Source organism: Pogona vitticeps, chromosome 3, assembly GCF_051106095.1.
Source record: "Pogona vitticeps strain Pit_001003342236 chromosome 3, PviZW2.1, whole genome shotgun sequence".
Taxonomy (NCBI): Eukaryota; Metazoa; Chordata; class Lepidosauria; order Squamata; family Agamidae; genus Pogona; species Pogona vitticeps.
Window position 1 is genome coordinate 98,374,497 of NC_135785.1, and position 72,089 is coordinate 98,446,585.

Genomic DNA, 72,089 nt, shown 5'->3' on the forward strand with positions numbered 1-72,089 from the left:
CGAAATGAATTCTTCCTTTGAATAATTCAAGAGTTACAGCTATTACCACTTATCCCACATGTGTTAAAGCTGGGGAGCTTCTCAGAAAAAAAAAGAGGGGGGGGTAGCAACCCTAACTCGGCATAAACAGGAGTGAATACACAGGGATTAAAAAAAACAGGCTGCTAATAATTATGCCTGTAAAGTCCTTGCCTTAGATCAGTGGTTTGCAGTTTTGGGTAACCCAGGTGTTATTGAACTGTAATTCCCAGAAGCCTTTACCAGTAGCTGTGTTGGCCAGGGTTTCTGGGAGTTTCAGCTGAAGAACAACACCTGGATGTAACCAAGGTTGGGATCCACTTGCTTCAAAGTATATACGAGTTGTTACGTTCAATTTTTCTCATATTTGCCTTTTTAAATAAGAGTTCATTGCATCCCCATTAGAAAAAAATTGAGAAGCTGAGAAAAATATGAAAAAATAATCCAAACAATAATCTCAGCCACCTAACCTTGGGACCTCTTGATGCTAAAATGGAGACAAGCCTACCTAAAGTTTATATCATAGTACATTGAGGGCCCTGTCCCTGGATGGGTGCAGTAATAGTAACATGGTCCTGCACAATCAATAGCAGAGCCAGGAGAAAGAATCTGAGATTACAGCCAGAGAACAGAGCCAAGGCTTAGAGACAAAGAGTCCTACGCGAAGGTAACATAACCCAGTTGAGAAGGGTTGAAGTAAAAATTGAGTAATAGATCAGGTCGAATGTTTCCTCTTTGCAAAGAGAAAACACGCAGAGTTTGCAAGGGGTGAAGTCAAAACAGTCTAAGATGAGGAGGCTGAGGGAGACATTTCCAGCAGCTTCAAAGACTTCAGACTACGAATTATATTTGCTGAGCCACTGGGGCCCTCCCTGCCTCAGCAGCTGGTTTCCCTTGGAGGAGTAATCTTCCCTCAGGGAAATCCCTTACTCCTGAGAACACTCCAGTTTTCAAGGAGTCCTCCCTTGCAGTCTAGACCTTTACCACAGGCTTCCCATTTTGCCTTGCCTATTTGTGGTGGGTGCCCATCCTGTAGGTCACTGGTTCTTAACCTCGGGTTACTCAGGAGTTTTGGACTGCAACTCCCAGAAGCCTTCACCACCAGCTGTCCTGACTGGGGTTTCTGGGAGTTGCAGTTCAAAAGCATCTGAGTAACAAAGGTTAAGAACCACTGCTGTAGGTGGTGCTATGCAGGGCCCCTGCTGTCATCAACAAAATCGATGAAGAAGGCGAAGACTGGATGTTGCAGGAGTGCCACTGAGAGGCAAGTGGCTATGGATCCTGAGGCCTAGTAGTCCCTTCCCAAATGAAGATATACCCCCACAAATGCCCCAGTATGCCTGGTGGAAATGCCAGGCTTGGTGAAAAATCTGAAGCCTCTTCTCTAGCAGGCCTAATTCCTAGCCAGAAGGTCAAAGCAGCTTCTGTTACAGCTACTGCTACTAGCCAACAGTGTAATGACAATGTCTTTTTTGGCTGTCACCGCTTCACCAAAAAAAAATGCACAGCTGGAAGGAAAGCATCTGTCCCATCCCAGCCCCCTTGGTCAAACTGCCTCCCCCCATCTCGAGCAGGATAAAAGAGACCCGTTTCCAGGCTTCCTGTTAAACAGTATTTGCAACAAAATTCACTGCAAGGTTATGAAATCAATCACCTTCTGATGTGAGCAGTATGAAAATGCGTCAGCTCTGCCAGGTTAATATTAGTATATGTGCCATGTACTGAAAAAAAGTTTTGACGGACCTCTTCAAAACAGTCTTATTGCTTTGAGCTACATTGTTCTCTTGCCTTTTTCACAGAAAATACATCTGAAGTTCTAAGTGGCTTTTAAAAAAATGATTAAAATGACACCAGTGCAAATACACTTTTAATGTATTGATATATATATTTGGCTCTGGGAAACAGTTGACCTGTCAGGGACACCAAGGCAGCTGTGGTGGTTGTCAAGGTGGCAGGAGGACCACTGTGGTGATGGTGGCGGCCTACTCCTACTCCCACCCATGATCAGAAGGAGAAAGTGATGCAACAGCAAAAAAAGGGGGCAGAAGAAGACAAAGGAGGGGGAGAAGGAGATGGCCCATGAACGATTGCATGGCTCAGTGGTGTAGGTCTCCGGCTGCAGAGCCAGAGGTTGGGAGTTCAATTCCCCACTGTGTCTCCTTGACAAGGCCTGGACTCAGTGAACCATAGGGTCCCCTTCAGCTCTGCAGTATGATGATGATGATGATGATGATGATGATGATGATGATGATGATGATGATGATGATGATGATGATGATGATGATGATGATGATGATGGGCAAGTAGCACTGACACAATGGTGCCAATGGTGTATGAAAAGAAGGAGATCGCAGCAGCACTATGCTGCACATCCTTGCCTCTGAGGAGAAGAGGGGGTTTATGCCACCTCCCCTCACAGTACTTACGCTCCAAGGACAGTGGCCCTGATCGATGAAAAAGCCCACCTTGTGGAGACATTTGTAGCTGTAACTTTCCCAAGCAGTATTATTTATGTTATTTATTACTTAAATGTGTATACCTCTTCCATTAGTGCCAAATCACCACTCTGGGCGGTTTACAGCAATAAACAAAACAAGCCCAAGAGAAAATTAAAACTGCTTAGAACCAGTTTAACAACTAACTAACCCATAAAAACAGATGGCGCTGTGCAGGTATCATTTCAAAGAACAAGAAACGGAGAGGGTATGTTAGTAAAGAGTGGATTTAAGGACAGATTACCACCACAAATCCCGAGTATTTTACCTGGTTCTTCATTTCCCACAAGACACCGTCCCTGTGGACACTGTGCCTACTGTACAAATACATGTTAAAGATCCACAGAATGGCAAAGTATACATCCTGAAGAAATTCACCAACTGTAATACTAAGGGAGTTATCTATACCATAAGTTGTCCTTGCAATAAAATGTATATAGGGAAGACCTCTAGACCTCTTAAGAATACGAGAACATCTGAGTAACTGAAGAAATAGAAGACTGCGTAGTCCTCTTGTCAGCCACTTCACAGAATTTAACCACACAACAAGAGGTTTAATATTCTGGGTCATGGATATGGTTCCTGTTAAATATGAGAGGTCCTTACTGAGAAGGGAAATCGATTGGATATTGAGGTTGAACGCTTTAGTCCCTTTTGGTCTAAATGAAGAAACAGATTTCTTGCTCTTACTTTAGTACAGCTCCCACTGCCTTGCTGATTATCTAACTGTCCTTGACTCGGCTGCCAGCTGAGAATAAGCAGATACCATCCCTTCTTTATTTGCACTTTGACTCAATGTTGGAGCTGGTATAGACCAAACAAAAAGCAAAAATTCTAAAAGCTTGGTATGTATCTTATAAGCTATACTTAAGCTGTAGTAGGCATTTACTGATCTTGTCATGTGCCTATTCATTCATAATTTGTAGTGTTAACTGCATAGATAAGAAAAGAGCCAGCTGTTTCTAAATAAATATATATTTATATTTCTATTTTATGCTTAGCTCCTGAAGGCCACAGCCGAAATATGTTGAGCCTAAGCTTTTCAGATAATAAAATCTGCATTGCCAATTTTTATACATTTTGAGGCTCAGTCTCCCATTTGTACTTTTGCTAGAACAATAAGGGAGAAAAGTGGCAGACAAAAGGCGGTCAGCTACGGTCAGTGTGGAGAGCCCCCACTACATTTATTTTGATAGAATTCATTAGGGAAGAACGTGGATTTCAAGGGAGGGAAAATAAGCAGGCCTTTCGAACGGTCACAGAAATGGAGGCCAAACTTAAAGGAAATTAACAGAAAACAGCAGCATCTTATTGCAATAAACGTTGTGCTGCAGAATCCCTCTCAAGTGGCTGCTGACGTATTAGGTATCCGGAATGATAACAGTGCCCCAAACTGTAATGCCGTTCCCACTTCATCAGGTAGTTCATGTCGGACCCATCAAGATGAGGAACGTTCTTCTCAACCAGCAAATATAAATGACTTCAGGGGAATAATATTTCAATATGTAATGACACAATTACTGGGAAGATTCCTTGAAGAACCAGGTTATTAAATATTAAATATCAAAGCTGTAAATTATTGTAGCAGCTTTAGATGACTAAATTAAATTCAAACAAAACCTAATTTTCTTAATCATTGACTGTAATCCTCAAGGAACATACGTTATTAAGTGAGCTACAAATAGCAGAGAAACTGTAGGACTTCAAACAGTTTTTTTTTAATATTGAATTTTAATCCTACAAAAATCTTCAATGCTGCCATCCTGATCCATTATCTGCAGTTGGTGCTTATGACAGTAAAGCTTAAAGATCTGGTAGCCCTTCCCAGCAGCCATTTAAAACTGAATGTACTCTAAACTTTCTCAATTGGAAGATTTACTCTGAGAGCAAAAGTGGTAAAAAGGAAGGAAGGAAGGAAGGAAGGAAGGAAGGAAGGAAGGAAGGAAGGAAGGAAGGAAGGAAGGAAGGAAGGAAGGAAGGAAAAGTAATAAATGACTGTAATAGGTCAAGGTATGATGCAATAAATTGTAGATTTTCTTTTATTATGGTTTTAAGTACTGTAATAAACTTTAAAGACTTTCATCACATAAACAGAGTGAAGTTGAAGAGAGTGGTGGAGGAAAGTAATAAAGTATAAACATCAGTAAATATATGGAGATGGATTGGTGGTAGGCATCCTTCAGTCTCAATAGACTATGGTAACCTGCTCTGAATAGAAATCTTGGAACGGCATCTAGTGTGGCTGAGAAGGCCAATTGGGGAGTGACAATACCTTCCACACTGAAGACAAATGCAATCTGTCTCCTGTCCAGTCCCCTGATTTTGCTGGTTTCGGGACTGCCTCTTTGCCTCGGCCTGCTGGACAAGTGTCTCTTAACAAAAAAAACAAAGTCTGTTTTGACAAGAGATATTAAGAAATCGACCGGCATGGGTGGCCGAAGGAAAAATATTAAAACAGGCAAACATAAAAACTCTTCTTAGATGTGGGTTTACTAGGGAATGGAAATATTTGGGAAAGTGACACCCTGGATCATATATGTTTCAATGCCCTGCTCATTCTCATTTTCTTGAACCTTGGATCTCTTACTTTTCTATTTCTTCGGAGTCAATTCTTTCTATTTTCATGAGTGATGAATGTAATTCCCTGACTGCTGCTGTTGCACGCTTCTTATCTGCAATTCTGAAATTCTCCCCTGCTTCTCACTCCTAATTTGTGAAATTTGTGTAATTTTACTTCTCCTATTTTGCTTGTGTTGTTGTAGTTTTGAAAATGCCATTAAAGGTTTCAGAACAGAACAGACAAGTGTGTCTTCAAAATGGGAGAGGCCATGATGCACTGCCTGCCTCCAGGCTGAATGCTCAGATTCAAGGTTTCCCAACTGTTGAGGTCCATTCCTAAGGCCTTCAGATATCCTTGTATCACAGATATCCTTGTATCGCAGCTGGGGTCTACCTCTGGGGCGCTTTCCTGCACTAATTCTCCATGCAGAAGATATTTTGGAATCCGACTGTCAGCTATTCCCATGCCATCTGATGTTAAGCCATCAAAACTACAGTGCCCCTCATATCCTCATGAAAGATCTGATGATGTTAAGGAACTGAGGTGGACATCCAATTTTGGGAAGTATTATAAAAAGGCCATCCCTGCTAAACAAATCAAAGGTCTTTGTAAGATCTATGAAGGCCACAAAGAGTGCCTGTCGTTGTTCCCTACATTTCTCCTGCAACAGTCTGAGGGAAAATTCCATGTCAATGGTGGATCTGTTAGCTCAAAATCTACACTGTGATTCTCGATAGACTCTGTCTGCAAGCACCTGGAGATTCTTTGGCACAACATGGGCAAGCAGCTTCCCTACAACACTGAGAGATGCCACTGTAGTTATTGCAGTCGCCTCTGTCTCCTTTGTTCTTGTACAATGTGACTATGTTTGCGTCTTTCATGTCCTGTGGTACTCCACCTTCTCTCCAGCAAAGACAAAATATTTCATACAGCTTGGTGGTGATTGTGACAACCCCAGACCTACCGGAGTATACCACACTTTAACTAAGCTGCCACCAACCCATTTCCTATAAGAAGTCACACAGACCAGGAATGGATTTTTAACAAACAAAAGAACAATGTTTATTTAAATAACAAACAGGGTAAATAAAATGATCAGGTAAATAAGATACTGTAACGTGGCTTAGTCTCAATCATACATACAACAGTTTGGTTCACACAGAACACTTTAAAGTAAAGCACAGACCCTGAACCTATCAGTTCTGGCTACCTATAAAGAAACCTGAACCTATCAGGTAGGTACTAACTGACACACAGTTGTACTCAGTCTGACACACAGACACCAACTCTTCACTCTCCACACAAGCTCCAAGTATATATACAGTACAGCTCCTCCCCCTGATGTCCCGCCTTCCACTCCCCATAGGATGGAACTTTCCCTCCAAACCCATGACAGACAGGTACCATCAGTGCTGTATGTAACAGTGATGATTTCTTTACAGCACTTCAGCACTTCAACAGGGATGTTATCCTTGCCAGGTGCCTTGCCGGAGGTGAGAGAATCCAAGGCCGCTTTTATTTCTGCTAAAGTTGGTTTGCTATCCAACTCTTCCAAGACAGGTAGGCACTCAATGTTATTTAATGCCTCTTTGGGTACAGAGGTGCCAGACCGGGCCGCCAAAACAGACCACCTGCCCCTGCATGCACTCCCCCCAGCCCATTTGCAGCTGCGTGTGCGTTCCAGCACACCCGTACGAGCACCGCTCCGCCGTTTGTGCATGCACACAAACATGTGCACCCAGACAAGCGCCATGCTGCCGTTTGCACATGTGCAGGAGCGTGCCTGCACGAACACTGTAAGCCCGTGTGAGAGAGCGTGTGCACTTGTTTGTGCATGCGTGCAAGTGCAGGGGATGCCCCGCCTTCCCCAGCTAGTCCGCGGACCGAAAAAGGTTGGGGACTGCTAGGTTATTATGTTCCCTATAGAATATAGCTCAGAGTAGTGCTGTACCCAGCATTCCATCTACTGTGCTTGGTCCTGGATGATCATGCCTGTAGCAAACTTCAAAGGAACAGATTTCTTCTGTATTGGACCTAAATTCTGCTTGATACCATCATACATTCCTTTGATGTTACCTGTGTCCACTGCTGTCTGTACCTGAGAGCAGAGCTGAAGCCAATAATCATTGGAACATCTCCTGACAGTCTGCGTGCGTTGTCTATATCCTGCAGATCGTCAGAAAAGCCAGAGGTCATTGTCCGAACATTCCAGGTGCCCAGCTTTAGGGCAGAAGTTTTCTTATGGTTATTGCATGGTGCAGGGTTATCAATCTGCTTGTCGGCTTTCACCCTAAGCTCTACACACCCCATGAGGTTAACAGATGGTGGCAAGGCAGCACCTTACTCACTAGGAGCTGCCCAGCTTAATGCAGGCAGTAGATACCTAGTGAGGTGCAATGATCTCTTCCACTTTCGGAAGTAGCCCCTGGCATCATGCTCTATGCCAATCGACCAAAGACTTATAACTGGTAACTGCTACTTCCTGTGTTATTTTGATGCTGTGTGCAAAGCTGGAGTGTCCTCTCCAGAGCACGAGGCCTGGGTAAAATAATATGGAAGACAGACTGTTACTCAAGTAGCAAATCCCCCCTCTTCACATCACTGTAATAGTCCAATGGAAAGGCAAGAACCAATACAACTGGTTCCAGTGATGTTGCAGGAGTTGCCAGAACATCACGAACTGCCTCCAAGACTCCGACTCTGGATTTTGTCTTGAGGTTTACTCCTGAAGCCTTTTCACCCGACAGTGGAGGTTTGAAATCAGAGATTTCCTTCTCCTAGATGGGCAGGTTTCCAAGGCTAACAAGCCCCATCTACCAGGATTATTATATGGATTATTACGTAATTATATAAAATGTATTGGTTGAACAAACAATGTACTAAGAGAGCTGTAGTTATAATTGATATTTATTTAATAAATATGGTATAATATATATTATAATATTGAACAATGGTGTATCCCACTGGTTCTTAACCTTGGGTTACTCAGGAGTTTTGGACTGCAACTCCCAGAAGCCTTCACCACCAACTGTGCTGGCTGGGGTTTCTGGGAGTTGCAGTTCAAAAACATCCAAGTAACAAAGGTTAAGAACCACTGGTGTATCCCACTCACCCAGCCTAGAAATATCAGCCTTGAAATCCTGACATTCCCCAGGTAGGAAATAATAATGATTTCCATTGACTGGGCTTCACTAGATTAAGGAAAGTACATATATGCTATTACAAGATGACAGTCAACTGATTACCCTCTCGTTACATTTGGGTAATGATCATGCTACAATGGCTGTATAAGGATTAATGCCACAGTAGAGGCAAAGAACAACTCCAGTTGTTTGAGATACATAATCATCTTCTGTGACATTAGCCAGTCCAATGTGACATTAGCCAGCCATGTTTCAGCCAGATGAGCAACCAGTCATCTCTATTGTACTGGTTTCGAAAAATTATGTTGGGACTGTGGTCTCATTTCCTTCATGTATTCTGTCTCATGCAATGTCCTGGAGGAATTACATTGCTTTTGCTTCAGAAAAGCTATATCTGGGGTGTTGGACCTGTGATAGATCAGGGACCGCAAGTGATTGCGGTATTCGCAGCATCCCATTCCATGGAATTTTACGGCTAAAACCAGAGACTGGGGGCAGGGACTTGTAATGTCACAGAGATGGGACAAGCAATGGCTGTTTCTGGGAAGCTGATTGTACGAAACAGGCACAAGGGGATCAAAGTAAATGGGCTTAAGGTTACAATGTTAATCCAGCTTACCAGGTAACATTGTAACCCAAACCCAGAGGAAAAAGGACTTTTGGAGGAAAGTTGGCTTATTATTTAGTTATTTAAGATATTTTTTACCCTGCCTTTCTCCTTAAAAAGGACCCAAAATGCCTCACACCATTGAAATATAATATTTAAAGCTAAAAACAATGAGTATACAATGGTGGCTTCCATCATTAAAAGACAATATTTAAAGCTAAGTACAATTATAAAAGGCAGCTTATATCATTAAAAGACAATATTAAGCTAAGATGATAAATATGCAAATATTAAAAAGGAACAAACAAATATGACTCTGAGAAATGGTAAACATAAGCAGTACCAAGAACACAGCCAAAGCAGTAATGCATAAAACTCACACTCAGTTGCTGAGTTACTGAGGGAAAGTTTGCCTGAGGGAAACATATCTTCCCATCCTCCAAAATGCACTCTAGTGGTAGATGGGAGATGGTGTAAATGGGTGCCTAACGTCCCCAGAAAAGCCAGCAGACCCAGAGAAGCATAGTTCTCTGAGACCAGCTGGTATCCTGACACCTGATGACCTTAAATGTTGACACATCGGTTATAGAAAGATGGTGAGCAGGCTTATCATGTACTTAACAAACTAGAATGATGACCTTCTTGTTGTGTAAAAACCCTGCTTCACATCTTTATTCAAAGATTTGTATATCTTTTGGCAAATCCCTGTCTCTCTACCTGATCTGTCTTACAGGTTTGTTGTAAGGCTAAAATTCTACCCACAGATGCACAGGGGAAGGCTGAAATACACCAATAACCAACATATTTATGTTAAATCCTGAATTGACAAGTAGCATTAGCAAGCTGTAGTCCTATTGAAAATCCAGCCACTGCCCAAAGACCCTAATGAATCTGTCATGCAGGCCATGTCAATGTCCATGAAGGAACTTGATTCAAATCAGACGGCCTACAATGTTTTTTATCTAGGGAAAAAGAAGGGGACATGCTTTCCAAGAAGTCTAAAAAAATAATAACGTGTGTGATTCTTCAGATAGTACAGAGATAAATACTTAATGTGGGATAACTTGAAATTTCAAAGAAGGAACTTGTTCAAATTAGTGGCTTCCATTAAGAGGTTTCCATTAAATTTTAGTTAGAGACATCCATTAAGCATCTACTGGCATCCATTACCTTCTATGGGGTTATGGCATTATTCTACACTAAGGAGCTCTTAAACTATGGGAGCTCATCCTGGCTATTTGAGTTGTATATTCAGAAACAATTACTTTTATTTTCTTCTTCCTCCTCCTCCTCTTCTTACTAAACTCACCTCTTTTTGGAACTCAGAAGCAAACGGCCATATGTGGCTTCGATGCAGAGGCAGCAGGAAAGAGAGCCTTTTCTAACACAGTGACCGTGTGTGTTCATGTGACGTTAGCCAGTCATAGTTCTAATAAACTCAGCCAGCACTCAGTCCTGCCATTGAAACCACGTTAGGTCTTTGGCCGTGTTTGCTGCTGATTCCTCCCCTCCCTTTCTCCCCAAGAGTTGTCAGGAAGTCTGGGGGAGGGACAAAGCAGTTTCTTTTTCTTTTTGTAATAATAATGAAGGCCCCTTTGTGGAGATGGAGTGAGAGGAAAGAGCTGCCTGACTGCTGTGCTGTAGACAGCCGAGCGTCCAGCATCTCTTCCTTTGGCTGCTGAGAGGCCCTGGGTTCCAGACAGGGAACTGGAGAAGGGGAGGAGGTGACAGAGGGGCTTGGGGGAGAAGGCAGCAAAGGATGGAGCTGCTGGTGCTGCTAAATGCCTTGGGAACTCGGCTGCTCTTTGTCCTGCACTCCCTCCTTGGGGTCTGGAGAGTGACGGAAGTGAAGAAGGAACCGAAATATTGGCTGCTGGCATTGCTTAATCTCCTCCTCTGCTTGGAAACTGTGTTCACGCTCAAGTTTAAGCAAGGCAGAGGCTACAAATGGTGAGCATATAACCCATAATCTCTCTCTCTCTCTCTCTCCCTCTCTCTCTCTATCTGGCATCTGCTCCTTAACAGCATCTTAAGGATTGGGGTCTTGTTAGAACTCACAGCCCCCAAGCTATGCTTTGCTTTTTGCGTTTTGATAACGTTTGGAAAATCCCCCTTTTTGGACTACAACTCCCAGAATCTCCCAGCATCTGGCTGGGGCATTCTGGAGGTGGAGTAAAAAAAATAAATAAAAGGAACTTTTACAAACTTTGGTTTTGTAACTTTGCAACATTTCCCTGCGCTTCAGCTTCTTGATTTCCAGATTCGTCGAGAGAGGGGTTATTGTTCTTCCCTTAAAAAGTAGAAAATGTTAAATTCAATCTTTCGGTCCCAAGTCAGGAAACAGAATGAGAAATGATTTTCCCACTTTTGAGCTCAGGTAGGGATTTTTTTTATTTTTAGCCATCCTTAATGCTATAAAGAGGCAGTGTGGTATAGAGGATAGAAGGAGGCTTGCCTTCAAATTCCTAATTGGCCATAGAAACTCTTTGGAAGGTGACAATGGAAAACCATTCCTTGAGCCTCTCACATGCCTTGAAAACCCTATTAGTCCCTATAAATTATGAGCAGCTTTACAGCACAAAGCAACAAATCCTTAATTTTTGCTGGGGAGAGTTTTTGACTACAGGGTTGCCTAGTTCTGTCTTAGGGATTTTGCCATAGTTTGCCAAAGGTCTAGCAGATGAGAATTACTGTACCTACAATACAGGACACTGGAGAATCACTGTGTCTAAACTGGCCATGCTGGCTTAGGAACTCTGGGAGTTGCAGTGTACAAAGTAACTTTTCCAGACTCTGGCTTGGAAAGACAGGGGACTGCCATTGCCTTCTGTGTTAAAATGAAATAAGTGACACATGTCCAAGTAAATGACAGGCAGACACTTCAACTTGGTTTGAGTGACAATGCATTGGATGGTGGCAGATTTACATGGAGCCAAACATTTGCTATACAGTGGATTAGTAGGGTTTAGTATAAATCAATTCTGTGCCAGAATGACTGATGGCTAGGATTTATCCAGCATTTCCCTGGGACTGTATTTCTCATTGATGACACTATGCCTGGCTGTACAAAGAGCCCTGCAAGCCAACAGAGAGGGGGGAAAAACGCACGATCAGCAGAATACAGGCGTACAGAAAAATCCTCTCCAAAGTTCAGTGCATCTTCAGTCTTTTGACTGGTGTGGATTTGGCATGGAAGAGTCGTCTCATTTTAGAAAACATGAATGAATACATGAATGGATGAATGGATGGAAGGATAATGAAAGGGGAGATGAGTCACACCAAATCCCTCATCCTGTTGCAGATTCTCATTTGGAGCCCCTTGAAAGATCCAGTGCAACGTCATCAAATATCTTATGCTCAGTTCTTAATTAAAATGTATAACTGAAGATGACTTCTTTCTCTTCCCATCCAAAAAAAGCACAGTTTAAGAAAGTTATGTAGTCAAGATGCAATGAAACATATTTATTTATTTCATTTATTTATTAAATTTCTACCCTGCCCCTCTAGACCGAAGTCTACTCTGGGCGGCTAACAATAAAAAATAGAGTAAAAACAATATAATAAAGCAAAACACAACAGTAGTAATGTAGTTCAAGATGGGAAAAAATATCATTAATCCTGAGCGTACACCACCTCAAGTGTTATAGTGCTTTAAAAAATTTAAGAAAAAAGGACAGCTAAAAAGAACCTGCCATTTGAAAACAATGGGCTGATGTCTCTTTTTTAAAGAGCCGGACTATTAACAAAACTCTTAGAACAGGGGGGAAAGTTTGCTAAAGCAGCAGTTCTCCTAAGCAAAAGAGCAGTCAGCATGTGAAAAACATGACTTCCGCCTATCTCCCATGTGAGTCATTAATGTAGCAAATCAGCCAGAACACAGGCTTGCCTAAGCTAGCTTGTGCCAAAGGAGTAACAGTGGTCAGTACACCATTATTAGGGATGCTTGAGTTGGTGCAGGAAAGCTGTTTTATTTGCTTTGCTCTAACTTTATAGGTTTCCTGGGTCATAAGCTAAAACTAGGCTGTATTCGGGGTATATGTCTGTGGGGTGTGTGTATTAATCCTTTTTTTGAATGGCAATTCCCATAATCCCTTATCCAGCTGCCCGGATAATTCTGCAAGTTACTTCAAAAAAAAAACATCTTTGGTTGTACTCTAAGTGGGCTATGTTGCACTGTGCTCATTTGCATTTATTTCCATCTTTAAAGCAAAGGTTCATGCTGGTGGGCCATAACAGGGGGCACATATCCACATTTTTGATCCTTCATGACAGTTGATAAATCACAGTGCAAAGTGTGAGACAATTCAATGGAAAAACTTTGTTGGGACAAAGTAATATGAAAGGGCTGTCTGATTTTGTTCAAGATCTGTCATGGTGAAACAACCGGCACAAAAACAATGCCAGGCACAAATGTGATTTGTGTACTTGCCGGATGTAAGTGATGAGGATGCTCAAGGGTGAGAGAGAAGGGTCAAAAGAGAAAAAGAATGGAGGAGGTAGAGGAAGGGACACTGAACAAATAAAACAGACATTACGTTACAGACTAAGGTCTAAGGTGGTTCATAGTTTTAATTTAAAAAATAAAAATAAAAGTATAATTCTTTCTTACTGAGTTCCAACTCACTTTGCATGAAGAAAATTTTGCTCTTTTAGGCTTCAGGAGGAAGAAAACGGAGCATATGTAAACAATTGTTTGTCCTTCCTCAAGCCACAGTGAATTGTGCACAGCTCCTTGCCAGTTTTGCGTTTGTCATGTCATGGACTCACAGTTTGCCTCTCTGACCTCACTCCCCAAAAATGAAAACAGTTTCTCAGTACTTGGGTGTATCGTTGGAGAGCAGCCCAATGCTGCTTTATTCGACCTGCAAGCCACCTCGTGGTATGCCTGATAACACAGGCTGGTCAACGTGCTCATTCTGGAGAAATGGAGATATAGCTCTCCAGTAATGTAAGGAATAGGATTAAATCTGAAGGGAAAGGGAATGCATATTCCCCACAATTAACCCATAATTCATTCCTAGACTACATTTCATCAGTAATGCTTTCTGCAACTCAGTTCTCAAAATGCAAGCTATGCCACTAAAGAAACTCATGTGCTATGGCATCATGGCACCTTTCCATGATTAAGGAGGGACCATCTCTTCTAAGTATGTGGTAAACATATTATCTGGTTTGACCCTTAATCTTCAAGGCTGGGTGTAAACTTGGGAAGCTGGAATAAGAAAGGGCTTCTCCTTGGATCCATGCCTAATCATCATCATCATCATCATCATCATCATCATTAGGATCACAACTTCCAAAATCTTCAAGGCAGCATGCTTATTTTTGGGAGTTGTACTCCAAAAAATGTAATTTTCCCAACCACTAGAAATATATGCAGGGCTCAGAAAGAGTGACTGAAAAGCTGCAATTTCTAATCATAAGAACATAGTGCCTGCAGAAACCAGTATTTATTTATTTATTTTATTTATTTATTCGATTTTTACCCCGCCCCTCTAGACAACGTCTACTCGGGGTGGCTTACATCAATTAAAACAAGTTAAAAAACATATAAAATGCATTTATACTAATTAGTTCTAAACAAAAGGTTTCCAAGATGGTGGTATACAAAAGAAAGAAAGAAAGAAAGAAAAAAGATAGAGAAAAAGAAAAGGAAAATCACTTAATTGACTGGGGGGTAGGCCTGTTTAAACAACCAAGTTTTTAATTGGCTTTTGAAAACCCCCAGCGAGGGTGCCAGCCGGATTTCAGTGGGGAGTGTGTTCCACAGCCGAGTGGGGAGTGTGTTCCACAGTAGAGAGACACCTACCATTCAGGGTTTTTTAAAATCCAAAACCTAGAATTCTCCAAGAATTCCCAAGGCAGAATTCGAGTTCTGGTCCATTAACACTCACTTACAGACACCTTCATTTCACTCATCTGGAGAAAGGCTGGGGTCTTCCTCTGGGCTTTATTTCCTTCCCCAGTGTGCCCTGGAGTGGTGGTTCTTCAGGAGGAGCCTTCCTATAGAGCATAAAGGGCACCAAGACCACCACCACCTGGAACCTTTGCAACAGCCTTCTCCCAAAATGCATTGAAGCAGGAAATAAGGCCTAGAAGAGGCCCCTGATGAGTGAAAGGAAGGTGTCTGCAGGCCTGTGTTTGTGAGCTGGAACTGCCAGAATTCTGGAATTTGGACTTAAAAAAATCCCAAATGTCATATCCCTAGAAATCAAGCAAAATAAGAATGATACTTTGAAGCTTTACTGTGAAACTCAAGTTCTGAGGTTCATTCTCTGGGTCTCACACTTTGACCTGAAATCTCAGAGAATAGAATGCTGCTAATTTGACAATGGTGATGTGGTTGCAGGAGTTTTCCCTGCCATTCTATCAGATCATTCCAATATCTTATCATCCTGATTTACTTTGATGCCACCTTTGGTTTAGAACTCCTGTTTCCAACTTTCCACTGTAACTTCAAGCCTGTAAATATCTCACAACACACTCTGAGGAACAGACTTTTGGTAACAGTACCTCGTTGGGCTTTAATTCATAATTGTGTCTCTCTGCCCTTTGGCTTACAACTTCTACGAGAATCCTTCCCGTGGCACAGAATTCCCATAGAAGATCTCAAGGGGTCCCTTGACAGACAAGATAATGTGGAAAGTATATCCTGAAGGTAGGACTGTTTCATCTCAGCTACAAGTCCCTGAGTCTTCCATTCAGCATGGGTGGTGGCTATGCTGCCTTGGGAAATTCCAGGAACTATATGCCCCCCACCAAAAAAAGGTATTTTTCCAAGCTGTGATACAAAAGAGTCTGTCTTTATCACCACAGTTGACACCATATTTTCAGACAATCTCACCAGTGTAACTTATCTATTTTCAGTTACAGGGTGACAGCATAAAACAGTGGACAAGGCTCCTGAACCTTTAATATTTGTGTGGGAAAGGGACCTTTGAGAGGTGTAGCTGCATGACAATGCTTCTACACTGCTGTTAAGGATACAGTGTGTGTGTGCCATTTTGTATTTCACGTATCCCCCGTTCTTCCATTAGGTGAGCCATGTTAGCAGATGTTGCAGCAAAGACACCGAAGAGTGCTATTCTGCCTTAAAGACTAATAAGTTTTACTTGCAGAAAGTTTTGTGGTCTGTGGCCAATTAGGCAACAGTCCTCGAAAGCTTCTGCCAAGTAAAATTCATCAATCTTTGAGACCACAATGCTCTTTATTGTACTTGATCCACTTGCAACTGGAAGTGGCTCTCTCAGTGGTCTTGTCTGGTTTATTTATCTGTTTGTTTTTTTAAAGTTAAGGACTTAATGCCATTTTTAAAAAAAAATCAGGTTTTTTTGTGCACTGGATGGTGGTTTGTACAGTTAAACTTCATTGCAGCTGTTCAGTAAATTTAGTTCAACATTCCTTCTCTCTTACTCTTTCTTTTTCCCAAAACTGGAACTCAAGGTGACTATACAAATATTAATACATAAATTAAGATATACAAAATGAATCTAATGATTAATTAAAGGACAGCATGATGTCTCTCAAGATCTTTCAGCTGCATATTTTTTGTCTTCATTGCACCCTTCTCTCCCCCATTCATAATCTCCCTGTCTCCTCACCCTTCTCTTTCCATTTTCCTGTACTAATCATCTTAATCTTTCTGCTTCTCCTCTCCTGCCTGATCTTTCTACTGTCTCCTCTCCTGTCCCTGACCCTACTTCCTTCCCACTCCATATCATCATCCTATTAATTCCTTTCTCCTGTCTCATCACCTTCCCCTATCCTTTCTATACACACATAGGTCAATTCCTGTTCTTCATCTTTCTGCCACATGCTAGCATCGTACCCAAGTGGTTAGCTACACAATCTGTGTTTCACTGTGTCCTGCTCCAAGGAGGGGCAGGTTCTAGCAACAGTTTATCAAACAGTCAATATCAGGGGAGCAATGCACCCACTAAGAGTCCAGACAGGGATAAGCCAAAAGCTGGGTCAAGAGTCAAGCCAATGGAAATTAAATAGCTGGGAGGGAGCCCACCTTCTGCATCTGTCTCTGGGGCCATTCTGCACCCATCCTGGAGTGCAGTCCCCAAGGATCCCGGGTCTGCACGGACAGCCAGTTCTCATTCTTATTGCCTGTAGCGTGCTTGTAGGCTAGGAACTAATCCTCACTAGAGGAGTTCTTCAGGGGAGGATGTGACACATGGGCTCATATGCAGCCCCCCATGTTCCTCAATGTGAAATCCTCCTTTAGGACAACTGCACTAAATGCTTCAATGCTTCAATGCTACTCACGGGAACTTGGAAGCAAGAATCTTGATTGGGGTTCACTGGGAGGAAACGAGGCCAAAAATCTACTTCTACCCAATGACCCAGAAGAGGCATTCTTGACAGAAGTCAATGGGGGTGAGTTTTACCTGCTTCTCCATCCCTCACTCCCGTGATCTTGAGCAAAATTGGTTCAGGTGGGGACAATGTTCAAGGCTCATACCAGAAATCCTCTCCTTCCCATGTCTGCCTGTTTGCATACACATGCAAATACGTGTGTTTGCCCAGACAACTGCAACTCATAACTCCCCAGCCCATATGGGCGTAATTACCTTCTCTAACAGATCCCTTCTGTAGTATGTTTTTAAAAAAGAGACAGAGGGAGAGTTTACTCAGGATATAACTAGGTGGGATTAGGTTTAGGCTTGATATCCAAAGGCTATCATTTATATTCTGTGTCATAAGGTCAAGAGAAAGGGGATCCACGGTGCTATATCCAGAAATGTGGGTAACCAGGACCCAACATGACTTTAGCCCAACAATGCTTTTGACTGCACCCTTCGAAGTCTTTGCCTTCGAAGATTTAAATGGCACTGGAATATAGAGATGAATCTACTGGTGTTAGGGAAATGAACAACCGCACATCCCATCCTGTTCACCTTCCTTTTTTTTTTTAAAAAAAAGCACCAACTTGCTCTTCACGTGTGGCAGACACCACTGTCTCCTCCTCCTTTTTTCACTGGAAGCTTGAAGTCAGCTGCTGAAATGTCTCGTTGCAGCTCTAGTGGCAGCCATTCATTAATATGGGGCAATGTAAAGGGTTGCGCTTCAGGATGATGTCTTTGGTAGGAACTAAACCTGCCTCCTGACTGAACTGCAATAAGAGTTATGAATGGGCAGCTCATGGTCCACGAAGGCCCCGCTTCCTCTGTTTCAACCACAAGCTGATTACGAAAGAGAGCCTAGGGGTGGGGGTGCCAGGGCACAATATACATCTCTATCCTTTGAATTCCTGCAACATAAAAGCCCTCCCTCTGTCCCCCAAAGCATGAACATGTGGCTCAGTACTGTATGCATAAAGAGGCCTGCTATCGTTTCTTATTGTTTTCTTACTACAAAGGCAAGAGAGATGGTGATGCATTCATTTTTAATGACAATCACTGGGAGGAAGGAATGCAGGAGGGCTAGCCAAGAATGTATTCTCAAGGCACTTTCTCTTGAAAAGACAGCAAGAGGCAAAGTCAGTTGGCTACAGACAACTTCATTAGATCACTCTTAGGAAGAGGCCAGCTGGAAGAATTGATCTTACATTGAAAATCCTGGTGGGAAGACAGTCATCCAAACACAGCGTATCCAGCTGATTTTGCAAAATACACCTTCCCTGCCACAAGGGCTTCTCAGCTTGTGCACCTGCATTATGTTTTGGAAATCAGACCGAAGCTTGGTTTGATTGCTTCCTTGTGGAAAGGCTGTGGAGAAAATCTAGAAATATGTAGAAATATTACAGTACGTTAAAAAAGGAATGCTTTTTTATGTTCAAAAAGGGATGTTTGAACGGTGCGGAAGTTAACCCTATTTGGCTACTCTAATGCAGGGAGTTTCAAATGGTGCGGATCCAGGGCCACTTTAGAAAGACGTGCACGTTGCAAGCCAGAAATCTGCACAGTGTTTTTCAGTTCCTTCAAAAGATAAGTTAGCTGAAGCTTCTCTCATCTGTTTTGTATCTTGATCTTTTTTTTTTTAGTCCACTGTAAGCAAGTGTGTAGACTTTTGTTCATGACAATAGATTTGGTGAAGAGATAGCATACAGGAATGTCACCATTGTCAGACCTGTAATTAGCATCTCCTTCTCAGTTATATTTTCATTTTGTTTCATTTTATCTATTTAGGAGCAATTGTATGCTGCTTTTCAGTTTAAAATTCTCAAAGCAATTTACAGTAAGTGTAATTGTAATTGTCCCAGAGTAATTTGTGTGTGCTATTTAAATTAAATATATTTTACATATATATTGTTTGGCACTGCTGGCTGCTAAGGGTTATGGTAGAGGTTATAGGAAAAGCATATGCCTTCTGTTGCTCCATTTTCCTTCCTACAATGGAATTGCCTCAGAGACAGCTTCCTGAACAATCTGACTTGCAAATGAAGCTTGTGCTTACCTTTCAATGACCAATGACAAAGCAAAGCATGGCATTTGCAAGTTGGATTGCAAAGGCTTACATCTGCTATCTGCAGGCAAAATAAGGCACATTGATCAAGATCAAAATGGAAAATGTTTCCATTGGGACCCAACGTAGTGTTGGGAGATGGAGGTTTAAGTCCCCAGTGAGCCATGAAACTCACTGGACAACCTAAGACCGGTCATTCTTAGCCTGACCTACTTGCAGGACTGTTATGAGGAAGGAGTTGCAGGGAGGAGAGCCAAGGATGGCATCTTGAAATCACTGGAGGAGAGGCAGGGTATAAATATAACTAGTAATTATACGGTACTGATTCTATCTGTGTTTTGATGGAGGCACCTGAGAGACTGTGCCAGTTTTGCTAAGTTGGTTTTCTTTTTCTTTCCTTTCAGGTTTTCCCCAGCAATATTTCTCTATCTGACATGCATAGTGCCTTCCTTGTGGCTTCTAGAGCTTCATCCTGAGATCCAGGTACTGTTGCTTTTTATAACATGTAATAAATAGTATGGATGGATGAAGACAAGGCAACTTTTACCATTAGGTAAAATGATACAACATGGGTTAGTGGACAGAGTGATGGACTAGGACTCAAGAGGCCTAGGTCTGAATCTAGGCTTAGCTATGGAAACTCACTGGAGGTGGTGGTGAAACTGATAAAAACACTCCTTACATACCACATAACTTGTAAACCCTATTAGGGTTGCTACAAGTCAGTTCTAACCTGAGAGTGCACAACATAGATGATTAGGAGGGTGGATTTGGTTTAAATCAGGGGTGTCCAACCTTTTGACTTCTCTGGGCCACATTGGAAGAAGAATTGTCTTGGGCCACACATCACTAACGAAAGATGATGAGCAAAAAGAGAAAAGGAAAGGTATGTGCATAATTTTCGTGATATCCACCACCACAGATGAGGAAAAAAAAACTCCTCATATAATAATCACCATTCGCAGAGTCTTTTAAATTTGCTGAGGAGATCCCAAGTTTGCGATAACTAATATAGAAAATGAACATATGTAACTAATAAAACTTCATTGTTTTTTAAAAATTATTTTTATTATAAAAGTAAAAGAAAAGATGGCAACATAAAACTAGTGGGATATTTGACATTGTATTTGAGAAACGAATGCATCAATATCTGGTTCGATGGAAGTAGTAACAATTCTTAATGACTTTCCAAGGTGCTCATCGGATATTTTGGTTCATAATTTTACTCTGAGTGTGCTTCATTCTTGAAAACAGTTGCTCACAAACGTAGGTACTGCCAAAAAGCGATGACACGAATAAGGCGTAATTGAGAAGCATAAGGTATTTGTCTCTGGGAAGATATGATCTATAAAAGTCCAGTAAAGAAACATGATCAAATTTTTCTTGAAGTTGAATGTCAGCTTTCAGCTCTATGCATTCCATTTGAAAGTTGGCACGCAACACATTTATGTCGACTGAAAATGGAGTTGCAAATATACCAAAATATTAATTATTTTCCAGAAATCTTTCAAATTCTTGTATCAAATCAAAATGCAAAGCTGCATATTTTTCACTGTTCACAGGACTGTGTTTAGCCAACGTGTTGAAATAGATAAAAATGTTTGCCTTAATTTGAGCTTGCCATAATTTCAGTTTCGTTTGGAATGCTCTTATGGCTTGAAACATTGTATTGCTAAGTTGGTTTTCACCTTGAAGAGCAACGTTTAACTTATTAACGATAGACATCTAAATAACATTAAATGCCTATCGTTTGCAACAGTACATCCCATGAGCACATGTAATGTCTGATGGTGTCAATTCAAATGTCTGCACTTGGAGGAAAAAACGCACTGGAAGCTGCACACCATCGTAAAACTGAAGCCACAGTTACGTATGAGAGCATACGTACATTTATTTTACATGACATTGCAACATGATGCTGTCGTCTACAAAGTTCATGCTTGAGAACTATGCAATTGAGTTACCAAAAAAAAAAATCTCATAGTTTTAACTAAGTTTATGATTTTGTGTTGGGCCACATTCATAGCCATCCTGGGCCGCATGCGACCTGTGGGCTGCGGGTTGGACACCCCTGGTTTAAATCAATTTGATTTAAATCATGCTTTAAATTTTAAAAACAGATTTTTTTATCATTAAATTTTAAAAAAATCATTTTAAAATTTAAATTGATATTTAAATCATGATTTAAATCAATCTGATTTTTTTATTTTTTAAGATTGATTTTAATCCACCCTGAAAGTGACCCAGACTGCTTTGACAAGCAAGTTTAGGGCATCCTGAAAGGAAAGGAATTCAGTCAGTTATTGAACTTCAAGTCTGGAGAAAGACTATCAATTGTGTTGACTTCCCAAGCTATGAAGCCAGGCCTCTGGATCAGGCCTAGACATAGTGCACTTTGTGTGTATATGTATGCATGTGCTCCTGATGCATCTCTAAGAAACCAGTAGGAAAGTACTGAAAGAGCTCAGAAGTAACTAGTTAAAAGTAACAAGTTTTAGAATCAGTATTGTAAATAGGATTTGCACAATTATTTTTAGATATAACAAGTAATACCTAGGTTACTGTGGTCTGGCAAGTAATATTCAGTTACTTTCAGTAGTTAATTTTAAAGAGCATTTCAAGTCATTTTTCTGATGTTATGCCATTCTCTTATCAGCCATAAGTGGCAAGGGAAATGTTCTCTGCTTCTGGCTTCTGTATTTTTATACACATGTGCAATTTTATAAACATAATTGGCCAACAAAAGGAACAAGAGAGAATGTCCTTGTATTTGTCTGGCCTGTTGGTGGTGGCAACACAACACCTTACTTACATGATTGGGACAACAGTGATGATAACTGGCTGGTGAGAAGTAATGGGTAATGCAACAAGTTTCTTTTCAAGTGTAAACTGACATATGTTGATAGCACTAGCAGATATGTGATGCACAGTAAAAGAACTTAGAGTTCTTCAGTTTGAATGATGTCTGCAAGTTACAAAATACGGTTTTATTGATACAGATTTCTGTATTAAAGAATTCAAACTCTTGTCACGCTTGTTGTGCATGGTTGTATCAAGGAGCTATAAGAGCATCAAAGGGTAAATCAGAACTATTTGCAACATTTTTGTTACTTAACCGCTGATATAAATGGTATGTGGTCGGAAGCCACTCCAGTCATTGATTTTAGTAGACCTTCCCTGTCACGCAGAATGAGATGAAAAGGTTACCAAACCAGAAAAGCCGTTGGCGTGTAAGTTGTACCATGTCATTGAAACAGTAATCCATCTCTCACCGGCAATGCCAGACTTCAGTGAGATTTTCATATACCATCACTTGTTAGAATCCCATTAAAAATGGCAATTTGTGTTTCATTTACATTTCTCCTTTTCCCGTTTTATTACACACAGCCAGCTATGATTACATTAATGTCATTTCCCTTGCTCACTGCCACGGCTCATTTACGCTTTCTATTTGGTACCACACTCAAATTGTAGTACATAATTGTGTGACATTATGTGAATGTTTGGGGCCAAATACCAAGGAGGCACAAAGAGAAGATTTACAGCACAATCTGAGGGTTATTTACTTAGGAGTCACTTTCACTGGGTTTAGTGGTGCTTATTCAAATGTAAGCTAGAAGTCTGTGCAGAAACAGTGCATTCCTAAATCAGAGATACCTTGTCAGGAGTAGATTTGGAACGAGTAGAAATCGCTTCTGTTAGCAGAAAAGCTCTCATGGTGGCACAAGAGCCAAAGTGGGGGGGAAAGAGGCGGGAAAAGGACAGCAAGGGAGAAATGTCCAAATCTCTTCAATCCCTTCAAACAATTTCTAAAATCTCCAAGTTGGGAGTGGTTTAGATTCAGCACAGCGTCAACAGGCCTTGTGACAACTCAGTTGGCCCTCAGTCGCCTTGGCTAAGCTGGGCTTATGCTCTTTGCCTTCTGCATCTACATAAGAACCCCCGCTGTCCTCAGCATCCTTCTTTTGAAAAGCCTCCTGATGAATTCAGTAGAAGTTTGGTAGAAGTGGGGGAGAATTTTTTTTTTTGAAAAGTGCATCTTATAAGTATATATTTCCAAAATGTACATTTATTTTTCATATGTTTGATGGAAAGATTTTTTTAAAGGTATGTGTGAGAAAGCAAAACTATCCAGGTTTGTGAGTGTTCAGCTCTTAAAAACCTGGCTTTCAATCATGTTTTTTTGGTGCTGAATTAGGATTTCTTTTTTTTCTCCCCCTACTTGTTTTTAACAACTACATGGCAGGCAAGTATGACATGGCCCTTTTCATTGTAGATGTGTCAATGGACCTTGGCCAGTAGAGATGGCTGAGATTTTAATTGTTTCTGACAAAAACGTACCTGTATTTGAAAACGTTTTCATCATTTCAGTGGAAAGTCTTTGAAATCAAAACAAAGGGAAAATAAAAGAAAGCAAAACTGACAGGTGTCACCATTCCTAGACTTGACAATGAAAGGATAGAAGGAGCATCCAGCTCTGGGGCAGCAGTTATCTGACCTCCTCTATTGCCACATGGTTTCCTGCTGTACCCCGTGCTTTTGGAATACCTGCCTGCCGCATCCAGACATTCTCCAAAGGATTAATTTGAAAGCATGACCGGGGAAAGGATTCCAGCCCTGTCCCCACTCCTCACTCTCCCCATGGGGAGATAGATGGTCTGAAGTCTAAAGATTCTGTTCCATGTGGAGTTTTCCCACAAGTCTGGGATGCTGAAGGATGAAGGTTTCCAGTCATGTAGAGGGAGCTCCATGTAACAGATCAGCCAAAATCCTCTTGTGTAGCTATACAAATAAGGTAACTTTTGGAGACACATTGTTCCAAGTTAAGAAATCACCAGTGTCGACATGATCAGTTGCACACCAAGTCACACAAACCAATATGGAACTGATCATGTCTACACTGATTTTTTTAACTTGGCAAAATGTGCCTCTGAAAGTTATACTGATTGTGCTACATCAGCACAACTAGGTAAGAGGATTTGGGCCACTATCTCCTCTTGAGACAGGCTGGGTGCATCAGCAACTGTCTCCCTGCTCATATTTTCAAATGACCTCCCCTCCCCACTTTTGAGGCTGTGTGGAGGCAAATAGTACACAACAGGCACTGGTAGCTGAATCCAGACATTGCTACTTGAACCAGGGAATGTTAAGGAGACTAACGCAGGAAGTGAGTTGGACACCAGAGCCAGACAACTTGTCATTAGTGTTGAAATCATGGTAGCATTGCAGAATCAAGATTTAAGTAGAGTTTTGTATCTGGAAATCAGTCTTGCTATTAAAGCCTGTGTTTAACTTCCCAAGACTAGTCACAAAACAAAACAAGCTAATTTGAAAATTCCAGGGCATGAGGAGAACTTATGCTGTGACTATAACTCTTATCTGCATTTAAGGAATTCCATCTTCTAATGATGGGTTGTCTATAAGGTGTTGTTTGACCTCAGGTTTGCAGGTCCAGAAGACAGCTTCTAGGCAAATAGGTTGTTCCAAAAAATGCCCAGAGTAGAACTGAGCCCTCTTTAAATGTGCAGATCTTCAAGCAACACTTGGAAAATAGAAATATATAAAATAAACATGGAGTGGTAACCCATGCTTGTTAACATATGTGCATATGCAGTCTTTCTAGTTATAAAAAAGTACTTAAGGTAAGGGTGATTTATAATATTGTGAGATATAATGGATAATTAAAAATAGGACAATATCCAAACATTCAGATTTCAGCACCAGAAATTAAGCTCTGGTTAATGTTCATTTCATGTTTTACAGGAAGCCTACACAGATTTTTAAGAATGTTTTTTTGCCTATTAGGAGAAGCACTCCATGGTGGGAGCAGGAGGAAGTTACAGTTCTTAGTTTCTACAAGTTTTTTCCCTTGTGAGGAGAGAGTAGAGATGACCTGCATTTTTGTGATGTCTGGTTATCTACAGATGTTGAGCATGGGGGATGGAGATACATCTGCAGACAAGCGGTACTGTACTGATTTTGATAGGGCATCAGTTCCACAAAAGCTAACAACGCCCCCCTGCATCTTTGTAGGGCTCCTACTTCTAAGTGTGGATGTTTATAACATCTGTCTCCTCCATAGGAACTGTCTTTCTGCATTGTCTGGTACCTGCATATTGCCAGCCATTGAGCAAGTGTTGTTTTTAGATCAGGATTAAAAGAACCTATGGCCTTTCAAATGTTGTTAAGCTCTAACTCCCATTAACCCCAGAAAGTAGGACCTCTGGTCAGGGCTGACAAGTGCCGTATTGTGGCAGACTACAGATTCCTTACTCTTACTCTCACTATTAGTGCCTGTTGAAACATATATATGGAAAATAAGTCAAGAGAACCATTCAAAAGTCCACAGATCATTATCCTTTCACTGGATACAATAGAACAGCACACATTGTGCAAAAAAGCAGCTATTTTTGGACTCTGTTTCTTTAGCTTTTCTCTACATGGCTTTCTCAAGATTCATGCAGCACTGGGCAGGAAATGCTACATCTGTTGTTATAAACCCAGAATTCTGTACAGTATTTATTAGTGCCCATTAAAATATCGATAGCCAGTGTCTGAAAGGAACCAGCACAGCCAGATGTTAGAAAATGGCTTGTTGCAGCACAAGATATTGCAACGTTTTGGATGAGGTGTGGGCGGTGGGGGAGACATCTCATTAAACTCAGAGAAGCCAGAACAAATACCGTATCATTCTCGTTAGACACGGAACTATTTTGTTTCCGGTAAATCATGGATAAGAGCTTAGGTTTTTTTAAAAATGTGTTACAGCAGTTATTGGGGAGGGATAAATGTTTGGTTTATTAGAAGAACCGTGGTTTGAGATATTTCATTGTGTATTCAAAGGTAGATTATTATATATTTTAAAATTATTCTGTCACATTAACAATCAAAAACAGAAGAAGAGAAAAGCGCACATTTTCACAAACTCATGGATACAGATACAGATAGTAGGTATAGCGTAGGTCCAAGGGAGCAGAGATGGGAGGAGTTGCTTTTTTGGGTTACAACTTCCAGAATACCTCAGCCAGCATACCTCTATTTCCATCACTATTTTGGATATATGCATAAGTAGCTGGATATAGATATGTCAATAATATAATTTATAGTTATATTACAGTGCAGTCCTGTGGTCCTTCCCCTGGGGGTCTCTCCATCTGAGGCTGGACAAAGTGATCACCCTCTGAGGTTAGAGAAAGTGAGGTTGGAGAAAGCAGAGAGGGTGCCGAAGGATTGGACCCTTCTCACCTTGTGAAATCCAAGTAGAGAGAAGGGGAGCATCAGGGGGATGGCATGAGTGGGACCCACACAGGGATCTAACAGAGGATTTTCTTTCAATGCAAACACCAGTTTCAGAGGAAGGCTTTTGCCTGGGAGCACAGCAGGGGAAGAAATTGTGACGTTTCCTCTCCACGACTACTCTGATCCTGTTAATCATCAGCCATGACCCCCCAAGCTAACATCACGTGTAGTTTGGCCCTCACACTTTTTTTCTATGTCCCATAAAAACTACTCTTTATGTGTTTCACAGAATGTGATATTCCTTCAGACAAAACAGGTGACATACATATCCCCAGAACAGCCATGCTGGCCCCTGGTCAGGAACCATGAGAGTTGAACCCCAAAACATCTGGAGAACATCAGGTGGTCTACGCAGAGGAAGGCACTTTGGCAAATCTTCTTGAAGCTACTCAGCAGATGCATGACTCTAACTTTGACAAACCACACCAAGTCCCTTTCAGATGTGCTTAAAAATTCATGTATTCAGCACCAGATGGGATCATGCCGAGAGCCTGACTTACCTAAGAACTTGGCTACAAAGTATTGAGCAGGGCCTTTGCGCTTTTTTCAGCACATTAACTCCATCAGAGCAAGGAAGATCAAACTAAGTTGTGGTTAAAGCCAGAATCCTTTACTGTAAGTGCCTTTGGAGTCAGAGAGTACCTCGAAGTGGGCAAAGACTTGTGATACTAGTCCTATTGAAATAAGTACAAGAAACTGGCTAGAAAATAGTCCCGCTGCATGGGAGTCTCCGGTTGGCATCTCATTGCCATCTGGGAGAACAAAATGCTAGCAACAATAGACATTAGGTGTGATCCAGCAGAGCTCTTACACGCCGCCATCAGAAGTATTTTGCATTGTTGAGACTCGGTTGCACATTCTGTGCAAGTTACTTGATCAGTAAACTTTGCTGTATTCAATGCCACTTACTCCCAGTTATGTATGAACAAGGTGACAGTTCTTGGTCATACCTCACCACAAGAAGGGCTGTACCTATGCACACAGATGCCATCTACACCAAGACCTTTGGCCTCCACATGGCTTAAGAGTAGACTAAAGCTTCCAAAATCTTTTTCCTTTGGAGCGCATGGAGATTCCATCTGGGGAATGAAAGGTGACCATACACAACTCAAACATTTCATCTGGCATGTATAGATGAAAGAAGCTGGTGTCATGCCACTAACTTTTTTGGGGGGGGGGGGAGGTATGAACATGTTTACATTTGTGCTTCTCTTCAGAGGCTGCCTGAGGATTCGCAGGTTCTAGACAGAGGGACAGATGCACAAATTTAAACTCAAGTCCCTTTGTGCCTTCATGTTTTTCTACCCCTGTGGAAAGAAATGATTAGCAGATGCGATTAGTTGAAATTTAGAATAGCAGTTTAAGATGATGAAGATTTTAGTTATATAATGTTACCCAATACGTAGCATCTAGATATCATCTTAATGTTTGAACTGCTGTACATGTTATTAGTAATGTTTACAACAGCCCAGTAAGATAAGTCAGCGTTTATCATCTCAATTATTACCTCAATTAGAGAGCTATTGTCTTAGTTGATAAACAGTGGCTTCCCTAAGATTATCTGATGAATCTATGGCAGAGGTGAAGTTTCAACTGGGGACATCCTGGTAGCAGTTCAGCGTTGCCATCCTATGCATGTTGAATCCGTAACGAGTATCCCTGTGTTCAATGGTGTTTCCTCCAGGTAGGCGTCCAAAGCATTTCAGCTTAATAGCAGAATCTTATACATGTCTGCTGGCAAGTAATCTCTAATATGTTCAAAGGAACATATGCTCAAGTGAGTGAGAACAGGATTGCAGCTGAAGTCTCTTTACTTTCGACATCTGTCTTATTTCCTATCATAATCTACATACATCGCATTTAAACGGAGGAGTATGATGCCTTGCAGACAATCTGTTTTCCTTTACAAGAAGCGTAGGTAGAACAACATTTTCTCTTGCTTACCATTTGGCCAAAAATTCTGGCATTATGTCTAACATCAGCCTGAAATGAGATGAGACCACGATGAAGATAGGTGGAAAAATTCCTTTTAGTTTTCCACTTAAGATTTTATAGTCTTTTTAGGCGAATCATAGACAAACCACAAAGAGATGGACTCAGAGGTTAGCTATCTATCTCCCCTATTGCTCCACATAGTTACGGTCCTACAATCAAACCATCTGTTTAATGTTGCTTCTCTGAAAATGCAGACAGTTATACTTTTGTTAGTGGGGGAAAGTACCCAGCTATTTGAAAACTATCTGTTTTGAAGATTTGCTCACTGTTGTTACAGATATACTTCTGCATTCTTTTGCTTACTTCCACACTGGATTTTTGCTCCTTTTTCCTCCTGTTTTTTCCCTTTTACCCCCTTGTTCGTGTTGTAAGTCTATAGGTGATTTTTAAAAAGTATTTCACCAAAATAACGTATTTCCTGCCTTGCCATGGCCAGCCCTATTATTAGATAGAGTGAAGCAGACACATCATCTGGTTTTAGAAAACATGAAAAGGGAAGAAATCTGTCAGTTATTACTTTGTCATAGTGGTATTTTTACCAAATTAGTGGAGACAGATACTTGTGGGATTTTCTGCTTCAGGTGCCCAAATTGCTGTTGGAATTTTTTCAGTCTCATGTGTTGCCTTTAGTAGGTTTGACTGGGAGGGACCTTACTGTGGTGAAGTGACTGTCAATCTATCCAGCAATAACCTATTATTTCTTCCATGCCTCTAAATTCAAGAAGAGCTCCGCCTCTTTGCTAAGGGATTCTTTTTCCCTTTCAGTAATCTGAAAAGTCTCAGAAGTAGTGAGTCTGCTGAGGCCTGCTGCTGCGAGCAGTCGTGTTTATTAGTTTTGCTGTAGATCTGTAAGTGTAAATAAAGCAATTTTTATCTGTCTCCAATTAATGTCTTAGAGCGAGTTATTGAGACTATAAGTGCCAGTTAATGAGAAAAACAGATAGTCTACTCTGGAACTTGAAGCTATTCTGCTCTGTAAATCCCTCCACTTCTGCTGTGCTGTTAGAGGAATTTAACCAAGATTCAAAACCCTGCAACAATCACTTGATTCATTTTGGCTACCATGTGCCATAACTGTGCAAGGAAGGGAACAATTTGTTGCTCTGCCTCAGGCAGCAAAACTTCTCAGGACTACTCTCTGGACATCGTTTTCTTGCAGGAAACCTAAAGTGCCTAAAAATGGCAAACATTAAGGACAGTTTTGGAAACAAAAGGAATGCAAGCAAGATGCCATCTCACCAGCAATATTAAGAGAGCCACGCCTAGCCATTGTGGCATTTTCCTCAGCTGCATAGTGGCTGCTGACTCAAATTTATATTTCCAACATTGACTCCTAGGCTACTAGCACTAGCAGTTCTTATGAAATGGTAGAGTTTCTTGGAATGATTTAGCAATACCTGCCTCAAAATCTGGATTGAGAGTTATACATGTATTGTTGGGGAGTGGGGGATGGGTGGGGGAAGAAACAGCCATCCTGAAACAAGTTGTTAATGGGGAGGAGTGAGAATTTCATTTCATTTCCTAAGGTGTTTTAAAATGTTTTTCAAATAGTTTTTAATCTTGTTTAATGTTTATTTGTTTTTAATATAGTTTAGTATTTTAAACTTGCCATTATTGTACAATTATAGCCGTGATGAGCTGTCTAAGGTCCCCTATGGGGAGGAATGTGACATATCAATAATATCAATCAATCAATCAAAATTAATTTTGAGGGGCTACCACCTCCTGAATCACATAGCCAGTATGGGTTGACTGGGAGTCATACTCTTTAAAAGGGTTCTTTAAGATCCCAGATACGAAGCGAACAGCATTTTAAAATGTCTTCATACTTGAAATGGCAATAACTTGAAAGGTAAATAAGTTCAAATGTGACAAAACAAATTGCCTCCCCAGGCCCCAGACTTAAAGCCTCTGCTTGAATTTTTGTAAATCCACCAGTGTTTGCACTTTTGAATTATAGTTGTTTCCTCTTGTTTTCTGACAGGCTCCTAGTTTTTAACATTTGTATGGCAGCCATATATACTGGCTGGATAGCTCAGTGATTTATATTGGTGGGCACAAAGCCAGAGGTTGGGAGTTCAATTTCCCCCTGTGCCTCCTGTGAGTAGAACTAGCCTATGTGGCCTTGGGCAAACTGCACAGTCCCAGGAAGGCCATGGAAGAAGGGAACAGCAAAGCTCTTCGGAGTACTCGCAACCTAGAAAATCCTGGAAAGGGTTACAATGTCAGAATGACTTGACACAATTGTTCCTATACTAAGAATTGCTGGTTTGAATTTTTCTACAGAAAATTGGAGTGTGTGTATGTGTTTGTTTCAGTTTGATTTAGATTCACTCAAATTTACAGATTTCTTTATATTTAGGGTGGAAAGATAGGAGGGAGGCAATAAAAATATGAGAAAATAAAGACCAGGACCCTGTTGGGTGTCAGCAGAGTCCCAGTGCAGTAATTTAGACCCCCCCCCTTTTGTGTGAACTTTACTCTTCTACTAAAAAAGAGAAGCCCATCCTGAATAACTAGCTTCTGCTTCTGCAAGGCCATCCTCGATACTTCCTTGCAGAAGCATAAAAGAAAAGTCAAACCACTAATGTTATGACCAAGGTATGAGCAATTTGCCTCTCACAGGATCCTGACCTTAGATAATGGGTGAAAAGATTTTAAAGTTAGAATATGGGGGAAACTGAGGCTGGCACTTTCATTCTTCCCTGGTTACAACGGTGGCTGCTGCTCATTATGGTTAGTGGGATGGATGGCAAAGCAGCCAATGGAGGCTAGAATGGGTGTGTGCGTGTGCCAGCTATTACCTCCTGCTGATTCTGTTTTCAAACTTCTCTCTCTCTCTCTCATATCAATCCACACAGATTCTGAGCTTAGCAACAGGAGAACACAGGCACTAGAGATGGGCACGAACACTGCACTTCGGTGTGGTTCGGCGGATCAGGCCCACAGGTATTGTATGGGTAGCCCAGATTCCATGCCTTGTCTCCTTCTGCAGACACTCACTCAGAGGAGGAGGTGGGGCAGGGAAGCCCGAGGGAGGAGGCAAGGTGCAGAATTTGGAGTGCCTGCAAAACACCTGTGGACCTAGTCCACCAAACCACACCAAAGCACCAGGCCGTGAGAAATGCCCATCTCTAATAGGCACCTTGATCTGTCACACTGATGCTGAAGTGAGGTATCACCCCACTTGCCCCCGGTGCTTTGCTGTGAATCCAAATCACCACGTGGACTTTCCCAGTATTTATAAGAGGCCAGATAGTTTCCCATTTGTTGCTTCACTCAAAGCCAGATGCCAACCACAAGCAAAGGCTTGATGTCTGTATCCTCCAAGATGCTCATCCGGAAAAGGGATGGGTTGGGTACATCCTGGGCTGTGCATCTACAGGCAGGACCACTGTTAATTGCGCATGGTTAGCTGAGAAGGAAATAGAACAAGAGTGTGATTCTTGTGTGATCTGATGAAATGTTACCACCACCCATAGAATCACAGGCTGTTTCCTTTTTTTCCCCTGAATTGTATCTTCATTGCAGTTTTGCTCTAACAAAACCGAAGAGCTGTTGCAGAACATCAGCGGAAAAGACACACTGAACTTTGGACATGAGATCACAAACAACCACATAATAAACACGGTGAGAGGTTCCCCCCCTGCTCTTCTTTCTGAGATCCTATCTCAGGAAATGACAGGCTTTCCTTAACCCTTGAAATGGAAATGTCTATAATCAGTTTAATTCATTATGCTCTGTTGGCGTAGCAGAACATTCAAACCAAACCAGTATATACAGGTGAAGAGGACAGAGTCCATTGTAACAACCATGCCATGTCTCTGATTTCAAATGATTCAAATGCAAGCTTCCTCCAGGATTTCTAGGCTGATATCTGGCAATTAAAGGGTCTTCTTACCCTGTCAATTTGCTTCCTCTACAGTTATTGTACAATAACTTTTGTTATTTATCCAGTTCCAGAGCACTGTCCTGCCATCTCCACTACACAAAGGGAGAATATTCACTAAATTTCTCATTTTCATCTATTCATGCTGTCCCTACACGGCACCTTAATAAGGAATGTTCAAGCCCCCCCAAGACTTCTTGCCTCCAGGGACATGCAAGATAAGAAACACAACCTTTCCCTCCCCCTCATCAAACTGGCCATAATTTGCACAAAGTCTCTGTCTAAAAATAGTGCCCAGTTCCTTTGAGAAGTAGAACAGACAGACACCCACAGCAAGCACAGGATGATCCACTGATTCTTTCAAAAGACAAAAAAAACCAACCCACCTGCTGCTTCTGCTCCTTTAAAGTCTTTGTGGTAAAGCAGAAGCCAAGGTAGTTTCATGCAGTTCTCATTTTTGCTTAATCTGCACACAAAAATTGTTCCTGTCAAACGGGATCTATCGTGGGGCTAGGAGGAAGAAATTGTAGTTCTTTGTCATCATAGGCATGGATGAAACAAGTGAGATTAACATCTTTAAACAATTTCACAGCAATTTTGTTAGCTACAGCTTTCAAATACATTTACTGTATCCCGGGGCAAAATTGCATTCACAAAGTTGCATTCATTGGCTGGCAGGTGTTCTTTTTCCTCCCAGCCCAGCTGCCAGATTTTTAACTGGTTCAAAGGCCCAACCCTGTTCCTGCCTCTCTGTTAAAATGGTGCCTGATTGGCTGTAGGAGTTGCTGAAACCTCCCAGCAACTTCCACAGCCCCTGCTTGGGCCCACCTTAGCAAATTATCACATCACTTTCCGTCTGTATCTTCCCCCCACCTGTCCTTGGACCCATAGAGGGCCAAAGTAGGAATCCATAATATTTTTATACATACTATGTTATTTATTATGAGAATAAGATACAAAGCCATCCACTTCAATGGGCACAAACCAGAATATTGTATATTCAATCACAGGTGCAGGATAATGCATTTATTAAGCTGACTGGAAATGCAGGTGCATTTGGTTGTATCATTGTTACTTTTCCAGGTATTTACTCATTACACTCCAAACACCGTTGCAGGGAGCATTATGAAAGGCCATTTTTTCTATTTCTATTTTAAGAAAATAATACATTAAAAATACTGAATTGAATTCTGTGACATAATTATTCAGCTCTTGTGTGACAAGTGCTAAAATCTCATGCTAACTTCTTAGTAAGTGGCAATTCACCACTGATAGTTATACTGATGGAAATATACTGGCAGGTATAACTAATAGGATTCTGTACAATAATGTAAGTGTAACTAAAAAGGTAATGTGCTGACAATGTTTCACACTTTTAATAATGAGTAATTATGGTAATGAGAGCCAGTGTGGTATAATGGGTAGAGTGTCAGACTAAGACTCACAAGACCTGGGTTCTAATCTTTCCTTGGCATGTTAGCATGCTGGGGAAAGACTATGGTCTGTGAGCCATCCCCAAGGAAAGCAAATAATACTGTGCTATAAGGACTGATGGTGTTTGGATCAGAAAAAAGACCTCATTTACAAGTGTTTCTATTTAAAATGACCCATCCTTCCCTTTTAAGAGCTGTCATCCATCTTTCTGGCCCAGTGGCAAGGCAGCATACTTGGAGATAGCAGCCTCCAGCTGCCTCTGCCATTGTGGCTGCAGATTCCAAGGGAGGAGGGAGAAATTGGTAAGGGTAGAGAATGAGGGAAGGGAAGCAGGGAGGACAGAAGGGGGGGGAAGCAGAATGGCATCAACAGAAGGAGAGAGGGGCGACATAAAAAAATAGTTTCCCCTGCAAAAATTAGTTTCCCCTGCCCCTCCACAGATGATTGGAGAAGTGCTTAACTGACAACTGATTGGGCTACAAGGTGTCTTTGCTGTTGGGATGGGAGGAGCATGTCAAATAGCTCATCACTCCTCCCCCTGACCTCAGCAGATCCTTGGCAGCTCGATCCCCCCACCCCCACCCCACAAAACCACCAATGTGGACAGGCCCTTAGTCTGGACTGAGCAGTCATACAAACTTGCATCAAGTGGCAGTAGTTCCACCAGTTCCTCTTTGGTATCTTGTGGAGAGACATGTTTGGACACATCTCGACCACTGGGTTTTTTAAAGTATAAAACAAATCTTCTAGCCTGCCTTCTGTAATTTTTCTTTTCCGTTTTCCTCAGAGTACTTGTAGTGATGCTTGCCTTTTTTAAAAAAGAAATGCCTCTTTCCTACAGGCCAGAGACCTTGTCAACACCCTCTCTTCAGTATGTCAACCGATCTGGACCCTTGGCCTTCATCAGACCTTTCTCCTGCTTCTTATCATTGGGAGATGGCTCCTTCCCATTGGTGGTGAAATTACCCGGGACCAGTTGTCACAGCTGCTTCTTATGTTTGTGGGCACTGCAGCTGATATACTTGAATTCACCAGTGAGACTTTGGAAATAGGGAATGTAAGGTAGGTAACCTAGAACTCCAGGCTTTGTAGAGGCCTCAGGTGTGCCAGTCTCTGAAGAAAGTGACTTGAAACACCCAGAAGTACCCTAAGCTACCTGGCTGAGTGGAAAGAGATCATGTTTGCCCAAATAGGACAGTAGACAAAATCATCTTGTGTAGTTACACTGTTTGAAGGGAAAAGGTAGAACTAACAGCAGCAAAATGCCACTGATTAATGAGTCTCCACTTGAATTCCTTCATTGGATGGCAATCGGGTAGCTTGGTATGTGATCAGGAATTGAAGTGAGGACTCATGAATTAGCCACAGTTTGTCATTCTCCTCAGGCAGGCTTTTCCTTAATGACTGGTGGTCTGAGATGAGTTTTAAATGGACTGTGGTGCTCTGTTGTTTTAAATGTGTTTTAATATTGACCTTCGTTACCATTTTAATATAGTACCTGTTTAATTCTTTTAAAATATTTGTATACTTAATGTTTTAGCTTTTAAATAATATTTAAGTGATGTAAGCCACCTTGGGTCCTTTTGGGAGAGAAATGGCAGAGAAACAAATAAATAAGCAAAACAAACAAACAAACAAATAATACAGTGGTTCGTGGAATTTTGAAAATGAAACCCATGAAGTTTAGCACATTACAATAAAACAACGTAGACATTCCTGATAGGAAGCAGTGGCACTTTGATGTTAACTTTAACTATATTGTTCCATTGGTTTCAATTAGATTTACTCCGAATACGGTTTAGACAAGGCTGGAAAATCTGTAGCCCTTAGCTTAATTTTGAAAGCCTTCTGCAATAATTCAGCTAGCTTGATTGGAAGAGCAATCTCTTCCTGCCATGGCTGCCTGTTGGGCAGAGAGAAGGAAAAGGGAAAACTGAGGCGAAAAGGGCAGCAGAGAGACAGAAATGGGAACAGCCCTGCTGATGTTTGAGCCTGGCCAAAACCCTTAGTTTCTTTGATCCCATCTATTACTGACATTTAATATCTGACATTATACCCACAGGAACATGGCTGTCAACAGAAAGACGACTTCCCACACCTGCCTCAGGTGGTCTGGGACCTACAAAACTTATTTTGTTCTGTTTCAGAGGTTGTACTAACTTTGCCAGACACATGCATTTGACAAAGGAGAAGTTGAATTTGCCTGCCTGCCTGTCTACCAATCTACCTACCCACCCACCTACCCATCCCTTTATCTGCGGTAGCTGTAGAGGTAGCCAGTATGGTATAGTAGATAGAGTGGTGGACTAGGGCTGAGGTGACTTAGGTTTGAATCCCAGTTCAGCCATGGAAACTTACTGAGGGGATGGAACTATGAAATTGCTCCTAAAATATCTGACTTATATTGAAATCCCTGTTAGGGTCACTATTAGTTAGGTAGTCAGTTTCTGGTACTTGTATACGGCCCCATTAGTGTACAGCACTGTTGTGGGTGGTTTACATTAAAACAATGCTAAAAATAAAACCTCAAACATAGCTTAAAACAACGCCAGAACCCAGCATGAACTCAGATGGCATTAAGAGTTAGGCTGGCAGAACAGGGACCACGATTTCACAAGAGTGCCTTCAAAAGCTTCCTGGTTTTGGCTTAACGGCATATAAATAACTATGTTTGTTATCACAGCTGAGTTAATTAACAATTCAGTCATTGGCATCTATCAATGGCTGCATGCAGCAGTACTGGGGATGAGGGAATATTGTAGCACAGTATGGTGATTTCTATGATTGTTAATGGGAATTATTTCCTGTTGATTAAAAAAAGGAAAGCTCCAAGCTATGAGGTCTTTCTCCCTGTCTCAACAGTAATGCATCTTGACAGAATGCCTCATGCTAGAATTACTAAATACAACACTTGGATTCTGTACATACGTCAATGAATGTCCTCAAATTGAGTTGGATGGGATGCTGAATAGACGTGGTTAGGATTATATTGTAAGAGGCTGCATTAAGATAATTATATCTTTCCCTGGGAAATTTAAGACTGTGATGTATGTAAAACATGCTTTGTTCCCAGTAAAACAGCTGCCTGACAAAGGTCATAACAATGTTTCTTTTATTAAGCAACATAAAATCTATTTACTTGGGGTTTTTTTATTTGTTGGTTGGTTGGTTTTTGGTAGGCAGCCGGGTTTGGGGGTCATTTTGAGGCATCTTTGGCCATCTTCCTATTTTTAAGTATATTTTTAGAAATAATAATAAAAATTTAAAAAATGAAAAAGCATTGCGTTAGTAACACATTGCTAACTTGTTACTCTTGTTTAAAGTAGCAAGCAATGAGTACTGGCTAAGATACTGCCAAAAAGAAAAGGGAAAAGGTCCAGAGCCCTGATCTGTTTAGCCCTGAGTTGTGTTCTTAGGAGAAGCACCAAGCTGGATTGTCTCGCAAGCCTAGTTCATTGAGCAAAGCTAAAGAAGAGAGTAAAGGACTGAAAAACTGAATCTGGATTTTACTCTGTCTTGAAAGTCCAAGCACCAACTGTAGTATATTTTAGCTACAAAATGCCAGTGACATAGCCCCCGATTTTGTACAAGAGTTTGGCAGACACACAGAGAACTTTTGTCAACTTTTAAAGTTTAAACTGGACATCTCAGTCCAGCCCAAGATAGTTTATTCTCATTATTAGGTTGAAATCAGGTCACACTGGCTGAATTTTACCCTTTTATTTAATATGATGGCATTCCAATGGGTCTGGGAGAGTTTTCATAATAAATAGATGTTGCATCTTCTTTGTTTCAGGAAGAAACATGCTCTTGTCTATGCAATTCTAGGAGTGTGGACCTGGAGTATGTTGCAATTTCCTCTGAATCTTGCAGGTTAGTAGGGCCAAATCAAAATGTATTATTAGAGCAAACCTTGCCCACTCTCCTGCTCCTTCTTTCTTAAGAGTAAGTTTTGGGTTTTTTGTTGGGGGTCTTAATTTTAGATCTTAGAACTGAACCTGGGCCAGTGCCATATGAAGGAATCGTTAAAAAAGAATCCTGAACTTGTACAAAGTTGTCTCTTGCTCTCTCAGTAATGTTTTTTTTAAATAGCAAATTAAATAACAAAGTAGTTGCCACCCTTTATTGTGCCATGTGTGAGAGAGCCACCTAATTGTAGAAGCAACTTGTGTAACTCATAAAGTGTGTTGGGTCCAGTCCTTGGAGGAAGTTTATCCAGTGACTGAGTGTGACTTTGGGAACCTGAGCATTTTTTTTGTCATCTGAATTTTGAGAAGTTTGCATCCAATACTTGCCAATATCAATTCAACCTGCTTTGCCTAGCATTGCCATTTGCCGTCATGAACGTCAGATGGTCTCCATTGTCAGGTACAGTATGCCTCCTAAAGTGAAAACAAAACAAACTTGAGCATCCCTGGCTGAAATGAAAATTGAGAAGTGGTGATAGCTCTGTTGCAGTGCTGGCCCTGCCGTCGGACAGAGTGAAACAACGGTCTTAAGCTTCAGATGTAGAGACTGACAGTGGCAGCATCCTGGCTGTTCCTCATGAACTCTCCACCTGTTCACTTCGGTTGGAAGGCAAGGCCGTGTATGCCACAGAATCTTCTGGGAGGTATTCAAAATCAGCCTGCTACCTCAAGTGTAATAGATTTGACTGTCAGTCCAGTTGGGTTTTCTAAATGAACGGAAGAGGATGCATGATTGTGTCATTTACTTCAGGCAGCAGAAGGCCTTAAGCTCTCCTGCTTTTCTAACATTGTGCATTCTGAGGTGGTGCCCGCTGCCATGGATAGGTGAAAGAAATGTTGGGGAATACATCTGTACAAGGTTAGCAGCTTACTTCATGTTTCCCATTTGTGGCACCACAAAGAAAAGGAAATTCTACGGCAAATAGAGGATTTTCATGTTGCCCTTCAGATATCAGTTAAGGAGGGGGATTGGAAAGGCATAGCACACAGAGCTGTCCACAAAACACTTAAGACACAAATGTAGCCTGCTCGAAAAAGATCTCGGGGTGTGACTGTGACTGTATTGAAACTGTACTGCTGTTTCTGCTGCAGTTCTCACTGTTAATTTCAAAGTATTTTTCATCATCTACCTGCAACCTTCCCTCTAATTTTCAACCCCACTGGGTGGCGCTCTGTCCCCCATGTACACAACTTTGCCCCACATGTGCATGTGCTTCTTCCCCTTTTGTGGGGTTCCATTGTGACCGAAGCCAAAGGGACTGAAAATTATAGCTGTCGATGCACAGAGGAGGAGGAGCCTTGTGCGGAGGGGGGGCAGAGTCACATGCGGGTGCACACCTTTGAGGGAATTTGTTTTGTTTTATTTTAATTAATTAATTCAATTTGTATCCTGCACCCATTAGTGCCAAGGTACTAGTCTGGGCGGTAGCAACACATACAAATAGAGAACAAAATAAAAGATAAAAACATTAAAACCAACAGCGGTAACCCTAAAAACAAATGGCACAGAATAACCATATAGACCCAGAGCGAACAGAGAAAAGCAGGAGGTGGGGGGGGGATGAGAAAGGTGGTCAACTGGGGTCAGTGTAGAAAGCCTCCCTGAAAACCAATGTCTTTAATTGCTTCCTACATGTCAACAGGGAGGGGGTTAGATGCAGCTCCTCTGGAAGTTGGTTCCACAAAGTTGGAGCCACCACAAAAAAGGCCCTACCTCTTGTTGAGGATTTATGAGGATTTATTCTCTCGGTGTGGCCACCCGGAGGAGTCTCTACTGGGATGATCTTGTGGGTGGGGCAGATGACATTAAGGAAAGATGCTCCGACAAGTAATCTTGTCTACATAACATAACACCTTATTGTGAGTAAATTCAGTCTTTCTTTATCAGTATGCAGTACTTTTTCCTCAGTCAGTGTTGGGCTTTTTGGTAACATCTCCATATGCCTTTGATTCCCATTTTGTTGGTATTGTGTGATTTCATATATCAGTCCTTTTGGAGGTGGAGCCTCTCTCTCATTTCTGATGTGGTGTATTTTCTTAAAATACATAAATCAGGCACACTGAATGAAAGCCAGCCAGAAAAGGGGTGTGTGTGAAGGCTCCTGCCTCTCTTCCTCCCCCACCTTCCCTGTCACCACTTCACATTTGTTGCTCAACCTGAAACAAATTCAAGTAGAAGCTGTTTTAAAGGAGTGCGGGCGGGAGGAGGGAGTTGTGGAGAAGAGCTGAATTGCCAAAACAAAAGAGGTAGGAAGATGATTGCTGGACTTGGATGCTGCTTCACTCACAGCTGGGGAATGGAAAAGAGGGGAAGGGGCAAGGAAGAGGGTATTGATAAGGCCAGAGGAGGATGAAAGGGGAGGGGAGGCTGTGATCCGTGTGAGAATTGTATCGATTTGAGATGCAATATGGACTCTTGCCACCCACATTTCCATCTGAATCACAACAGCAACCTCAGGAGCAGAAACTGCCAGAGCATGGTATGCAAAACTGAGACTCAACCCCAAGCAGACTCCCTGTGTAACTGTACCCTTAATTGTTCTTTCCTCTGAGTGTTACGTATGCCGTTTTATAAAGGCTCCATTTTACTTGGTCCACGGCATGAATGTAATTAATAAGAATGTTCTCTTTTTTTGAATAGTGCAACACCTTGAATGCAGTCCTTCCATCTCCTCCAAGAAAGTCTTCCGTTTGCTTCTCTGCAGACACAGCGCCGACCTATGGAACATTGGCATCAGCTTGTTCATACAAGATGGTCCTTTTCTTGTTGTGCGCTTGATCCTGATGAGCTATTTTAACATCATTACCCAGATGCTGGTGTTTTTCACGGCTAAGAATATCTTAGTTGTGATGCTACAGTTATACCGCCTTGTTGTGTTATCATTCGACTTCCATGCCTCCCTGCGGTATCAGTCAAGCAGCCGGAAAGGAGGAGTCGGCTGTTGCCCGTGTGAACCTAACAATCTCAGCCTTCCACCCAGCAGCTGCGATATGGATGAAATGGATTGTGCAACCATTGCTCTGGGGAATTCAGTCACCAATGAGCACCTGTGAGCTTTTCTTTGATTCAAGACTTTGTGTTGTTCTCTCTCTCAGCCACTTTAGAAGGGACTGGCATTATCAAACGGCCCATTCAGTTTCCTGTCCATGATGAATTGAACTTTTGATTCTAGCAACCAGGAGGAGATGCTGAAGCACAACGGTCTGCCCTGAATGGGAAACAATTCAGTCCTTCTGATTTAGGTGGCTGACAGTAAATCCATAGTGTATTCGTCCTATGGGATTAGCAGAAGTACTTTTATAGAATTTTTGGAAAATGTGATGCTTTAGTGGACTTGGTTATTGATTGGTCATTGTACTAGCAGAATATTTACCTGAAATTCAGACTGATCCTAGCAAATGACCTCTTTGGAGAAGAATGTAAAAGAAATGCATTCTTTCTGCCTATCAGACATAGAACTATTCTGCACCCAGTAGATGGGAGGACAACTGGCTTACAATGATCTCTCTCCCTGCCAATAGAAAATGATATTGTTTAGCCCATGGAGGAATTTCAAAAGATTCTGAAACTCTTTCTTTACAGACATTATCAAACATGACATATCTTGTTTGATATTAAGTAAAACATCATGTTGTACTTAACTTTATCACGAGTCACTTTGTCCAAGGATTTTTATACAAAAGGCTTTGTACCTTTAAAATTTCAGGCTAGGACAATGTAGGAGGTTGTCTGCTCACCAAGGCATCTCTCTTTCTAGGATGGTTCCTGTTGCTGGGCAATCAGTAAGAGGTACTCTTATTCCTGATGGGTGATCTACATAAAAACTGAGCATCAGAAGCCTGGTACCTTGAAGTTACCTGCAATTCTGTAGCATCATTTGAATTTTACTCTGGATCTGACCAATAAACTGAAGTTCTCAGCATTCATTTCATCAGATGTATTTTCAGGTCTTGAAAATAAATGTCATATTATGAAAAGGATTATAAGAATGATTTATTTTTTTTAAGGAAAAAAAACTCTTATAATCACTAATGTAAGGATTGCATGCCTGCAATTTTTTAAATGAAGGAAAATATTTGCAAGGAAGACAACTAAATCTTCCGTAGGAATAGGTGACACCTTTATTGGACCATTAAAAAAAGAAAAGAAAAAAACGGGGTGAGGTTTCTATGATCATTCACCTTCCTCAGGCTCTGCACCAAGTTCTCGTGAGTAGCTCCAAAATAATATGCTTATATTAAAGTCCCAAAAGTTTCATGGCTGCTGTTGGGGGCCAGGCGCAACTTCTTAGATGGAGATAGCTGTAGTCTGCAAGAGCCAGTGGTTTGGAATTTATGAACCATCTTTTTAAACAAAAGGTGGCCAGCAATCTGGTTCCCCCCCCCTTCCTTTCTTCCTTTCTGCCTTCATTTGAAACTCAAAGAGTTTCTGTTTGGCTAGAGAAAATCAGGGGGGCAACAAAAGCATGGCCAGCCTCCATCAGAGTTGAGATAAAAAATTTATTTAAACCACCAGGAACAGCCAATTTCAGCCAAATCAAAGCCAAATCAATAGTTGGCTGGTCAGGGCACCTGAAGACCAGCCTTAGTTCCTGAACATCATGGACTTTTGAAACCAGACAGGCCGTACTGCATGCTGAGGAAAGCATCCACCAGTTAAAACTATTGATTTGGCTATTATGAAGTATTGTCTGTTGATCAGTATTGTCTCCCTGCCTTTTCTAGGCTATTATGACTGATCAGTTTATAAATCAGGAATAAGAAACTTCTGAGAGTAAAGGGGCAATTATCTAGACCACTGAAAATGAGGAAGAAATACCAAATATCTATTTTGGAACTCAATTTCAAATTTCATTTTTATAGGCTTGGAGTTATGGGGGAGTGCATCCCCATTTTACTGTAAAACCACCACTCCTGGAGGCTTTCAGAAATAGGAAATGATTTGCCCCCCCCCCAAACTGAGAGTTTTTCTTTTCAATGGAGAATATTTGGTGGCCATAAAAGTGAGCTGGGGCAGCATTTTGCCCCCCTCCCATGCTTTAAATTCAACTGGCTTTCTAGTTACTCCAGCGGGGCAGGGCTGCAATATAGTATTGTGGTTGGTGGATGCAGGCCCTCAATCTGCTATCCCAAGTGTCAGGCTTTTCTGTGCATTTAAATCATACGCCGGTTTGTTTCAGATGCTCATGCGAACTGCAGTGCACACCTGCCTCTCGATGTATGTGTTGTGATCAGATCAGTTCAATTTAGAGACCAGTGTGAGGTTTAGGAATGTGCTCCGTTGATTCAATTTGTGTCCTAGATCTGAGTCAATTTGTAAGGTTTCCATTGAGTTGCATTGGAAAACCAACATGACTACAGTATTCAACTTTTGTTGTTGGTATTTTACACTGATGTACATGACACTGGGATTCCTAGTTTGATATAGTGGATAGAGTGATGGACTAGGACTCTGGAGAACAGGGTTCGAATCCCCATGTGGCCATGGAAACTCACTGGGGGAGTAAAACTCATAAAACCACTCCTTAAAACCCTCACTTACCTAGAAATCTGTATTAGGGTTGCTATAAGTTGGTTCCAAGTTGACCGCACAGAACTCACATGCATGACATCTGTGACGATTCTCAGTCATCCAGGTGAGGTTATTTGGAAGTTGAGTCATGGCAACTGGACTTCTTTCTTATTAGGTTGAAACATTTCACTACTCATCCAAGTAGCTTCTTCAGTCTGAGAAGAGTTGGTCGGAGACCCCGATATATCCTCCACATTGGTTTCACTTCCTCCTGGTCCAAATAGGCTAGTTATATGGACAAAGAATGGGAGGGAGGTGAGTGAAAGGGGCACTTCTGCAGTCCATCTCTCATTAACAGTAGTCTTTCTGGCGTGTGTGGTCCTGATCTTTCTGGGGACAGATGAAAGGGCAGTAGGATAAATAGGAGACAGATTGTATCTAAGGCATCCACCTCTGTTGAGTGAAGGATTTCCTGTATGCACATGTATGGCCTCCCTGACCCCTCTCTCAAGCCACCGATCTCCTCAATCCAAAATGGGTACATCTTGGTCCTTTGTCCTTCAAATGAAGGAACATGGCTGATTGTGGTCCTGAGCTGTTGCCCCCACTGTGCCGGGCCATTCTCCTGTTTTGTGGCTCTTTGGTTTCTCCAATGTAGAGTTCTGAACACTCCTCTTTGCCATGGACCGCATACACTATATTACTCCTGTTGTGTTTTGGTGTCTGGTCTTTTGGGTGGACAAGTCTCTGCCTTAGTGGGTTTGAAGTGCACGGATATGTGGTGTTTACCAAAAATCATTTTGAGCTTTTCAGACACACCCGCGATGTAAGGAATGACCAGGTTCTTCTGTCGGCTCTGGGTCTCAGACTGTACCATTGTCCTGCTGGGTCAGAACATGCATGATATTTCACAACATGATGGATTCTAAAGAGAGGAGTAAATATGCCAGATTTCCATTATCTTCAAGGGGTTGTGTATTAGGTATCTTTAAATTCGGGTAGCCTTGGGGAAGCTCAAGTGTTCTGTGCCTCGTCCAGTTTGATTTGTGCTCCGATTTGTAAATTCACTTCATCTGAGAGCTTAATCTGACTGTTCTGCTTCAGTCTGAACCTCATAAAAATCTCCCTGAATTCAGCTTGGAATTTGGGATTAGTCTGGGCTCAATGGCCTTATCGGCCCCTTCCAAATCAATTATTCTATGAATCTTGTGCACTGCCCTAACTGTTATGTCCAATTGTTGCTGTATGTGTTTTATCGTTTGCATGACCAGCCTCTGTAGAAAGTACATAACTGGAGCTTTAGAGGAAGAGGTTAAGTCACCCCTTTTCTTGAACATGCTTGAATGTATTTTGTATTGCTTTGCGTGTATACACATTCCATAACTTTTCCTTTAGAATTATTTAATAATATTTGTTTGAGTACTTCACTTTAAAACTATATTTCAATAGAAAGCACAGAGTCAATGGAACCCTCACATAAAGATATTTTTGATGAAAAAAGAATACGTATATGAAAGGTTGCAGTTTAGGTGGTTATTTTCTTCCACAGTGCCTTTTCCTGATACATCTATATGACTGGGTGTTGTGTCTCTGCAGATCAATTCAGAGATACCTTGCATTCTTTTTTCTTTTCTTTAACAAAAGAAGACTTAAAGTACATTATACGATGCAACTTCCTAATGACAGAAAGAACAGGATGAGTTCTGACACCGTGAAATCCTAAACATCTTAGATTTAATTTGGAGAAGCATGTAATTCAAACTCTTGAAGGAAGCAGGAGCACTTCACGTGGCCTACTTGGCCCGCTTGGGGTATCTGGCAGGTACAATTCTACAAGCTATCCTAGACAACAATATTGAAAAGTCTGTGACTGTGAAAACTATTGGGGGGAAAAAAACCAATTAAGTGGGGGCATCATGAAAAAGGAACAAGATAAAGTAATAAAAATGAAAAGCAAGTGAATGGGTTTTGAGTGTTTCAGATGAGGCTCCTGCCTTGTTTGTGGAATACTGAGAAACAAAGAGTAGGGATAGGGGATAATTTCATTACATTTAATGCTTTATTTTGTGGTTTTAAATACCAACACAATTGCAAATTTTTTTATATTTCACATGGGAAGAATTTGCCATTTAGAAGGGGGAAAAACGAATGAGGGAGAAACTAAAATTAATTGATTTGTCCATCCTGACACAGAACACTGCATGCTTAACTTAAGTCCTTATGTACTGAATTGTATTAGGCCCAAATTAGGATTGTCACTTTTCTCCTGACACTGCCTTCTCTAACAATGGTTTGATAGGTGTGTATTACTTCGAATGCAGCTACATGGTGAATTGGGGCATGATATTCAGACCTGGGGGTCATGCCAAAGCAAAGCATTGTGGTTTTAATGTGAGTGACCAAGTGTTAGTTCTAAATCCTGTCAGATTGTGTGGAAAGACTTTTTTGTTATGAAGCAAAAGCTTACTGTTGTTAGTTACTTAATTGATAGGTGTCATTAAAATCACCTTCCCATCTGTTATCTTTTCTCATACTTCCAGGTGACACATGTAGGTATTACCCCATCTCTATCACATATGATTTTAAACTATTGGCATGACAAACTATGACAAGAGATGAGGTAATTCCTGCATGTGTTACTTAAAAGTAAGGGGAAAGAGTAATGGATGGGAAGGGGAAAGCAGAGATCCCTGTTATGGAATCATTCTGATGTGTGAATTATGGTGTATTTTGCAATAGTACTGTTCAAATATGTTCATGATTTGTGCTCTTAGACTGTTAACTATCTCTCCATGTTATTTTTCTATTGAAAAGCTTTTGGGAAATGTAGTAGTCTGCAGCTTTAAATGATAAAATGGCTTCACAGTGAGCCAATAAAGAATCAGGAGAGGTGGGACCAGAGGAAGGAAGGAAAGAAGGGGGGGGCTGTGGATTGGAATGCAACTTGCATCACATCCAGTATGAAGGGTGAAGTCTGGAACAAATCTGCAGACCCTGTGTGAGCACTGATTGCAATTTCAAACATAATACAGGCTGTTTATCAAATTACAGCACAGCCAAGATGTTCTGATTCAGCTTTCCAATGTTATCACACTCCTAGTCCTGTTCATTCAAGGAACAGTTGCATTAATGAATATACTGTAATTCCTGCAAACTGGTGGAGATTCTGTTTAAGTTCATGCCGAAAGAAATTTCCAGAATTTACAGACTTCATATTTTAAAAAAAGGAATTTTAAAAAATTTGAATGCAAGATAAAACAAAATTGACAGATTTTTTCCATACTAGTCCAGGTATGGTCATCTTCCTTTTTAAAACCCCTCATCTTTCCCCTTCATTTCTTCCACTGTTTCAAATCAAAAACAAAAACATATTAAGGCCAGAAATCCGTGGGAGGCAAACAGTGCAAAAAGGTAATAGTGCAGTGAGTTTTCCTATGAACTCCCTTTCTCCAAACAGCGCATGCCCAGCCATGCACCTCATTTTGCAACTGGTGTGACATCAGGAGTACAAAGGAGAACCTGCTGGGGATGAAATGCAGTTACATAAGTAAATAGGAATCCAGTGGCAGAGATGTAATAGTCACACAATGTCTTCTGATTGGTAGCTCTAGGAGATCGCTGCCTAGATCAGGGGTAGGCAAAGCAGAGCACTTCATATATTGCTCGTCAGCAACTCCCAACCTTCCTCTCTGTTGCCCAGCCAGGTGAGGCTGCCAGGAATTGCATGCCAAGCATATCTGAAAGGCGGCACTTTGCCCACCCTCAGACTAGATGCATTATTTGTCTCCATTTAGGTTCTGAATGGAGAATAAGGCGATCATCTGGTGGTGGGTGGAAAAGCAAATTTTATGAATAAATACACAAAGCAGCTTGAATAACTTTTTAAGATTTGTTTCATAGACCAATCAAGTTTTTACAATTAGGAGGCAGAACACTTGACAACCGTCCTGCTATAGGGAGAAAAAAAGTGGGGTGGAAGGGTGGGGACTGCATACCTAAAAGCTGCCATGGGGGTAGCCTGCAGCTATATGCCAGAAAGTTACTGTGCTTGTCTCTTATGTGAATTTTTATCCATCTAGTCAATAAGAAATGAGTCGTTACTATGGCAATTTTGACATTTTGAGGCAGTTGTGTTACAGTGCAGCGGATCCATAAAAGAAAGCTACGCTCCTCACTCTAGTATATGGTTCCCTATAGGTAAGGTGCTACGGGTGTAATATGTGGTCATAGAATAAAGGCTGTGGGGAGTGTTGTTCGAGTAATGTGTGTGGTTGTAAAGGCAAGCTGAACGAAGCAAGGACATCGTAGCTTCTAGTCTAGAGGTCATCATTTGATGGGAGGTGGTTCAAACACATTATTAATAACACTTCAGCATGTTTATTTTTTGAATGCTCTTGACTTTTGGAAGGTATATAACAGTCTCATTTCACATTTTACTTGAGCAAGTAGATACCTCACTATTCAGCCAAGCCTGACTCTCTGAATTTCAGTCAATTTACTAGGACCTGGTTCCAATGAGGCAAAATGTGGGACGATGTATGGAAGTGGTGGGAGAAGAGGTCAGAATACAGTGGACCCTCGACTTACAGATGGCTCGACTTACAGACTTTTCGAGTTACAGACTTCTCTGGCCACAAAATTTAGGTTCGACTTGCAGCCAGAGAATCGACCTACAGACCAGAAAAAACCAAAATGGAACAAAAACGGCCGGTTACGGGATTAATAGGTTTTCAATGCATTGTAGGTCAATGGAGACTCGACCTACAGACTTTTCGACCTGCAGCCACCATTCCAATACGGATTAATTCTGTAAGTCCACTGCATCAGGTATCCTTGTTTGTGATATCTTGTCTCCACTGTGACAAATATGCTCTTAAAGTAAGTGTTTGGCTATTGGTTGACTCTGATCCCTTTCCTAAATATATTTAACAACAATGTAGGAATATGGGAAGTGGCCTAACACTGTGTCAGACCACCGGTTCATTTGTCCCAATATTGCCAACTCAACTCCTCAATGTTTGAGGCAAGATTTTTTTCCCCTAAACTTACCTGGAGATGCTGAGGATTGAACTCAGACATTCTGTATGCAAAGTATGTGCTCCACCACATGTGCTCTAAGTGACATAACTTTGGGACTGGGAAGGAGATCCACAATGTAATGGAAACAACTCCAAATATATACTCTTTAAAGCCCTAACCAAGGTGAACTATTTAAAATCTTAAAAGATGACACTGTAAAGGTGCTACACTCAATATGCCAGCAAATTGGGAAAACTCAGCAGTGGCCAGAGGATTGGAAGAGATCAGTCTACATCCCAATCCTAAAGAAGGGCAGTGCCAAAGAATGCTCCAACTACCATACTACAATTGCACTCATTTCACACGCTAGCAAGGTGATGTTTAAAATCCTACAAGGTAGGCTTCAGTAGTATGTGGACCGAGAACTCCCAGACATACAAGCTGGATTTTGAAGGAGCAGAGGAACTAGAGACCAAATTGCTAACATGCACTGGATTATGGAAAAAGCCGGAAAGTTCCGGAAAAACATCTACTTCTGCTTCATTGACTATGCAAAAGCCTTTGACTGTGTGGACCACAGCAAACTATGGCAAGTTTTAAAGAAATGGGAGTGCCTGACCACCTTCTCTATCTCCTGAGAAACCTATATGTGGGACAGGAAGCAACAGTTAGAACTGGATATGGAACAACTGATTGGTTCAAAATTGGGAAAGGAGTACGACAAGGCTGTATATTGTCCCCCAGTTTATTTAACTTATATGCAGAATACATCATGTGAAAAGCTGGACTGGAGGAATCCCAAGACGGAATTAAGATTGACAGAACAAATATCACATATGCAGATGATACCACTCTGATGGCAGAAAGTGAGGAGGACTTAAAGAACCTCGTAATGAGGGTGAAAGAAGAGAGTGGAAAAAATGGTCTGAAGCTCTACATCAAAAAAACTAATATCATGCCTTTGGTCCCATCACCTCCCGGCAAATAGAAGAAGATATGGAGGCAGTGACAGATTTTACTTTCTTGGGCTCCATGATCACTGCAGATGGTGACAGCAGCCATGAAATTAAAAGACGCCTGCTTCTTGGGAGGAAAGCGATGACAAACCTTGACAGCATCTTAAAAAGCAGAGACATCACCTTGCCAACAAAAGTTTGAATATTCAAAGCTATGATTTATCCTGTAGTAATGTACGGAAATGAGAACTGGACCATAAAGGAGGCTGACCACCGAAGAAGTGATGCTTTTGAATTGTGGTGCTGGAGGATACTCTTGAGAGTCCCCTGGACTGCAAGGAGAACAAACCTATCAATTCTGAAGGAAATCAACCCTGAGTGTTCACTGGAAGGACAGATCCTGAGGCTGAGGCTTCAATACTTTGGCCATCTCATGAGAAGAGAAGTCTCCCTGGAAAAGACCCTGATGTTGGGAAAGTGTGAAGGCAAGAGAAGGGGATGACAGAGGACAAGATGGATGGACAGTGTCATCGAAGCTACCAACATAAATTTGACCCAACTCCAGGAGGCAGTGGAAGACAGGAGGGCCTGGCATGCTCTGGTCCATGGGGTCACGAAGAGTCAGACACGACTTAACAACTAAACAACAACAAGTGTTGGAGCACTCACCACCAAATGTTGGTTGCTTCCGTCATAGTGCTTTAACAGTTAGGATGTTTTTCCTGATATTCAACCGAAATATGGTTTCCTGTAACTTGAGCCCATTGTTGTGTTTTCCTGCACTATGGGATGATCAAGACCAGATCCTGCCCCTACTCTGTATGATAACCTTTCAAGTTATGTGAGTTTCCATTATAAACCAACTAATTTTACCAAACAGACTTTCTCGTACTCAAATGTGTCTTGATAGCAAAGTGTCTCATGTTCATTTTGTGAGTAACTTAGTACATTTATCAGCTTTCACTCAGCAGCTATAACTCAAGCTTTACAAGCAGCTTGATTTGTAGGTGATAGTTTTAATTTAGTGCTTTGAATACTGAAGCTTGACCTGTTGGATATTATTTTAATCCATGCTGCAAATAAAGGCTGAAGAGCTAGCTGGACTCCTCTCCCTCTCCCAGTCAGTCAGTTGGTATTCATGATTATCTATGAAATATTATTTCTAAAACCAGGCGATAAAGGAAATGAAGGTGGTGAAACCTATGCAGTAATAAAACTATATTTCTGAAAACTTGGGGGGGGGGAAGAGTATACCCTTTGAAATGATAACAAAGAAAATAACTACACTCAGGTTCAAAAGAATTATTTGAAACAGGCCCAAAGGCTTTGAAATGCTCACAGAACTGGAGGTTAAAAAGGGTAAAAATGAGTATCAAAGAGAAATAGATATAGTCAAATATTTTGGTGGACTGGGAAATAAAAAAAGTAATTGTGCAGTATGGTTAAAAAGAAGAGGAGGATGATAGCCAAACAAGTAACATCTGAGACTGTGTAAAGCATTGATTCAAAAGCCATGGAGTTATATTAGCAAAGGTTACTATAATACTCTACTAAGCTAACAAAACACCAACAAAGAGCTATGACAAAGGAGTTTCAGAAGATCTGGGACAGAATACTGTAGCTTTGACTACCAGTCAGGTGTCATTAGTAGTGAGCCCTTCTACCTGACATTTTATGTAGTGATTTGTTTAGTTAGCTGATTCACTGGAGAAACTATGCCATTTATATGCTTATTAGACACACAATTCCTTGCTCAAAAGGTCACCATGTAAGGGTTGCCAAAGTCTTGGGGTCAAATTAGACAATGGAGGGAGTGTGCATTCCTTATAATTTTAACCCACTTCCCCTCCCACAATGAGATTTCTTCAGATATTCATTTCTCAGCAACCACACTTGCAATTACCTTCCAATTATAATTACTACAGTCAGCATCCTACTTCTAGTCTTAAGAACAGACACATTGAATCAACTGCAAAATGAAGCCATAGGACTTACATAAATCCCAAAGAGGCAATGGGTTTTATTTGGTTGGATTCCCAGTAATATACTGTTTTACTGTATATCAGTTTTGGCCGAAGACCAAAACACTGACCAGATTAGGGCTACTTCTGCAGGTCCATAGTGACCATGGATTGAAGAAAAGAACAGGGATGGTGTGGAGCAGAGAAGTGGATTGCTTTGCTTGGATGTGGCAATTAAAAATGTGAGAGAGTGTGTCTTTAAAAATGTGAACATGATTAAAAGCAGAGAAAAAGAAAGAGAAACAATCAATGCCTTATAAGGAATATGCTGAGATGGCACTAGCAGAGCAAGACTCTGATAAGCTCACTTGGCAATTGAGTCCAGGGCCAACTCTTGCTCACGCCAGTTGAGGATGTTCTAAAAAGGAGCTCTGAGTGATGTTACAGGAATGTACTGTATATACCATTGCAGCCATTTTCCTGGAGAAAATGTATCAGTGGTAGAGCATTACCATACTTTCTTTGAATGTATTTTCTTTTTCTCTCTCTTTTTAAAATTGAGTTAGTTACACTAGTAGGACTCTGTGCATAGCTGGATCAGTGCCTATAGCCTTGTACATGTTTTGAGTGGGTTAGGTGAGAAGTTAGGATCTCTGACTCTGCCCTTCTGCATCTCTCCTTTGGTTTCTCTTTTCTTGTTGGCGTGGTGCTGCTGACATTCATAACAACACCCTCCTGTTTTTCTCATGTTCCCTAGACTGGAGATGGCAAACAATTGCCCCAGAAATAATTCTGATGGTGCTGTATAATAACCTGCAATTTACAGCCATTTGTGTTTCCCAGTTTCAGGGAATCTGCTTCTCCTCCAACTCCATCTGGCTATTCTGATGCACAAATACTAACAAAGACATGGACACAAATCATATTGGAATATCTCCAAAAGGGCATGGAGTGAACCAACTCCTGATGTATATGTCTCCTTATCTGGCATATATCAGATTGAGGGTGGAGAGGTAAGGCAGTGCACAGCCCCAATAATCCCCCCAAAAGCAAAGCATGCTAAATTCAAGCAATATAGGTGAGGGATACCAGTCCTATATAGACTACATTGCAGTAGTCTGTTTATTTGTGTTACTCATTAGGTTTATAGACGACCTTTCCTCCAAATAGTTTCTGATACGAGTGACCTTCCACATGATGTTGGATGGCTATTCCCACTGTCCTTCTGCTGAACAAAGCTCCAAAATATGAAGGAAGTGATCTGAACTACAGTTGGAGGGGATGGGTAGATAACCAGTCTATCTTTTCATCTCATCCTTTCTGGATCTACAGCCAGATTGATATTCTTAGCTTTATTTTGTCCTTTTCTTTTTGCTATCACTTTACTTGTTCTTCTTGCTCCTCTAGCTGAGTTAGACAAAGACAAACCTGCAAGTATGGGAGCCACCTCCTTCTGGCCTTACTAGCAATCTCTACAATGATATTCCCTGTTTGGCAGTAAGTCACTGTACTGTCCAAGTAAAATATCAAATACTCCTAATATCCTCCCCACTGGCTCTAGTGGCTACGATGATAGACATTATAGTTCATCAACATCTGGAGGCCCACAAGCTGCCCACCTCTGGTTTAAAGCGTACCTCTTCTTTATGACCCCAACAGGCCTTCCACAACTACCTTCTGAGAGGAGGGGACTCCTATCAAAGTTAATTATGCAAATCATGTTTCATTTGTTGTTGTTTAGTCGTTTAGTCATGTCCGACTCTTTGTGACCCCATGGACCCGAGCACGCCAGGCCCTCCTGTCTTCCACTGCCTCCTGGAGTTGGGTCAAATTCATGTTGGTCGCTTTGATGACACTGTCCAACCATCTCATCCTCTGTCGTCCTCTTCTCCTCCTGCCTTCACATTTTCCTAACATCAGGGTCTTTTCCAGGGAGTCTTCTCTTCTCATGAGATGGCCAAAGTATTGGAGTGTCAGCTTCAGGATCTGTCCTTCCAGTGAGCACTCAGGGTTGATTTCCTTCAAAATGGATTAAGTTTGTTCTCCTTGCAGTCCAGGGGGCTCTCAAGAGCCTCCTCCAGCACCACAAATCAAAAACATCTATTATTCGGTGGTCAGCCTCCTTTATGGTCCAGCTCTCATTTCCGTACATCACTACAGGATAAACCATAGCTTTGACTATTCAAACTTTTGTTGGCAAGGTGATATCTCTGCTTTTTAAGATGCTGTCAAGGTTTGTCATCACTTTCCTCCCAAGAAGCAGGTGTCTTTTAATTTCGTGGCTGCTGTCCCCATCTCCAGTGATCATGGAGCCCAAGAAAGTCAATATTTCACTTAGTGCGGCCCAAAAATACATGTCTTGGGCAACATGACAGTCATGAACACAACTAATAAAGGTGTGAAATTGCCTGCCTGCCTCCTTCCCATTTTCACTGGTAGAACAAACCCTGTTCTTGCATTGGAAGGATGAAGTGTTGCCATTTCACTGCCTTGGTATACAGCTACTATGACATTTACTTGAAGCAACCTGCGACAGCTGTCGTTCTGGAACACCCAGAGTTACTCTTTGTCATTCATTTGCTGAGCGTTACTACTATTTCTTCAATATTTATTTCAGAATCCTATTACCCACACTGAAACTTTCAAAGTATTTAAAACTGGTTAACCCCAAAATAGTTACAAGCAATAACTCAAACAATGGGACATTAAGCAGGAATGCATGGTAACAGAACCAAAATTATCAAGGATTTTGGAATTCCCTTTTATTGATGTGTTACCAGTTGAAAAAAATGTAAGTAACTCCTATCACAGAAGAGTATACTATGAAAAGGCATCAAAAACTGGTTTTGCATGGGAAAGGTTCCAGCTCCAGTTTCCATCATCTCCAGTTTAAAAAGGACACACGTGATATAGAATGAGCTTTCTATTTGAAAAGTTGCTATCCATCAGAGTGGCCCTAACAGCTATAGAGGATTAAACAGTCCAACATGGTCTAAGGTGGTGTGACGGATAGGTCAGTAACAACACCTGTCCATCGCAATAGAACATTGTCATGCTTACTTTATTGCACACATACTAGCAACCAGCTGGACAGATCAATAGCAGCAAACAACTGCCGGCCACTGATGAAAGAAAGCAAAAGAGCACTCAGCAGAGAGGTGGGGCTATTTTTGAATTCAAAGCCTGGAAGGAACAATTCATTAGTGCTGGATAGATAGGCAATCACTTCAAATCCTTCCCAATCACTCAAACTATGGACAGCATGCAAGGTTGTAAATAAAAAACCCAACATAGAATCAATTAAGTTACAAATTCATGTGAATATTTGTTAGTGAAAAGAGGTGGCTTTGTTCATTTTTAATTAAAGTGAGTGACTTAAATTTATTTCATTGATGTGTGTCCAGAATGAAGCTGGCATTTGCATTATGATAGTGCTGTTCCTTAAGAAAAGGACACTGTGGGAGAAAAGATGGGGGAATTGCTCAGAGTGGCAGAGCTCAATCACTTTCATCTTTTTTCTTCCTGAGAAAGAAGATCAGGAGACATTGTCTCTGAAGTGAGACGGGGCTTGATTAAAGCAGGAGCTGTTATTCATATTAAGCTAAATACAGACAGTGGCTGAAATCCTGTTGCTTAGCATAGTAAGTTACAAATAGAATTAGGCCCATTGAATCATTTTGAACTTACAGGGCAGTTCAAATCCATACTGATGGATCTACTCTAGTGTAACTGACTGCACTACATAACAGGGTTTTCTGCCAGTGATTATTACGTTTATTTATTTATGGGTGTATGTGTGTTGCTTTTTTTTTTCAAATAAAAGCCTGCATGCTCAGAAAGTTGCAATTTCATTTCAGCAGTTCATCTCAGATGCAGCTCCTCCAGATCTCCTGAATAATGGATCTGTGGATCAGTTTGCATCAACTAGTTTATTATGGCAATGTATTTTACCCTCTGAACAGGAAGCATTATTCAGTAGTTGCTTGGCAACATGGAAAGGAAGGTGCTGCTATACTCATATCTGACCTGTGGGTTTCCCAAAGACAACTGTTGGGCCACTGTGTGGACTGGACAGGTGTTTGGGCTGTAGCAGTGTGGTGGTTCTTACGTATATTCTCCCGGGATCAGACATGCTTGGCTAGTGATAGCATCAACCATTTGGGGAAAGAAGAATGGGAGGTAAATAGGAGGGCCAAACCTCACTGTTCTTTCCCACTAGGGCAGAGGGGACTGTAGCACTGCTCAAAGTACAGGGTCAAACACACCAAAGCAATGGAGAGGCCAGCATGGAAGGCATATCTCACGTTAGAGAGAAGAATGTCATTTGGCAGTGGAGAACCGTTCTGAAACCATGAGCTGGTCCCTCTTTGTATTCATGAAGGCTTTCACGGCCGGGATCTAATGGTTGTGGGTTTTTCGGGATCTTTGGCCATGTTCTGAAGATTGTTCTTCCTAACGTTTCACCAGTCTCTGTGGCCGGCATCTTCAGAGGTGAAGATGCCGGCCACAGAGACTGGCAAAATGTTAGGAAGAACAACCTTCAGAACACGGCCAAAGAGCCCGAAAAACCCACAACAACCATTATGTTCCCTCTTTGTGGACTCTTTAGAGCTGCAAGAGTAGTCAAAAAGATGTGGAGAGTCTGTGAGAAGTGATGATGCCAAGAAGCAGCTACCAACCATAGTTTTGTCTAGGGAAAGGTCTAGTCTTACCTATCCATTGTTTCTGAGAGTTATAAAAGTATATATTGAACATTTTTTATTCTAACACGTTTTTCAAGATTCTCTAAGTAGCCCTCAAAAGCTTGATGGAGGGGGATAAATATATGTCGATTACTGGGGAACAGCTGGTGGCCTGCTAGACACTGGAGTGCAATTCCCAACATCCCTCATACAGTAATTGGCTAGTAGGGCGTTTAGGTTTTCGGGTACCAGCTGAAGTCTCAGGGAGTTGCTGAGTGTCACAATTCCATGTGGCCCCTGATTGTTTCACCAGATTAGGAGCTCATGCTACATGCCCCTCAGCTGCCACCAGTTGATTTCATCAACAATACCTATTATGAATGACAGATGTTCAGACCATATATAATTTTAAAAGAACCAAATAAAAATTGTTTATTGATACAGTTGTTGACAGAACAAGCAATGTTGTTAACTCTTAAACACACTCTTGTTTATCTACCCTCAACCACCATTCTCCTGCCCAAACCCCTTAACTACACCAAACCCTTCAACTCTCCCTCAAACTCCCTATCTCTAAAACCCTATCTATGTATATCTAAACTCCTCCTGCTGCTGAGTCTCTTATACCTCATGACTCTGCCCTTCCAACACTCCTATTGGTCTATGCAAATAGCATATGAATATTCATGACCTGGGTGAATACCATACTGAGCTTCCCCAATCACCAGGCAGGTAGACAGATCTCAAGGTGAACAACATTGCATGATGGGAAAATGGGACTGCATTGTGGATAATGGCTCTCAGGCCTGGGCACCCATCTCTTCTCCACTTCCTGATGACTCCAGGGATCCCTGGCTAAGTGACAGGGTGTTTGTTTCTGAGTTGTCAACATAATACAGTATTTGCATAATAGGTAGTGCAGGAGATGTGTATTGCATGAATCTCTCTCTCTCTCTCTCTCTCTCTCTCTCTCACACACACACACACACACACACACAAGCATATTATTTTTTACACGACCTCTGTCTCCATGATAGCACAAGGGGTGACCTCGTGACATCACATGGGCCTACCGCTCGTCTCAGGTTTTGCCCTGAAATATCCAGGAATGGGTGGGGGTGAGAAGCTGTTTTTGTGGCAAGCCTTGTGGCAAGGGCTAAACTCACCTGCAGCCCAAGAACATCTGGTTGCCGCAGACTACCCATTCCTGCTGTGTGGCATTCTTTTTTTTTATTAATCCAGCCACCATTTTGTGAGGCCCTACATGTAACTTGTCCAGCACATTCAGATTACCAGAATTCTCCTTTTCTGAACTCTCTATGTCTTCTCAGACAGCTTTTTCATTGTGACTGTGACTGAAATGGTCACATAAAATGAGAAGAGTCTCTCTCTTCTTTAGCAGAAAATATATTCTTTTTCTTTTTAGAAATTTAAATGAGACAAATATATAAAAGTATGGCTTCAAAATTCTGTCTTTATGGGTTCAACATTGAATGCATGCCAAACTGTATCTGATAAAACATTCCAGAGAACCTACATGTAGTAATATAAGAAGGTAATAAATTTAGCTTGTGTTTGAGTATATATGCATATGATGGTACCATTAAACCACAAATGACTGCATGCTGACACAAAAGTAAGTCCTGCTTTGTTCAGTGGGGCTTTCTCTCAGTTCCGTATCTGCAAATGCGGTCTCATTATGAATCTGGCTAATGAATGTGAATTTCAACAGCCAAGACGTGAAATAAAGGAAGATAAATACAAATTGATTTAGGAGGCAAACAGCAATAATCCTTCAGCAAAGGAACACATTTACTATGCAGTACACACAGGGCTCTTGGATCCTATTGGGTCCAAACAATTACTTCTGAAATGAAAAATATGGTTTGTTGAACCAAAAATTGCTTTATTCTATATGGGGGAAAAATACACTGCAGGATGTCAGTCATCGTCATCAGCGGTGATAGCTTGAAATATATTTGGCCTTCCTTTGGATGTCTAAATCAGCTTCACAGTGTGCAAAAGAATCAAGGAAAATAGCTATTACAAGGAGTTGTTCTGGTATCTCTGACCCTTGGGAAATAGTACAGACTCTTATAGAGAGACTCTCCGTTTGGTGATGGACCCCTGTGGGTTGCAGCCAGATTTTAGGGTCATAAACCCCTCCTTCTCTCTTTCTCTATTTCCCCTCACCATGGGCTCTTCGCTCATCAAGTAAAAACTACAGCAACTCTGAATGACCTGAATTGTGATTTTACTTTGAACGTCTTTGAATAGGCTTTTACATAGTTTACATAATTTCTATTTCCAAAGAAGTAGCCATGTCAGTTTGTGGTACAATAAAATGAAGGAATCTTCCATTGCTTAAAGATCAATGCGTTTTACTTGGCATTAATTTTCATGGACTGTAACCCACTTCTTCAGATGCAAATTAGGGCTTTTCCAGAGACGGCAAACATTCCAACCCCAGTCTTGCTTTCATCCAGTTGGTCACTGTAACCCTCATATACTGATGCCCAACATAATGAGCTGTTACCTCTGGTGAATCCAGCAAAGGAACGGCTTCAACGAGTGACAGAAGGACAAAAGGCCCTCATGAAACAGCTAGCGGAATGACATCAATTGATGGTGACACAACTAGCAGACACCTGCCAGTTAGTACATGATGTCCTGATGACACGAGACACAAAGGAGATGAAAACATGGATGCAGGGACCCTACACCCATAAAGTTACAAAAGATGGGTCTGTACCTTCGCCATGTTAAAACTTTTAATTTTTACTCTGTACCTTTCTCATTGTCACAAAGGCTGATGATGAAACTCTTGGTGATGATTTGTGCATAATTGTTGTCCAACACACAAAAATGTGCTCATCTGACTAGTGTATTTTCACTTGCAGTGACTACCCATTTGATGGCTATTGATGCTCAGCATATTAGGATAAGCAGGGCCAGCCCTATTTAGTGATGCAGCTACAGTAGAATTTGGGTGTTGTCAAAGCAGACATAATTTTTCATTCTGTGATTATTGTATATTTTTATTCTTACAGATGGGATGAAGAGCTTGCAAGATTTTGTGGTTCTTGTGCTCATATATCTTAGGTTTCTTTGAGGTGTGAGAGGACACCATTGATTGCTCTGCCATAGGCAGCAGAGTAACTTGGACTGACTGTCTGGGAGTCCCTCAAAGATAATGGCATGTGATGGGAGTTGGAAACAGTGGAGAAAGAGCTCACGCTGGAATACTGAGCAGAATGAAGGGAGGTGTGCATATGTATTTTTACAAGTACTAACAGTTTCAGAGGCCTGCCTGGCAAGCATGCAGGAGAGGGCCTTTTCCTGCATGGCTCCCAGCTAGTAGAATGTACTCCTTTCAGAAATGTGATCAGCTTCCATTCCGAGTGGTTTTAAGAAGAAAGTAAAAACACATCAGAGTATCCCATGATGTTTAACCTGCCCTGTTGTATTGTTCTAACTGTGTTGATTTGAAAGGCTTAGTCGTTTTCAATGTTTTTTGTGGTGGGTTTATTTGATTTTGTGATTTTATAGTTAAATTTAGTTTTATTTGTTTTTATTCTTTTGTGAATTTTGTGAACCTCCCTGAGCACTATTTTCTACTGGAGCAGCAAGATATAAACGCCATAAATAAAAGTTAAATATATCAATATGTTTAACTAATTAATCAGCTCCTTCTTAACATTAATGTTGCCATATATTATATTCATGTTAATAAGTGTTCTTTAGTGAATAATTCAGAAGTATAGTTTTAAAGGTGGTTGTGTTGTTCTTTTTGCCACTGTTCCCATGTCTATACTGACACATTTCAACAGAGACCAATGGACAAAGAAAGATGCAGGAAACTGCAAAAAATTGCCATGTAGTGCAGTATTTCCTGTGGTAGATGGTGTGGCAGCAGCTGGCCATCAAATAACTCTATTTAGCAGCTCAGTATTTAACTTACCTGGAAAAAGATACCCATTGTCTGATGCTGGAAAGATGAATTAATAGCTGGCACAACTCCATTTATTTCACTGCTGGAATTTATTCGAGTCTGCCATACAGGAAGCAGGAGGGAAAGGAAATCCTACAGAATATTTTGGCGTCCCTCTTTTCAGGGAATAATTCATTTTTATTGCACTATATAATAAGATGAAAAAATCCTGCTAATAGAAATAATAATGAAGAAATCCAGCCAGGATTGTATTAACCATTGTGTTAATCCTATAACAAAGCAGGACTCAACTTGAACTTGGACTCGGTCGTGTTGTGTTGTATTTACAGTGAAATGGAGAGAGTGGGCCTATCTACTAGATCTGCTGTTCTTTTACATTATATTTCCCATCTTTTTATATGCTGGGATTGGTTGGTATTGAGCTACTTTATGTTTATTTTATTGCTGGAAACTGCCTAGAATAGTGGCAAGGCTACTAGATGGTGTAGTAGAATGAATGAATGAATGAATGAATGAATGAATGAATGAATGAATGAATGAATGAATGAATGAATGAATGAATGAATGAATGAATGAATGAATGGGCAGAGTGTCTCGGCCCCGTGGAGTCTCAATTGTGGGGTTCCACAGGGGTTGATTATCTCCCCAATGCTATTCAACATCTATATGAGGCCGCTGGGTGGGGTCATCAGAGGGTGTGGGGCATCGTGTCATCAGTATGCTGATGACACACAGCTCTACATCTCCTTTCCACCAACTGCAGGTGATGCCGTTCTGTCCCTCCAGCGCTGTCTGGGAGCTGTACTGCAATGGATGCAGGAAAATGGTCTGAGGCTGAACCCAGACAAGACGGAGGTTCTGAGGGTGGGTGCCCCACTATCGGAGGCTTGGGTGACTCCCTCTCGTTTGGGGGGGTGACCCTTGCTGCAAAGAGTGGGGTTCGCAGCCTGGAGATCCATCTGGATCCGGTGCTCACCATGGAGACTCAGGTGGCGTTGGTGGTCCGCACTGCCTTTTTCCATCTCTGGCGGATAGCCCGGTTGTGGCCCTATCTCAATGTGGGGACGCTCACTACCTTGGTTCATGCGCTCGTAATCTCAGGATTAGACCACTGTAATGGGTTCTACATGGGGCTACCTTTGAAGTTGACACGGAAACTCCAAGTGGTGCAGAATGTGGTGGCCAGACTCCTTAGCGGAGCGAGAAAATACCACCATATTTCTCCTATTTTGGCCGCGCTGCATTTGCTGCCCATTAGGTTCTGCATCAACTTTTAAGTCTTGACGCTTATGTATAAAGCCCTAAACAGTTTAGGGCCTCGATACTTAGCGGAACGCTTACTCCCACCTAGTTCTACCCGTGTCACTCGTGTGAGTCAAGAGGTGAGGCTGAGAAGCCTGACGCCGAGGGAGGCCTGGAAGATAAAAACAAGAAACTGGACCTTCTCGGCGGTGGCTCCTTGCCTCTGGAACAATCTGCCTCCGGAGATTCGCACAGCTCCCTCAATTAAAAACGGGGATGTTTAGGCAGGCCTTCCCCCCAGTTAATTCCTGATTCTCTCCCCTCTTCTCTCTATTTGATTTATTTTGTATGCTCTCCATCTTGCAGAATTCTTTAATTGTGTAATAATTTTTTCTTATATTTGTTAGGTATTTTATGTTGTAAGCCGCCTAGAGTGGTCTCAATGACCAGATAGGCGGGGTATGTATGTATGTATGTATGTATGTATGTATGTATGTATGTATGTATGTATGTATGTATGTATGTATGTATGTATGTATGTATGTATGTATAATAAATAAATAAATAAATAAATAAATAAATAAATAAATAAATAAATAAATAAATAAATAAATAAATAAATAAATAAAATGAATGAATGAATGAATGAATGAATGAAATATACCACTGTTTGTTGGGGAAGGCCCAAGACTTTTTGTTTCAGGAATTGAAGGAGAAAAACGGTATCTTTCATTACCATTAACAGGAGCCAAATACACTGATAAGTGAATCTTACTCCAACAGTGTCTTCAGTGAGGCTAACAGCAAAGGGCAGGTAACATAGCACAAACTTCCATGTCTTCTGATTCCATGTTCGGGCTCCCTGCCCCCAGCTTATGCTGCCTGAGGGGTCTGCTTCCTTCTACCTAGTGATGTTCTGCCTTACCATGATTGCTACAGGGACTGTTGTCACTCTAGGGCCATTGTTACTCAATGGATGTTGCCCTGACAGTAATAAATGTTGTCCCTTAAGGCAAATGTATGTACCATACATACTGGTTCTGATTTTTGCAGTGATGTACAGGACAGAGGCAGTAAAAAGGACAAGCACTTCGACATGCTTTTAACCACTCCTGTTGAAAACAAAAAGTTACATAGGCTTAAATAACATAGCTGGTGCCTTCTGAGATTGTTTACTCAGACTAATTTTTAAAAAGATATGTGTCATCCTCACACCTCAGTGCCCATCCTCATGGGATTTTGGGACTCATAACAGAATCTGGTACTACAGATTAGAACCTGCTCCACCATCAGGGAGTTAGACAATGACATCGCGGAGTGGATTTTGCGTGTCATGGGCAGGCAGTGGATTATTAGATATCTAATTTATTATTGCTGTGTTTTTGTTTATGGAGAAGGAGAAAGGTACTTTCAAATTTGCTGCTTCTGTATCAAAATATCCTGACTCGCCTTGAGCACTATCCACCTTCCTTGGGCAGAGGGTGCCATTTAATTATTGCCTTCAGGCAGTGAAATGTCTCGGGACAGCCCTGCAATGGATATATTCCTGTACCCGTGTAAGGATTTTGCAGCCTCTGAGTCTAGTTCCTAGGCTACATCAGTCCTAGGCCTGCAAAACTAAGACCCCATAAATTGAGCACTGTTCTGTACAGATGTTTTTCTGGGGGCACGATACAGTTTTTGCTTTTGTTGCCCACCTGGCAAATTCAATTCCCATATTGCATTTCTTATTTATATTACACACTTTAAACGTATATATCTTTACTATAATGTTGGGTTGTGAGAAATGGCAAAGCAAAGTGAACTTCTGTAATTCTTCTGTGCTTCAGAAACCTAATAGGCATGAAATATTTTAGACCTGAAAATTGTTTTTCAGCTGAGTTGTTTCATTAAAAACAAAAAACAACAACAAAAAACAACCTCAAACACATTAGACAGCATGTTGAGTGGGCCCTTCTGTTCACTGAAGCTCACACATTTCTCAGCAATAAGGAAGTAATAATCACATATTATTGCCACAAGTTGATCATCAAGATGTCTTTTTTGAAGCAAACTGTTGTGGTATTTCCAAATTAAGCTACTCACAATAGCATACAACATCTTAATTATGTGCAATTTTATTCTGTTTCTGTCTTTTTCTTTCACAAAACAGATATCTTGAACAGCTAAGTCTGCAATCCTAATACTTATCAATGTGGGCAACTCAGTGGGTCTTCCATTCCAAGCAGGTATGTATGGTCTCAGATATGATGTCTAAGGCTGTGATTTCAGTCATAATGGCAATCTCAACAGGGACTTGCAGTCTTTTGAACAACAAATGCAATGGGAGAAGCATGAGTATTCTGTCAGAAAGTAAACATTCCATCAGATTTTCTGAGGGAATGGAAGGTGGAGACAAATATTGCATTGTTGCTCTTTGCCCTCCACTCCCCTGGGACAAGAAAAAGTACAGTATAACGATGAAGGCTGAAGTCCAATTGGTAATCCTAACTAGGGTGGACCCATTGGATCAACTACTGAGAGGTAAGGCAACAATTATATAAATCCCATTCAGTCAATAACTCTACTCTGGTTGGAACCACAAATTGGATTCAGGGCCAGAAGGTTCAGAGACTCCATAACAGTACCTACTTCCAATGGGTTTGACAGTCTTGGGACCACAAGAATGTCTAAGCCGAGTATGAATGTTCACAGGGATAAGAGGTGCTTTCCATCTATTTTCTCTTCCAGTGCCACTTGTTCTGAAATCTGCTTCCTTCCTGGAGACCTTGGCAGCTAAGTACTCTGTGGTCTAAAATTATGTTTATTTGTTTGTCATAATTATAGGCTGCCTTTCTCCAGATAAAGGGACTCAAGGCGGCTCAGTAGACATCCTTCAGTCTCAAGAGACTATGGTAACATGCTCTGAATAGAGGTCTTCGAACAGCGTCTGGCTAAGAAGGCCAATTTGGGAGTGACAATCCCTTCCACACTGAAGACAAATGCAATCTGTCCCCTGTCGAGCTCCCTGATTTTGCTGCTTTCGGGACTGCCTCTTTGCCTCGGCCTGGTGGACAAGTATCTCTTCAGATTGGGAGAGGCCATGATGCACCACCTGCCTCCAGGCTGAATGCTCAGATGTCAACGTTTCCCATCTGTTGAGGTCCATTCCTAAGGCTTTCAGATCCCACTTGCAGATATCCTTGTATCGCAGCCATGGTCTCCCTCTGGGGTGCTTTCCCTGCACTAGTTCTCCATACAGGAGATCTTTTGGAATCCGACCATCGGCCATTCTCACGACACGCCCAAGCCAGCATAGACATTGCTGTTCCAGTAATGTATACGTGCTAACAATTCCACTTCATTCCAGGACTACTCTATTGGGAAATCTGTCCGGCCAGGTCATGCCAAAAATGCGTCGGAGACAATGCTTATGGAACATGTTCGACTTCCTCTCCTGCCGTGCACAAATGATCCAGGACTCACTGCAGTACAAGAGTATACTCAGGACACAGGCTCTATAGACCTGGATCTTGGTGTATGCCATCAGCTTCTTATTAAGCCATACTCTCTTTGTGAGTCTAGGGAACATGGTAGCTGCTTTGCCATCTAGAGAGAGAGTCGGCTCACAGTGTTTAAAAAGAAGAATTAAAAACACAACGAATTATACATTAAAAACATTTAAACTATTATAGTAACTGAATGATTTAAAACATTTAAACTAAAACTTTTATTATTTAAAATAACAAATAAACAACAGCAATGTCTCAGAGTGAGTTATTGGGATTGTAAGTGCCTGTTGATGAGAAAATAAGCAGTGGTCTACTATGGGGAAACTTGAAACTAATTCTGCTCTGTAAGTATCTGCATTTCTGCTGGCCAGCTGTAGGTTTTTAATCAAAATTCAAAACTGCACAACACAGACTTGAGTTGTTGTATAATCTATGTTTTACCTCTTTTTGGACCCATTTATACACATTCCCTTTGAGCTTGTTTCCATAGATGTCTGGCCTAGAGGCATTTCCAGACCCCTTCGTAACCAGAGTGACTAGATGAAAAACTGAACATGATTCCTGGCCCTTTAATACATCCTGAGAAGAGCAAATGTTAGTTGGTGCTGCCTTTAACACACACTAAACAGGATGAAATTTCTCTTTCACACAACTATTACAGGAACACAGTCCACTTTTTCAATTCATCCAACCTGCTTGTAATTCCTGCTTGCCACAAACGTACAACATAACAAGGGTCTCCTCCTATCACAGTTGCCCACTGCCTAGTCTATAGTTTTGGCACTGAGATCTCAGAAAACGGGATGGCAGGGCAATCCATCAATGCATTCAATAAATACATGAACAGCATAATTGCAGGTAGAGAAAGCCCTCCTTGGAAAGAACGGCTGTGTATTGTCTCTCCAAGAGGGAGGCCCAAAGGTCATGCTGCCATTCGGTTCTGAAGGGAATGCTTTCAGTTTGGAGCAGAAATTGGTGGCCGGCCAGGCAGGCTTATTGGTTTAAGTTTCATAATTTCTTTAAAAATGCAGACCTTTCTCTGTGTTACAGCAAATGTTAATAAACATCAGTAGAAGACGTCTGTGTGCAGTGCTCTTTCCTCGTATTTAAAAAGAACATTGGTGGCACATATATAATTTATAGTGAACCTGAAACCTCGCTTATGCTCAGAAATTTTGGTCTATATTTGTTAAAAGTTTATTAGTTGGTAAAGGAGAGAGAGAGAGACAGACAGAGAGAGAGAAGGCAGGAAGTAATGGCAATGTGCCATTTGTTATAGAATATCTTGGCAGGAAAGGATGCAATTTTATAATTTAAACATATGGCTCTGGCAACATTTTTGTCTCTGCATTATCATCTCACAGAGCTCTTGTTCCCATTTTTTTAATAAACCCCCCTGGATTTGACTAATACATTTTCTTGCCCTTATGTTGCCTGAACCATGGCATGTATACGTTAGGATGGTGAAATATTGGGAAACTTTGCTTAAACAAGGGGATGCACCTTTTGAAGGCTTCCTCTAGACTGAACACTGGTTCCCAACCTTGGGTAACCCAGGTGTTTTGGACTGCAGTTCCCAGAAGCATTCCTCACCAGCTCTGCTGGCTGGGGTTTCTGGGAGTTGCAGTCCAAGAATCCCTGGATTTACCCAGGATTAAGGAACCATTGCTGTAGAACACAGGTAAGCAATGTGCAATGGTAGGGCTACATATCCCCCTTCTGGATATTTTTGGACCCTCAGATGTCCACTCATTGAAATAAAATCTGAAAAGAAAGTTTTTTTGTGTGTGTGTGTTCTACTTGAAGCTTCTGGGAATAGCGATTTTGAAATAAGATGATGAGCAGGACTCCCCAGTTGCTCTAAACAAAAATCAACAGAAAAGAAATTGGAAGTGGACTTCAAGCAACATTGGCTTTTGATTGATCATACATTTTGCTCAGTTTTAGAGCTGGTGTGGCCCATATTGGGTCCTGATGGTGCAATATTATGCCCAGGCCCTCTGTGGGTGTTCATCCATGTTGTGTACAATTCCTATGGTGCATATTGTGTATTCTTTTATTTTACATGTCCTTTCTGTTGAGGCCCAAGAATCTCCAAATTGAGCGAAAATATATAATGAAGAACTATGGGCTGAGCTTGGGGATGTAGCCATAAGGGAATTTTTGGACCACATCTCTCAGTTTGAGAAGGAACCATTGATAAGCACTCTCTGGGTATGATTCTGTAACCAGTTGTGTGTCCATCTGACAGTTCTATCCAGTCCATATCTGATTAGCTTGCTAATTAGAATATCATGAGGCACTTTGTCAAAGGCTTTGCAGAAGTCAAGGTATGGCTACAGCATTCCCCCTGTCTACCAAGGAGGTTACCTGATTAAAAAGTGAGGTAAGATTAGTCTGGAAGTATGTGTTCTTGGCAAATCGGTGATGGCTTCTAGTTATTACTGAATTATTTTTAAGGTACTTACAGAGTGATTGCTTTGTAATCTACTCCAGAATTTTCCCTGGGATTGATGTCAGGCTAGTGGGTCTATAATTCTCAGGATCCTCCTTTTTGCTCTCTTTGAAGATACTGACAATGTTAGCCCTCCCCCAATCATCTGGCACTTCATCCTTCCTCCCTGATTTCAAGAGAATAATACACAGTGGTTCTGAGATCTTTTCAGCCAGTCCCTTCAATAAGCTTCAATGCAGTTCATTCAGCCCTGGGAATTTGAACTCATTCAAAGTAATAACGCATTCCTTGACTATTTATTTATCAATCTCCATCTGCAACCCTGTCCCTTCCTTTTGCACTTCATATTTGCCTGGAGGGTCATAGACTATCTTTTGGGAAAAGACTAAGCTAAAGTTGGAATCGAGCAATTCTGCCTTTTCTTTGTCATCTGTTGCCATCTTTTTAGTGGGTTTTTAGCAGTTGGTTAATTCTTTTTGATTATTGATTTTTTTGAGGAGTTTTATGTCAATGTACAGGTTTCTCTCTCTCTGTGTGTGTGTGTGTGTGTGTGTGTGTGTACACACATATACATAATATTAAGCTTGACATTAACTGTTGTGTTGCATGTTTGGACATTATTGATTTTGGTTGTTGTGGGTTTTTCGGGCTCTTTGGCCATGTTCTGAAGGTTGTTCTTCCTAATGTTTTGCCAGTCTCTGTGGCCGGCATCTTCAGAGGACAGCACTCTGTGCTCTGGTGTAGTTGGCTTGGGAGTGCAGTATTTATGGCTGTGAGATAGGCTTTTGTCTATATCTGTAGATGGGTGGTTAGCGTGTCTTGTTGTGGGTGTATTGTTGTGCTAAGGAGAAGAGATTATCTGTCACTGTGGTTGATGGGTGTCGTTAGCTGGTCTTTTGTATGTAGTGATCCCCTGTCCTTGTGGCTGGGTGGAGTTCGTTGACCTTTTGCACGCTGTATTTTTGAGAGCTGGGAGCCAAGTTTTGTTGAGCTTCACACTTTCCTCTTTTTTGTTGAAGCCTATCTCAGTGCTGTCCTCTGAAGATGCCGGCCACAGAGACCGGCGACACGTTAGGAAGAACAACCTTCAGAACACGGCCAAAGAGCCCGAAAAACCCAGAACAGCCATTAGATCCCGGCCGTGAAAGCCTTTGCGAATACATTATTGATTTTATTGGAATGTACTCTGGTGTAGAATTCAATATAGGTAATAATAAGTGTAGGGGAACCCAAAAGATGACATCATTCCTGCATGTCAATCAGAAGATAGAACAGGAGGGGCGGAGTCAGAATGACAGTTGGACAGCTGGAAGAGACAGTTAAAGGGGGAGTTGGAATGAGACAGGGATAGAGAGAAGTAGGGACAAGAAGTTATTGAGAGAGTGTTAGGCTTCAGGAATAGATTAGAGGGGTTAGGAAAGAGAATTGAACAGTTTACATCATATTGAACAAGCAGGAATGAACGCATAAGCATAATATGAATAATACCAGTGATTGAATACATGATTTAATATAATTGAACACCTGAAACAGTTATATTTGATTCTCCTTATAATTTTTGTTCTTTAATAAAAGAATGTTTGCTCAAAACCCCTGATTCCTAAGTTCTTTGAGTAGCTCCTAAGTGTGTGGGAATTGTATTGGTATTAAGAGAATACCTGGTGGCAGCGAAAAGGGCATGTTTACCTTTGTGGAGCCCAGAGAAATAAGGGACCACAAGGGGGATCGCCACAATAAGTTATCATCTTCATCATCATTTCCCCACCCCCACTGAGTAGCTCAGGATTACTTGCTGTGCATGGAGATTGTGAAGGCATAGAGGGAAAAGGAAGTGGCTACTACCCTGTCTCATCATTACTTAGGAGTCAGCTCCATTGGAAACTGGGGAATGTCCACCTTAGACACCCTGGCTAAGATTGCATCACCAGGACTGCAAGGAAACCCCACTGAGCTGAAAGAGATTTGTTTTTAGGCGACCCTGTTGTTCAGCTGCATTTTAATGTAACTTCACTTGAGAATAAACAGAGAAATAGGACGGGAAGGACAATGCACTAATTTTTCATTTAAAAAGGGATGATTCACTCAATTTTACTGCCAGTATGTAAACTATATAATGTGAACAATTCTGTATGTAAATATTACCAGATTTTGTAACATCATTAACTTCTAAATTGTATTCTACTGTAAAGCGAAAGGCTGATATTTAAGGGTTTTGTAAATATTTGAAGAAGTTGTAAATGAGCAGACACGGAAGGAGAGGAATCAGACAAGAAGCAGCTTATCTTAATGGTATTTTTATGTAACATTTATTATGGTTTTGTTATTTTTATGGGCTGTACAGTACCATCATCAACAACAGCAATATTTATTGTTAGCTTATATGCCGTGAACTGTACAAAATACAAACTGAAAATTTTAAGAGATATTCAGCATGAAGCTTTATTTCTTTAATTTATATCCCATCTTTCTTCCAGTTCTGGGTGCCAGGTCTTCTGCCCTGTGGAAAGTTATATTGTATTTCTTGTTAAATAGTAGGGATTGAAACTCTGTTTGCGTATATGAGGTTAAGTTAGCACCTGCAGAATTAACTGCAAAAATGCCCTCCTTTTGAGCCATCCTCTTCTTTCATGCTCTCTTTTCTGGTGATGCTGAAATGGCCATGCAAGCAATGGGTCTCTTCTGGCTGTCCAAGTATGTTTCCCTGTAGAATCCCATCCTTCCTGTTTTTTAGAGCACTCTACAGAACCTAGGTTTGGCTGGGTTTGTGATGCTTATTTCAATTAGCGGAACAACTAGAGGTGAAGAGTGGAGAGTTAACCCTCTTTCTCCCATCACTGTAGTCCAGCCCTTCTCCCGTTCCTGGCTGCTTTTAAAACAAATGAAAATGGATTATACAGTTGGCTACAGATATCAAACCTTTACGTTACTGTGGGGCTTAGGCTATTGTTTCAGACTTTAAAATGGGACTATTTACTAGTTAGGTGGGCTAAAGGGAAAACAAGTCATTTCCCTTAAAACCAGTAAAGTGTTGATAACATTGCTGTAATTCTATGCAATGCCATGCAAGAATAAAATCGACATGCGCAATGCCAAATGGAACATGTTACTGGCACCATGCCAAATGCAAGTTCATCCCCCCCCCCCGGCATATGAATTACATGCACAGATGGGCTGTTGCGCTTTGTTTCTTTGTTTTGCTTTTCTAAGGCACCAGTTTGGACTTTAAGAGGATATTCAGCTGGAGTCTTCTGGGTGTCATAGCACTTAGTCTTTTCAACACATCTTAAAGGAAGGAATAAAAATGGTCCCCAAAGGACCTATTGGAATTCTTCAACTCTCTGGGCATGCATTATGCATTCCCCAAATTTGCTGCTGGTGCTGTAAGTCTGAAACTCTCCTGCTGATTTTCATTACAGCTGCAGAGTTTCCCATCTGAACAGTGGTAGGCAATCGCTCTGCAGAGCCCGCCCCTACACTCACATGCACATGTGCGCACATACGCACAGGCACACATTCCTTATCACATCAATTTTCAGCCGGGGTTACTTCAAAGTGAATTCCTGTTTCCTTCAGATTTCTTCCACTTATCATTTTCACAATTAGCCAAATGCATTTCCTCCCGCAAAGCTGAGTTATTTGCATATTAAAAGGTCGGTGCGCAGGTTAAAGTTATTTAACTATGAAAGAGATGATAATTTTGCAATCTTCTTAACATCCAGATAAAGCACAAAAATTACCTCTGGGTTTTTAATTTACACATTTACCAGCGCACGATGAAAAGCGTTCCAGGAGAATGGAATAAGCATTATAATGAACTTTCAATTAGACTAAGGCATGTATTTACAGAAAATTACTATGTTTATCATATCTGCTCGTGACAAATTGGGAAATTTCATTTTGAATTTCCAGCAATTTCCTGGCAACTAAGACCAGATGACTTTTCTAGTAAAGGCTGAGGAGACAGGCTCAGGGCCGGCCCAAGACACTTTGTTGTCTGAGAGCCGCTAAAAGTGGCGCTCCTACTCACTCCCCACCCTCTAGTCTTCAATGTGCCTCATGTCTAAGGAGGGCCAGGATATCTTAGTATGTGAGGCCAATAAAGAAAGAAAGGAACATCCCACAACCACTTCCCTCGGAAATAAAGAATATGTTAAATTACTAAGAACCTCATCTTTTATGAAGATGAAAACCAGCAGTTTAGGTAGCTGCCTGATATTGCCTAATGGGAGAGTCATATCTGAGCTGCAGAGTCTGCTACAGTGATAACAGAAAGGTGATAGGACAATCTAGTAACCTTCGTTGTCAAAATCACACCCTGACCTTCCTTCAGATTGCTCGGAGCCATGTACCTAGGTCCAGGGAACCTGACCAGCCCACAATAATTTGATAAATAACACAGTTGATTGAGATTTGAACGGGGATCTTTTTAACATAAATCCATCCACATGAGTGGTTCCCAACCTTGGGTATCCACGAAGCTGAATCCCACCATGATAAAAACAAAAAGGCCTCTTTGCTTCAATGGGACATGCTTATCAATATTCAGTTTTCACCATTACAATTTATAGTGCTCAAGATTTCTTGTGTGGTTGTGCCAATGGAAGGGAAATGTCATAACTTGCAGCAGCCAATAGGTGCTAATTACTGGCTGAAATTCAAATTCACCTCCTATTCCCCCCCCCCCATGACGGTCCCAAGACTACTGTGGGGTCTCTTTCATCATGAGGAACTTGTTGAGGCCCATGGGATGCAGGGAAAGTCTTACTTTCCCAAAAATGATTTTTACTGGCTGTGAGGTGATTTTATAGGTGGCAGCGATTTTAGAGAATTAAAGACTTCCACCTTCATCCTGAGGCCCTTAGCATCTGGATTCTTTAGTATTTGAAAACGCTAATAATACTGTAAATTACTATTATTCAGTAATAGTATGAAAACAATATGAAGACTCTGTGTCTCACATAGACTCCTTTGGCGTCTGACCATTGTATCTGTACCACC

The 72,089-nt window shown here is 41.3% G+C and overlaps 1 protein-coding gene across 1 annotated transcript; it reads left to right on the forward strand.

Annotated features, from left to right (window-relative positions):
- Positions 1-8,785: 8,785 nt before the first annotated feature.
- On the forward strand, positions 8,786-41,799 carry TMEM26 (transmembrane protein 26). Its single transcript, XM_020814711.3, has 6 exons — positions 8,786-10,773; positions 19,641-19,719; positions 32,062-32,160; positions 34,695-34,915; positions 37,650-37,726; positions 40,463-41,799. The coding sequence occupies exons 1-6, from the start codon at positions 10,583-10,585 to the stop codon at positions 40,873-40,875; spliced, it is 1,080 nt and encodes a 359-aa protein (XP_020670370.3). The 5' UTR covers positions 8,786-10,582; the 3' UTR covers positions 40,876-41,799.
- Positions 41,800-72,089: the final 30,290 nt, after the last annotated feature.

Bases quoted from the DNA above. Each gene is read 5' to 3' on its own strand.
- TMEM26 (XM_020814711.3), top strand. From the start codon at position 10,583: ATGGAGCTGCTGGTGCTGCTAAATGCCTTGGGAACTCGGCTGCTCTTT. The intron at 10,774-19,640 runs GTGAGCATATAA...CTTTCCTTTCAG, and splicing joins CAAGGCAGAGGCTACAAATG to GTTTTCCCCAGCAATATTTC. The intron at 34,916-37,649 runs GTAGGTAACCTA...TCTTTGTTTCAG, and splicing joins TTGGAAATAGGGAATGTAAG to GAAGAAACATGCTCTTGTCT.